The sequence below is a fragment of the Thermobia domestica genome, unplaced genomic scaffold, assembly GCF_964235325.1.
Source record: "Thermobia domestica unplaced genomic scaffold, izTheDome1.hap1.1 HAP1_SCAFFOLD_713, whole genome shotgun sequence".
Lineage (NCBI taxonomy): Eukaryota > Metazoa > Arthropoda > Insecta > Zygentoma > Lepismatidae > Thermobia > Thermobia domestica.
Window position 1 is genome coordinate 1 of NW_027656423.1, and position 72,089 is coordinate 72,089.

The following is a 72,089-nucleotide window of genomic DNA, read 5'->3' on the forward strand; positions in this document are numbered from 1 at the left end:
AGTTTGAAAGGTTGTTCCATTCTGAAGAGAATAAGGTTCAAAGCATGACCCTAGAGTAAATAGAGATGTCTCAGGAAATCTTTTACCCGAGATCCGGGTCTTTTGTGGTAAACTGGAGCATTGTGAGGCTCATTGGTAAATATTTTTTCCCTCCTTACTATTCAAAATAGAAGCTTGAAATTTTCTGCACACATTTAGTACACCCCTTAGTATTTTTCAGTTGATTTTGAGATCTGTGAGTTAACACAGGGGTAGGGAAGCTCAAGATTTGAAAAACAATCTTTAAAAATCCCGATCTCTCTCAAAATTTCCCGCCTCAGGGACATGACAGGAAATTGTGAATAGTACCGTTTGAAAGGTTGTTCTGTTCTGAAGAGATAAGGTTGAACCATGATCCTAGGATAAATAGGGATGCTGCTGTAGCCGCTTGACTGAAAGTCTATAATTTACGTTAAAAAAGCCAGAATTTAAAAGGGTTAATACTATTGCATTCTTACTGCGGCTTCTGCAAATAACGTCAAATTTATGGGAGTTGTTGACCTAAAATTCAATTTTAAAGATCACTAAATTTTTTATGAGTCAAGCCTCATTTTTTGTCCAATCTAGGAATAACAGAGCCACATACACTGGACGCTAGCTAAAACAAAACAAGGCTAGCGTCATATTTTCATGGAGGACTTGAAACTCATCGACGTCTCCTGGGAAGATGCTAAAACTTGTATTATTAAAAAAAAAAAAAAAAAAAAAAGTTGCTGGAGAGTTTGCTGCCCAATGTGCTTCGTACAGGGCCTGATGATGAAAACTATACCTAGTGTCGAAACGGCATTTACAAATATTAACAACATGTTCAGAGCGTTGAAGAATCTGAAAGTGGATTGCAGAGACAGAAGAATAATATAGCAACTTTACAGGAACCAGAGAGCTGTTATAGGAAGATATCAGAAGGAAGTAAGAATAAGTAAAGAAGTAAGGCAAGGATGTGGACTTTCACCCCTTCTTTTCAACTTCTATAAAGAAGAGCCTATGAAAGAATTCTTTGATAAAAAGGAGAAAGGCGTAAAAGTAAATGGTCAGGTTTTCAGCACAATAAGGTTTGCTGATGGCATAGCATTGATAGCAGAGAACGAAAAGGATTTGCACGAATCACTTTCAAACTTGAACGACCAGCTGGAGAAAACATGTAAATAAAGATAAACCAAAATTATAAAGTGCACAAAACCAGGACAGCAAGGGGCAAACGTATGCATAGAGAGAGAAGATCGAAGACGTTATGACGTTCCCCTATTTAGGAAATCTAATATCCTCGGACGGAAGAAGTGAAAAAACCTAAGTTCAAGAATAGCGCAGGCGAAACAAGCATTCAATGGGAAAAGAGAACTACTAACATTAAGAAATGTGTCGTTGGACGTTCGAAAACTATTTATTAAGAACCTGGTGTGAAGCGTGGCGCTTTACGGATCAGAGACGTGGACACTGAGAAAAGCTGAAATATCCAAGTTGGAAGCATTTGAAATGTGATGTTGGCGCAGAATACTGCACATATCATGGACCGAAAGGAAAAGGAACGAAGACGTATTAAAGGAAGCTAATGAAGGACGACAGATCATGAAGATATTAGGAAAAAGAAGAAACAGCATGCTTGGCCATCTTATTCGGCATTCCGATTGGATCACCGCGCTGATAGAGGAAAAGGCAAAAGGAAAACCAGGAAGAGGAAGACCAAGGATAGAATATCTAGATGCAGTTACGAAGAAGAGACCTTATCAAAGTATAAAACAGCTCTCCCAAAGGAGAGAAAAGTTTTGAAATTTCCATTTTGCCCACCAACCTATGGTTGAGGTGAACAAGAACCACCCCCATAATCTATAATTTAATTAGATATAAGAAACTGATTCTCGCTGATTTTGGCAACACGAGAAAGTAATCGAGTCCGTGACTGCTTGTTCACGTTGTGGACACAAAACAAGTCAGTTAACAATAAACTTCATTCTTAACTGAGTTTTCTCATGTAAAGAAGAGGTTCTATTACTTCAAGAGGTTCTATTACTATTATTACCTTGTGAAGGCAATCGACTTCAAATGAAGGTTTTGCCAACCTTCTGGTGTCAGTTTCTTCACACACTCAAAAGAATCGAAGTTCCATACGTACATCACGTCATCCTGAAAGCACGCTAGGATATGATCCGCCGGTGGCATGAACAGAATCTGAAGAAAGAAAAGATAAAGAAGAAATAAGTTATATGTCATCGTTTTCTTCTAAAGTAACCACTAAAATCACTAGACAGTACTGCATGTATTTCTTACGCACATAGGGTCTCAGTTACTAGATGAACTAAAGTGACGCCATCAATTGTAGAATGAATATAAAATCCATGCTAAGTACCAAAACGAAAATATTGAGTTAACAACCCAGATGTTACTTCAGAACTGATGGGATATATACCCACGCGCATTCTTCTGCGGAGTGTTTGATCTACTTCCACAGTGAATACTAGATAACCAGTTTTATACTCAGTAGTGTTAAACACATAGGATACATTTTTACATGAAACCGAACTTCTCCATTTTTGGCACTTAGCACGAATTTTATATTCAGAGTACAATTCACCTTTACAGTGTTATCATAGGTAAGGGATACCTCCCTTCTTTATCCACTTAGAGAAATTTTTCACAAACAGAAAAGTTTACCATCTTGACCTTGTACAAATATAAATCAAATCCATGAAGTGGTTAACGCATCACTACTTTGCTATTTGTGTGTTATTTTAGAGCAGGGTTTGTCAAACCTGGGGATCGCGACCTCTAGGGGGGTCGCAAAAATAAGCGTAAGAGATAAATATAATTAGAATCTAATACCGAAATATATTTTTAAATATTATTTTGAATTTTGTTCTGATAGACATATTTTTTATTTTATACATACTATTAAGAACAACAAAAAATAGATCTACTAAACATTTTCAAGAGGTGCAGAATTGTTTAAAAATCAATTTAAATAAAAGAGGTACGATATGAAACTAATGAGAACTGCATATTGAAATACCAGAAAAATACAAATGCAGCAAAACCGACATATTGAAATACAATTAAAATTGAAAGCTAATGAGATACTTGAGCATGGTGTGATTTCACTAGTGCGGCAATGTCTGGTTCAATCTTCGTGACGCACATTATCAACTGATTTAAAATACTCAATGTCTTTTTTAACAACTGTCCAAGTTTTTTTTTAACCAAAATTAGAAGTAACTTTATTTTTTTATCATACGTCCCAAAATTAAGGGAGTTATGAAGTTTTAAAATTTTCAAACGGACTCCATTTTGAAACAGTATGACGGATCGGTTTCGATATCTGTAATATAAATGAACTGACCAAATTTGGTTTTAATGAATTCGCTTTTAGGGAAGTTACTGTATCCACTATATACAAGAAACGGATTCTACTATTATAGAAATAGATGAGTATCGTGAAGTCTCCGCAATAGGTATATTAAAACTTCCACACTAGCTTATTACAAACCATAAATTATAAGGGGGTCGCTGCAAGAAGATGTGATAAAATGGGGGTCGTGATACGAATTAGTTTGAGAACCACTGTTTTAGAGATTAATTTGCAAAACAATTACGTTAAATTTGAAATTGGTTGCTATTGGTATAAAGAGGGATTATCATGGGTAGGCCTGTATCTCCTTTATTATCAAACATAGTGATGAACCATTACGAAAATAGATTATTAGGCAATGCTGAATTCACAAGAACGATTATCAAACACTTTGTCTTGGAATAATTACCTGGATTCAAAAATAAAGTTGACATATGAACTAGCGAGAAACAACATAAACTTTTTGGATGTTACTTTTTATAGAATTTTTAGTAAGTTCCAATCAAAAGCACATAGATAACTATCAGCAAGTGATTTCTTTGTTCTCAAAACATCAAGTCATCCATGCCAGATTAATTTGCATAAACATGTATACTAGAGCGTATAAGTTGGTGACACTCCAAGATCTTATAGAGGAACTTAAGGGAATTACTAACTTAGATCCTGTTAATGGACAGTTTAATGACACTAAAAATATAGAAACAGCATGTCCCTAATATTTTCAGAAGCTTGAATAATGGAAAAATGAAAAATAAAAAAAAAAAATCGGAATCAATAGATTTAATTTCAAAATAAATAAATAAATAAATACAACAGCAAAAATGTATAACCTGAAAGTTAGCTTGAAACACGAATATGAAAAGGTTACGGCAATATAAAACTTATTTTGTAGAGAAAAAGTTTAAGCACCATTTACGAGATATCTTGTACATACGATGTTACCTACACAAGAATGACCGAAAGAAATACTTTATTAGCTCTAGATTTAAAGAACATATAAGGGAGTCTCGAATGGACAAAGGAGCTACTGCAGGTTTATCAAAGCACTTTGAAGTTACCAAACACCCGATACAGAATTTAAAAGTTTTATATTATGCTACCTCAAACGTCTAAATAAATATATCTGAAGTATATTACATTTCTGAACACTGAATACTGAACATCGATAAACGGACCCCTGATAGGAATTGAGACGGCATTACTACTATTATATCAACAAAAAAAGCATAAAATTTTTATTATACAACGATATATTTTAGATATACATTATACACTCTGAATTACATGAATTGAAATTTGACTATATGACTTGGGTTTAAACTGGCTACACTGTGCACATTACGATTCAAATTAATGATCTGATGAGTTAGGATTACGTTCTGATTAAGAAAAATCCCTCAGGTGGAAATCCTAAACACAAATAATAATAATACAGGTATTAGTAAAAATGTTATCCTTAGTATCCTTAGGATATGCATTCATTGTATACACAGTAAAATAATAAGACCAACAATCGCATATTATACTGAGTCAGAAATCCCGTTCTATCATAAGAAAAACTCTGAATTTTCTTCTGGCGGAATATCATAAATCACTCAATATGCAGTGAAACAACAAATCTACATACAATATAAAATACAAAACACGTGCAAAAGATTTTAGGAAGTATATATAAAACTACTACAACTACTAACTACATCAACATAACATTTAGATTGACTATACTCCAACGAATCACTTAAACATCGTTACTCATGGAATTCCACAAAAAGTATTACAAGAAAACTGGAAGAAAAACAAGTATTGTTACTTTTGAATAAGAAGATAGAATATTTAAAATTCAATGAAATTTCACCTATAATAATAATAAAAAAATATGTTAGGAAAAATTGGTGCTTGCAGAAATTCTCATATATATATATATATATATATATATATATATAAACTACAGGGTGTCTGGTAAGTCACTTCTTATTTTTAAATTTTGTCACTGTGATTTGTTTATTTCTAATAACATTTTTATGAACCTTGCATATTTCGAAAGAACAGCATCTGAATTTTTGTTTTATTTCTTTTGTTTTGTTTTTGTAGTTTGAGTTGTAATGCCACATGTGTTAAACGTGGAAGAGCAGGCACGAACAGCAGCTCTATATGAGGCCTGAGGACCTATTGTTCGAGTGCGAATGTGTTGCAGGCTCGAATGAGGAATCCATGCAACAGTGAATACAAGCACCAATTAAACATTGCCACCAAAAGCTGAGCCCAAAGAACTCAACGAGTCAGGGAGCTCTGGCATTCATCTCACACGCTACATAGTTATCACCGTTCTCAAAAAAGGCCTCCCTTTCAAGCCACAGAAACCATATTACAAACAACCTTTATGTCTATGGCAGACGCATGGAGTTAGTAGAAAAATTCTTCGCATGCTATGGTGACTGGCCCGAACTCTTTGACAACGTTTTCTGAAGTGATGAGGCAGTATTTCATGATGGTGCATTTGTGAAGACACAACAGCTATTTCTAGGCGCATGATATCCGAACATATGTATTGAAAAAACACAGGTATTGAGGGTGTCCGAAATTAACGGTATGGTGTGGTTTGACGTCATCTGTAGCTGTTGATCCTTTCCTTATGCGAAACGCAATGAATGGAGAAAGATATCTGGATATGTTCAGAATTCGTGTGTGGCTTGTAATTTCAGAGCGCAACAAATCACAGCTTCTTTTTATGAACAATAGGATTAGGATTAGGATTTAAATTTCTGGACTTTTGGCATCTAAGGCCATGTTAGCCCGTCACGTATGAAGGATGACGTTCCTCGGCGAGCACGTTATCCGGGGAAAGGGAGGGAAGAAAGCGGCCTGGGATCTATATGTTAGGTACCATTCCGGCATTTGCATGGTGTAAATGAGGAAAACCCAGAAAAACTTCATTCAGGGCGGCTGGCCTGAAAAAGCGTTTTACACTTCTTTTACCGAGTGACCCCACCGGGAATCGAATCCGGGACCGCTTGCATCGAAGGCGAGAGCGTAAGCAACTACGCTACGCGGGGCTACCTATGCACAATAGTGCGCCCACATATTACGATAATGAAGTCCGCAAATGGTTGCATGATAACCTCCCATATCATTGGATTCGGAAGCGTGGTGCATATGAATGGTCGGCCCGCAATCCAGATTTAATGTTGTGTGCATTTTTTCTCTGGGGTGGGCAAAAGAGGAGATTTGCAAGAAAAAACAAGCAATTTGGATGGACTGGAAGGAACAATAGCCAACTTGATCAACAACTTTTTCCAAGTGGCACACGCAAATGTATCAGTTCTTTTAAGGAACTATGCTAAGAATGCTGGTGTTCATCTGGAGTTGTGACAAAGTATCATACAAGACCTCAAACGCTGTTCTTTCGAAATATAATTTTATAAAAATATTTTCTTACATAAAAAAATAGTGATTTAAAAATAGGGAGTGACCAATTAAACACCCTGTGATACCTTCCCCTCTTCACTTCTTTTTAATTTACATTTTTGTTTTGGTTTTGAATTTTCTTACATTATCCTAATTGAAGGGAACAATAATTTTTCGAAACAATGGAAATTTTCTCTTATGTTTTACAGTCGGGAAACAGAAAAAAGTGAGTTATAATCTGATATATATAATTTATTGCTCCATTATTTAAGAATGGTGAAAAAAGTTCTATATGACACTCATTATTTACCTTTTTAATAACGCTCCCTGTTTGCATAGACAGCTTATGCACTTGAATGCCTGAAATCAGGTCCCAGATAATAGCTTCTTCGGTGGAAGCAGTGAGTACCCATCGCTTCCCTGAGTGGAAGGACATCTGATTCACAGGATATTTATGACCAATCAATGTACACCTGATTGCGGCAGTCTCTGAAGGGAAAATACATTAAATAATAAAACACCCACTATCACAATTTTTCTTAAGTTTTCTCTTGAGAGTTTAGATATTATCTTGATATCGTGGCTATTATCTCGAAGTGACTGGGGATAAGACGATCTACATAATGAGATAATATACCGGTTGTTTCAGACCACCCGTACACCACTTTGAAAATCTGAATAAGTAAAATAAACACAATTTAGAGACTATTTCATGTTTGGGTATGCTCTATCGAATCATGCTATTTTCAACTTCCGGTTTTTACCGGAACTATGTTATTCAGACCGGAAGTTGCATTTTTTAAATGCAATATGGTACTTTTCATCATGGTACCGGATTCTGCATCAAAAACAGGAAACTTTTGTTTGAAACATTTTTATAAAAAATGCTTCTAAAAACCTTTAAATGACCTTTGAAAATCGACGGTTTTCTGAGTGTGATATTAATTTCCAGACCACCCATACATCTCTCTAGAAATCTAAGTAAGTATATTAAACACAATTTTAGAAAATGCATTTCATGTATTTGGACATGTTCTATCGAATCGTTCTACCTTCAGCTTCCGGTTTTTACCCGAAGTGCATTAACTAGATCGGAAGTTCAATTTCTCTATTTGGACATTGGTAATAATCAAGACGTTGGAGAGCCGATGCAGAATAATCTAAAGCAAACTTCGCCAGATAGTTTGCAATGGGAAAGAATTCAATGCCGAACATGTGTTTCAGTGGCGACAAATATTAGGTTCCTTAAAACCATGTATTATCTTAAGAATACATATCAGAGCTGTATTTATCTATGAGCCACAATGGGACGACAAATTTTCAAGGACCAGTTTCTTTTTATCTAATCAAATCAACCATCGGTTTATTAACTAAAACCGAAAGTTATATATTATGTTATTGTGGTAATTAATGTTTGCACTCCCATTTAAACATTAACTGTCTCAAATTATCTACACTGGCATTTATTGATATTCAGACGGTGGCATTGTTTTAATAGTCCAGGGCGTAAAAAAAAATGTTAAGCACAGCCATGAGACATATTGCTAATTGATTAGGACAATGAACATGATGAATAATGAATGGTAACCGAACAATATGTAATGCCTGTGCTCAAAGCGGGAATCGAACCACCAGTCTAATGTCTTAGATCGCTCCAACATACCATTGGTGCTTAAACAAATCAGTGTTCCATCATTGCTAAACTTTGTTCATTTTCTTCTATAGTATTTAACTGTGCTTCTAATATCTTTCATATACTCATGAATAAAGCAAATTACCAATAATACCATTCGTGCATTCAATTAGATTAATTACAAGATAAATACATTCTTTGTCTGATACATACCTACGTTAACAAGCTGAACATTACAATTACAAATTGCCACTAATATTTCATGTCGTCTACTTGGAGAAAATCCCAACGCAGTACAAATTCCAAGTTTACACACATTCCAAAACCTGAAAATAAAATTACAAATTAGAATCATTCATTCATTGAAGATGGCAGATAAACCAAATTCCTTTTAATACGCAGAATACTCTAAGCAGCAAAGAACGTAATACAATTACAGGAATCAAAACTAAATTATTTTCTATCCCTTCTATCTACATAATACACTCCTGAAACCAAAGCTTCCTATTTTTCGAAAAGACCGCAATCAAAATATTGGAAGTTTTGTACAGTCAGCGACAAAAGTTCTTCCCATTGATGACATTAGTTTCATAAATAACTTCAGAATGGAAGAATAATTTCCAGTACAGTTTTCAATGATCGTACGTCATACATGATAAAGAATGTAATGATCGTACGTCACTACCACTGTTATTCTCAAAATACCAGCCATACCACCGTTATCTGAAATTTTACCAAACGAAATGAACTTTTGCCGTTGGTTGTACAAGCTAAGGCAACTTCCAGATAAGATCTCATCATTATGCTAATACGACGAAAGAGTGGATAATAATAATAATAATAATAATAATAATAATAATAATAATAATAATAATAATAATAATAATAATAATAATAATAATATCTGTTATGAAACTTTTGAAAGCTTTAATTAGATGTTTGTATTATTATTATTATTATTATTATTATTATTATTATTATTATTATTGAACTGCAAAAACTACGTATTATATATATATATGCACAAACACATAAGGAACGAATAAAGAATGTCCCAATAAGAACGCAAAATGTTTATTATAAACCATTCTTGTTCTCTGTTTAAGAGGCTTTGAAGATTTCATTGAAGTCATATAGATATATGTGAAAAAATTAAATGAAATCTTTGAGTTTTACGTTCCACGGTTATGTCGGCCAGGCTAAAGGATACGGTGATGACGATAAATGAATGAAATGGTAGAATGAAGAAAATGGGAGGAAGCGAGAGAACCCCGACAAAACACACGCACATGGTGTTTGTCCACCACAAAGTTCACTAGGCGCGAGCTGGGATCGAACCAGGGACCCCATGCACCAGACGTGAATGCTCTACCACTGAGCCACAGCGGCCCCTAGATACAGTGCGATCGGTGGTCATGCATCCGCACACTTAAAAATAAAAAAGACGGTGACAGTTAGGGTGTGCTAGCGAATTAAATAGCGCTCTTGCGTAACAGTGAGAAGTTATTGAGTTTGAACCCCACAAAGGTTCATCCTAACTGAGGTATTTTCACGGATTTCTTCAGTTCCATCAGGCGAAACCGGAATGAAACCTTTAATATAGAGGCTGACACAAGTTCTTTTCCCGAAAATAAAATCCTTGCCGTCTTCCACGGTTCATATTTTCTCTGTTATATATTCTTCTACTTGTGTCTGAAACACAATATTGTATAAAATATTGCAATTGTCAAGAATCTTACGGAATACTGCAAGTCCACGTATCGCTATTGCCCTGAAATTGAGTTGCAATTAACCACAAATATAATCAAAAATTTCGGATGGCATTTAGTATCTCCCCAACTCGTTTCATGGTTCCAGAACCAAGTACCTTGTTTTCGTCTAAATTGTGATAAAGGTAAGAGTACAAGGGCCCTGGGGACTTCTAACTCCCTCCGCTAGCTGTCCGTAGCTCAGCTATATTTTGTAAAGTAAGTAACACACTGTAAATCTTATATGTTCAAGATTGGGGGATATACTAAATATCAGCCAAAATTTCAATTAAAGACTAATGTATGACAGCAAAATCCTCGCCATGCACTCAGTTTTCTTTTCTACATTCAATCACAATGTGTGTACCTTATTCTACAGAGCTTTTCAAAAGTCTTCTCCACACTTCAATTCAATATAACTTTGTAACAAAGAGAGATGATTTAATGAAATAAAGTTTGTGCTGCATGTCAGTGTTTAAATATTTATCTAACAACACTGGGCGCTCGGAGGATCACGTAATACAAGCGATGGTTTATAGTTCAAATGGTTTAAGATGGCGTTAAATGAGAAAAAAGTGTAGTGCTAGTTGTGATAATTAGATCAGTTCCACTTAGTCGCAAGTTCAGAAGCTTATATCTAAACAAGGTCTCAAACGTAAAAAGCATCTTAACTAGCATGCAAAGACGGAGCTCTCCCCATCTTGCTTTTTCAGTCACAAATTTTCTAGATCATAAATTCGGAACCAGGTGAACTGACAGCAGAGGATGCACACTATAGCTCGCAAAGTCGCCAGACAAGATTCCGTGTGATTTTTGCTGTGGAGACAGCAGGCTTTCCAATACTAATGAAAAAAAAAAAGAAAAGAAAAAAGAAAAAGAAAATCACGACAACAAAATATAAGAGGTTTCGTGAAGCTGTGATAAAGGAACATTTCAATTATTTCCTGGAACATTTTAAAGGAACTTCTGTGCATTTGGAACATTTTGAAAGAACAAGGAAACTCATATAACAATATTTGTACTTATTGGAAGGAATATTTCAATTATCAAATAGGTAGCAATAAAAAAATCACATGGAAATTACACACACACATATATATATATATATATATATATATATATATATATATATATATATATATATATATATATATGTGTGTGTGTGTGTGTGTGTGTGTGTGTGTGTGTGTGTGTGTGTGTGTGTGTGTGTGTGTGTGTGTGTGTGTGTGTGTGTGTGTGTGTGTGTGTGTGTGTGTGTGTGTGTGTGTGTGTGTGTGTGTGTGTGTGTGTGTGTGTGTGTGTGTGTGTGTGTGTGTGTGTGTGTGTGTGTGTGTGTGTGTGTGTGTGTGTGTGTGTGTGTGTGTGTGTGTGTGTGTGTGTGTGTGTTACATGAGGCGCGTAAGCCTGATGGCTGGCTTTCAATTCCTGAATTGTGAACTCCGCGCTCCTTGGAAGGGATGTGGAAGCATTGATAAAACCGGAGGAAGATGGAAATGACCGTTTCGGGAAACGAATTTATTGCTCATATTAACCTGGTTAGAGTCGGCCTCCGACCAGCTGAAGCACAGAGAGGGCTTCAGCTCCGATGGAAGTATGTATAAATAACTAAATAAACAACGGCGTTCTTGGGTAACATAATGGTTACAAACAAGAAAGTTAAAAAAAGAAAGAAAAAAAATATATAGAGTATATAATATCAAAAACATCCTTGCGAAGCATTTCTGTAGCTAATAAAGCTAGCTGGATTTGCTTAGCTTGCCGCCAGGTGGAATCGTAGCGCTGGTGTAGCTTGGTTGGAGCACTTCTCACTCCACGATCCTTTGCGGTTTCCCCACCCCAACCCCAACTCCTCTATTCTGCTTTGTAGTCTCTGCTCCTTTCTCTATCCATTATTCTTCCTCAAGGACACCAGGAGACAAGTACGTACAATATGAGTCGAAAGACGACCTTGATAAGTTCCGGTTACCAGAACATCTTTAACTCTTGAACCGATAGGTCGTCTTAGGAGAAGTCTCCGCTGTGAATCAGGTATGGTGAGACTTAACCTTCGGGTTGAGGCTTACTGTAGCATGCAAAGTTTAATTTAAAGTCAACAAGCGGTATCACTCTTCACATAACATGGATTAGACAGTCTACTATTCCCCTTTCAATTTTCTTCGAATCGACTCGATCGTTTGGAGTAGTCTATAGGGTAAATTGATAGACTTTAATCTTAACGTTTTATACAATCATGACATATATAAACAAATAGTGTCTCACATAGTTATGTTTCCTCTCTTTGTAATCGTCATGTATAACTATTCTAATATTGTAATAAACTCTATTGTTCTGAAATTTCTCTCCTTATTGAACTTCTCCTACAGGTAATCTTATAGTAAAACGTTTACTGGTAAGATCTAGGTACAGATAAACAACTGAGCTACGACTTCAATACGTTTTCTCTTTCAGCATTACTTCATACCAGCGAATCAAAAGAGATAGGAGTATCTGAGATTAAAGACGGGATGTTAACAAATTACAGCCTCGTTTGGCTGGACGAAGAGAGAGAGAGAGAGACAGAATGATTTCCAAATCCATATAAAGGCAAAGTTCCATAATGAAAGTTGTCTTAAGTGGAATAGTATGTGCTTCCTACTTTGCCACGAACACACACTGTGTGATTTCTATCACACCTCTCGAATACTGTGGAGCCCCCAACAATGTGTGGAGTCAAGTCTTGTATGAACGATGGACTCACCACACACGCAACCCAACTAAACCGTAACAATATATATATATATATATATATATATATATATAAATCCATTACGGCTATTTCGGAAAAGAAGCGCCGGAAAGTCTCTTTGGGCTTCGAGGCGAATGGTGCAGTTTGAGGTATAACGATAAAGACAAATATGCAGTGTTGCCAGATAAAACTTTAAAGACTACTACGTAGTAAACCTTCAATTCAGTATATCATCTCTGTTCATTAACAAGTTACAGTGAATTGAAATGAGGCGGAGAACTTTCAGAAAACTCCGCCAATTAAAATATGAGCAATTTACAAATAAATTATTACTTTTATTAACAAACGAAACATGCTCTTTCATTAGGGCACCCTTTAATATAAAAATGACAAAGACAATTATTTAAGATATTTATTAGCAATGTTGCATATATAGGTCTGAGGTTATGTTGTGCTCTAAACAAATAACAATGAAAAATAACATGCACTTCGGTAGGAAGGCAGGACCCTCGCAAGCGAAAGCTATTAATTCGATTACATATGATTTCGACAAGGTGAAAGAAAAAAAAGTATCATGTTTCCACATTAGACCTCTCTATACTTTTAGTTAAGAACTTCGGATATTTAGCTCCTAGAATCCTAGTTTTCAAGAAAGTTCATCTTTCCTCTTTGACTCGGTAATAATGTCTTCAGATAAGAGGAAAGCGCAGTTACCATCTGTATGCAACTGAAAGCAGGAGTCTTGTCCAGAGATCTTAGGCTTACAAGAAATTCGAAGATTAGTAATGTTGATGTGCCTGATCCCTGTCACGTGCCTCACTAATTGTATTAGTTGTTGTTGAGGAATAGCTCCGAAACTTTTAAGCAGATAATAACTAAGATGTAACAATTCTGTTCAATAAATATGATTTTGAATAACTGACAATTAAAATTTCTCTTGCCTCTACACATTTCAATCACACTTCCAATTATTGACGGATGCACGGCAAAGGCGGTGGAGCCTCCCTCCCCGCAGGCTACTTTCTTCTTCCAAGCCCATGTGGTTTTGCAATACCCAGAACAGCATGTCCTCCCTCCTCCAACTAGTACCAATTTAATAGGGGTCTCTACAAATGGTACAGACATTGAATGCGTTGTAAGGCAATCATTCAAGTACGCTACACGGTACTTAATACCGTTAAGTGCTAAAAGTCATGGGATACCAGTAGAGAAGTAGTTAACGTCATAGGAAAATTGCGGAAAACCGGTAGAACAGCGCGAAGCAATTCCAGTGCTGTCAGACTTTTGTGAATACAGTATCGTGGTAATTCCCGCAACCCAGCGGGAATTATTGGCGTTTGAGCGCGAGATGATAGCTGGTGCTACACGAATGGGGTATTAGATTTTGGAAACCGTCCGAACATTTGAACGTATCTCGTTTCACAGTGTCAAGAGTGAACCGACAGTATCATATAGGATGCATTACAACTTATCAGGAACAATGCACTGGCCGCCCACGTGCGCTGAATGACTGCGACCGCCGACGTCTGGGCACACTCGTCTGAGCAAACAAACATGCAACAGTGCGTGAACTGACATGTGTCAAGGTCAGTGCAGCCACAGACTGATACAGACAGCATATTTTCCCTATCATCTTATCAACTGTCGCAATGCTCTCCGTGACTGCATAGACTGAGCGTGGCGAATTTTCAAAATTTGTTACACCCTGCTTGAACTTATTTGCCCACTCGTATACTTGTATTCGACTCAATTTTCACCACATTGCACTGCCATCCGATGGTGAATTTCGACTGGGTTCAACCCTTCAGCTAACAGATATCTAATGACACTCCGCTGCTCCACGTTTGGTGCAAACTAGCAAGGGTGCCGCCATCTTGTTTCACTGATTCCCAGCATCCTGTACGCGAGGTGGGCGTGGCAGGCCTATCTGATAATAGTTCTAGGACACCACCAAAATATAATAAAGAAGAACAAACTTTGTCGAAGTTTTGTATTATTTTATTCAACTTTTCCAGTTATTTATTGAATGGACCTTCTATATAACCTGTTAATACATTTAAATAAATCGAGCTTTCGAAGCCATACGAAAGATATAGCAACAATACTTTTAGTTGTTTAGCAGCCCGTAAAATTATGCAAAGTACAGAAGGTTCTCACCTGTTGTCGATTTTCTGTGGCAAGTTGAGCTGGTTATTTAGAGCCAAAGTATTAGAATTTCCTACGTAGGATTGCCAGAAGGCCTTCTAAAGCAAGGTGGGAGTTCAAGATCTTTCTCAACAAGACTCTACATTTACGATATATTTTAATGTGATTTTTATTTAGAATATAGCAAATTAATAATATATAAAAATATTTATGAATCATGCGAAGTTAAAGCAATTTCATTAACAGAGTACTAAATATTTAAATATATATCAAAGAATTTGCCTAAATGAATTTAAAAAAAAAGAAGTCCGTTACGTTTGTCGCCGTGGAATTTGAACTCAGGCCCTCCCGATAATGAAGTAAAACTGCTCTCTAAATCCGTACGATTAGAAGGAGGACCATTTTTGTTGCAGCTCAGGGCACGTTTTTCAGTATGAGTGAATTAATTAAAATACTTCAGTAAACAAATCAGCAATTACTAAAGTTTACTATCCACATTTCTATAGCAATTATTCAACATAATGCACGGATTAAGAATCTACTCTACCTGTCAGCTGCCAGATCAATAATGAATAAGTTCCCCTGTTGATCTGTTGCTCCAATTCTTTCACCAGTCTCGTCAAATGCCACCTGAATAAAACGAAGACGCACTTCTCCTCTGTCTGTATATACTGTGTTATGGACCTGTAAAATTAAACTAAACCAAAAAAAAAAAAATAGTAAACGAACAGGCTGTTGCATGTAACAAAAAGCTTGAATAATTGCGCATAAAACTTAAAAGTACTATTTAGTAAACTGTCAATGGTGAATTCAAAGAAATGAAATGAAATTTTTGAGTTTTACGTCCCACGATTATGCCGGCTAGGCTAAAGGAGACGGTGAAGATGAGGGATGAATAAAATGGTGGCATGAAGAAAGTGGAAGGAAACGGGATAAATCCCCAAGGAAAACCACGCACACGGTGTTTGTCCACCACAAAGTTCACTTGGCGGGAGCATGAATACAAAGAAGAAACGGGACACTTTTCTCAAAACATATTTCACTTCCAGCACGACAGACATTCCACATTTCGTAAGAAAGTAACGAATTCACCTTAAACTTACATATTATATGCGACGCTCACGCTTTCAGAAGGTTTCCGTAACGACGTACAGACAGTACATATTTGATGCAGCATTGTGAATTCAATTGCGAACACTACTTACGTTTTTATTTAATACACTGAGAAAGCCGCATATGTCACACTTTCCGCCCACCCCGAGTAATGCTTCTAAAATAAAAATAGATATTGGTTTTGAAAGACTTCAATACTCACTGCGTAAATTATCTTATTTTAAGACCCCTAAATTTAAATGAAAAAATGAATCTTTTAGTTTTACGCCATGTACGCTAATGGAGATGAATGATGAATAAAGTGAAAGGATTAGTGGAATGAGAATGCAGAAGGGAACGGGAGTACCTCGATAAAATCCACGGACATGATGTTGCCCACCACAAACTACTTGAACAGGGATCGTAACAGAGGTAAGAGCTCTACCACTGGGCTACCATGTCCCCCTATAGTGCCTATAGTTCTAATTATAATTTTATATTCATAAATGTATTATAATTACAACTATATATATTACCTCGGTTTAAATTTCTGTATGATTCTGACATTTCAACGGTGAGCCGTTATTTGGCAATGGTGCTATCAACGACTCCTAGTTTAGCTTCCCATAAAAGCAAATTTGGCGGAAATCCGTCCTTCACTTCAGTGATGTCCTCACCATCATCTTGAAAGTGTTTTCTCTGCAGATGGTTCTTTAAATTGGAAAGAGATAGGAAACGTGAAGATGCCTCTTTAGTAGTTTCGTCGCCATCACCAGGTCAATTGTAATTTAGCCGTAACCTAAATTATTCAAGTTAAACCTTCCAGTCTCTTACTACTAAATCTTTCAAATAGCTTTCCGAGCTGTCAAATTAACACAAAAAAGTGTATCAAAGTATAATAAGTAAAATTCACAAGCTGAGACGATCAGTTGGAAAACGTTCACCAATATTATTTATTTATTTATTCTCACGAAATTGTACGTTTTCATAACCAATATCTGTATATAGTCGAGAAGTAATTTGAAAGAAATTACTTATCATCATTAAAGCAAACTGAACGAATAGTACCACTTTAAACACAAGACTACTATCCTAAACATTAATTTGAACATCTGAAGATTCAGATAAAACTAATCTTAATAGTATACTTTGAAAAAGAAAAAAAAAAGTAATAAAAGCATAATTCCTGGAAAAGTAACTCCCTGGTTAACTTTTTTCAGTTTTTCATTTTGATTTACGCATTTGTATATCAAATTTAAAATGTTTCTGTTCATACTTTGCGTTCATTTATTCAATTTCCCCTTATATCTAAATAAGGTTACACAGGCTAGTCCTGTGGGCTAAAGAAGACAATGATGATGAGAAATGAATGAAGTGGTGGAATGAAGAAAGTGGGAGGAAACGAGAGAGCTCCGAGAAAAAACACACATACAATGTTTCGCCACCACGAAGTCCACTTGACGCGCGCTGGGATCGAACCAGGAACCCCACACACCAGAGGTAAACGCTCTACCACTGAGCCACCGCGGCTCAAATAAAGTTACAAATTAGTAAATAAATGTCTAAGGGTTTTGCAGTGCACACGGAAACGAAGTATTCATCACATAAAGAAATGAAAATAAATTACGTAAGAATGTGGCTCAATAGCACGATTTTCTTCAAGAGATTTTCCCTCACATGTTTCCGGCATAGGAAACGAAACATAAGGGCAAATTAAATGTCCAAATACAAGGTACGTAAAAAAATATTTTATTTTGTGTATAATTCTATATGTTTGGTTAATTGTTTGACTATTCTAATCAAGAGTTACATTTATGATTTCAAGTTGTATTTCCATCAACAGTGAAAAGCCACGCAATGGATAAGTTAAACCCGAGTAAAAATTTGTTTTTTCACGTATTTATACTATAGTTTAACACTTAAAATAGTCTTAAAATAAAAATGCAAAATTTAAAATAAAAATTTCTAACGTATCTCGGCTTGATGTCAACCAAGTACTTTATTTTAACGTTCTCGTGTGATTTCGAAAATGAAAGTAGAGGACTTATATGCTCGGTTGAATAGGTTATGCAGCTGCTTGTGGTTGTAGAACGTAGGTTATATGCAAAATAATATCAATAAGCGGACGTTTCAAGAATATTATTAACATTTATGTTTAACAACAAGAAATGTATAAAGGCTCAAAACACAACTAAGCAAGCTACAAAGCATCTAACTTCATGAACGTCCTTTACAAGTGTAACATTCATATCCATACAGTTTGTGTGTTAAAGGAGCAATCAAATCATTTAATTTTATCATTTTGAGGTCCTTATTTAGAAAGATTACAACTAATATTCAAAAGGTTTTATAATACCAATTACTTAAACGTAATACTAATAAGCCTATATATTGCTATCAACTATAAGTAGTCCCCAATCAAACCAACTAACTCAAATTTACTGCAAACAAACACACACACACACACACAAAAAAAAAAAAAAAAAAAAAAAAGGTGTCAAAGTGAATTTGATTAAAGACACACATAATCAATGTTCATATTAGCCTACCTACAGTTTGTTCTTCACTACTTACTATAACTGCTGCAAAAATGCCACACCATCACACTGAACAAACGAATTTAGCTTTCAATACATCAGAAACACTCTCAGTTTGAACCATTCGCTGCAGATACAAGATAGCAAATACAACGTTGATAGAGAGGAGTTAAGCCACGTTATTTCACATGGGCCACGTGATAAATGGCACCACGTTTAAAGAGTTCATGAATACAGTCTATCAAGGGAGCCACAACGCAGAAAAGCTGATGACTACGAAGTCTCACAATGTTTATAGTATGTAGAGCTGAATGGTTTCATGTCAATGCCCAGTTTGAGTGAGAGTAGTTTATTCTATGTTCAATTGGACTTTAAACTCAAAAAGTCCTGAAGCTCACCTGAAACTTGCAAATAAGCAATTCTTTAGAGCGCTCCAGATGAAGGGACTGAGGATGACGTAGATGACTAAACGGTCATCAGCACATTGTGGTATAATTGCAATGTGTGCTCGCATAACTTCATTCTATCTTACAAACTTACTTAACTGTCACAATAAAATAAAAATAAATAAAATAACATTGTGTTACTGATAAACAATATTTGATTTCAGTTTATTTGTATGAAAGGAACTTGCGTATAAAATATTACTAAATAGACAGAAAATATTGTCATCAAAATTATATTTGCGTTTCGCTATTTCTGTTAAAAGTAAAGCATAATATAGGTTCCCCTAATCATTTTATTGCTTCTTCAAACATGAAACGCTTATCTAGTCTGTATTATGGCTCTGGATTCTCCTCAAAAGATAATAAATCGCAGTAGTTCATACTTCTGAACTAATAACAACAAACTGAAACATTATGAGTACATATATAGAAATATTTTTGATGGAGTCAATAAATACTCTTTGTAAATGGGTGATTCCACGAAAAAGGGAAATTTTCACTTGGAAAATTTTTGTTCCGTTGATGGTCTCCTATTTCGATAAAAATATCACATGCACTTACTACTACCAAGTACATGTTAATTAGGTGTTCAGCAGAGCTGAATCGTTATTGGTGTAGTAAATAAAAAATAATAAACTTTTCAGCACCCACGGAGTTGAGACCATAGGTCACGGAGTTGAGATTAGTTAACACGGAGTTGAAAATTGCTCTGGAGTTGAGAAACGTGATACATCTGCGTGATAAATTTTGGTTTATAAGTGATTAAGCTTATAATTTACATAAAAATTGAAATAATTTTCCAATAGTTTTTGTAAGTTAGAATTATTCTCCTTATGTTGAATAAAATTCTAACAAACTAGATGACACGTGATTTGTTATACAAAAATACTCCAGAAAATACTGCAAACATATGAAAATATATCTAATGAAGGTTCCAAAATTGAGTATATATATATATATATATGTGTGTGTGTGTGTGGGTGACGTAAATAAGAAAAAAAATACACATACACTTATCGAATATTGAAAAATTATTGCGCTTTCAATATGTTGACTATCATATGGAGAGGACAAACTTTTCACATAAGCTTACGAAACAGATGAAGTAGTCACTAAACCTGTCTATTGTCTACTTCATTTGTTTTCTGAGCTCATGTAAACCGTCTGTCTTCTCTGTGTGATCAAGTCAACACGTCGAAAGTGCAATACTTTTTCAACATTTGGTAAGTATTTGTATATTTGGTATATATATACAAGGTGTTTCAAAACAATACACACATCGTTTGGGAGCTGATTCCTGACACCAAGATAAGACGAAAACTATAGACAACTAGGTGCACAAATGCTTCCTTTCGGAGTTATAGGCTGCCGAAAACATGAAAAAAAAAAATGAACTTTAAAGGTCCATAGCTCCAAAACTATGAGACCTGCCGTAGTTGGGTCACGACTTCACTTAGGAACTAATATCTGCACTATCCAAAAATATGTTTCAGAATCCTGAGGTACTCACGAAGCAATTTTTATAGAGGAAGTTTGGCTACGGGCGTATAATCTGAAGTACTCACCAACTACTTCTATAAAAGTTGTGTGGAAGTACCGCAAGATTCTGAAACATGGATATTTGGATAGCGCACATACTAATTCCTACGTGAAGTCTGACCCGACTACGGTAGGTCCCATAGTTTTATGCTATGGACCTTTAAAGTTCATTTTTTTTATGTTTTCGGCAGCCTATAACTGCGAATGGAAGCATTTGTGCACCCAGATTGGTCTATACTTTTTATCTTATCTTGGTGTTAGGAATCACTTCCCAAACGTTATCGGTATTGTTTTGAAACGCCCTGTATAATGCACACTAAATGACAGTGTAAGGCACTCATCATTTCTGTTTTCTTTGGATAATTCGATGTTCTTTGTTAAGTAGCCCTCATTTTCCACTCCAATGAAGGAAATGTCTTGAGGAAACAGGGAAGGGCTGTTCTAGTCTACACAGAATAACAACTGCCAACGCTTTTTAAACGTCAGGTTTAGTAGGCCAGGAGAAATTCCTCCTGATCCGCGTCATAAAATTGGCTGTCCGTATATTGCCCTCAGACTCTTCAACAATCCCTGAAAAGAAAACAATTAGTTGATCATAAGATTGAGACTTCAATAGGTTAAAAACAGATACCATCCGTCTTGACTTGACTGAAGTTTTACCTCCGGCTACCTGACAGCCCCAAATCTGAGCTTCCGCGAAACATTCCTTAAATGGGCTAGGACCCACCAGCCGGCCTTTGAAATGAAATGAAATTTTTGAGTTTTACGCCCCACGGTTATGCCGGTTAGGCTAAAGGAGACGGTGATGATGAGAGATGAATGAAATGGTGGAATGACGAAAGTGGGAGGAAACGGGAGAACCCCGAGAAAACCCACGCACACGGTGTTTGTCCACCACAAAGTTCACTTGGCGGCAGCCAGCCTTTGAGTGTGAATGACACGTGGTCAGCGTGTCGGCTCCTACGACCGTTGCGATGGTCTGCGCGATCAGGTTTCAGTACATCTCTACTCAAATGAGTTTTTCAATTGCCTCACTGTGCGAAGTAAACACCATTAATTTTTGAGCTTCCACCGGGAAACAAACCCAGAACCACGCACGAAAGGCGAGCATACTAGTCACTAGACCATAAACGAGCTTTATTTCTATCAATATATTGAAAGAACAAATATTTGGAAGAGCATGAGCATAACAAACACTATAGGATTATCAACTCCGTGAACTTGTCTCAACACCGTGGATTCCTTAGTTTTCAGATGGACATGGAGTTGAGAACCATGGAGTTGAGAAAATCGAATATAATTTATCTTTACCAGCCCACTTTTTAACCAGTACATGTGAGTAATTGTGTACGAATTTTCTATGTTAAGGCGTAGGTTCCTCAAGGGAAAGAAGGTATATACCATACAAATACATTCAGTAATAAATACCATGGTGTTGAGTATCAATTAACATACGCACCTGCTTTCCACACACAAAAATATTTTTCCTATAGCTTTCAACACATGCACACAACTTTTTCTGTTCTTCAGGCAAACATATCTGGCTTGTCTTCTTGTGGGTGTTGCCAATGTGGAGACCATGCTATCTGTTGAGAGCAATGATAATTTTTTCTATTGCCATGGAGTTGAGACGAAATAGAGGTGACAGAAACGAAGAATAGTCAAGCTTTCGAAAATAATCGTTATGAATGTTTACTTTCCACAAAACCGAAACATTGAAGTGTTCTCTTGCATTTAATTACCATTAAATGATGTTTGATTTGCGATTTCAGTTGTAATTTATTGATTAAAATCAGTCAACTGTAGTCTGTGACAGCCCACGGTGTTGAGAAATTGGGTAATAATTAATTTTTTACGTATGTTTCGTGTTATATTTGCAAACTGTTATACATGGCATACCTACTTTGTGACGGTTACTACCAAACAAAATAAAAATGAGGTGATTCTTTCTAGTAGTAGTTTGAAGAAATGCCCGTGACAGAAAATTTCCCTTTTTCGTGGAATCACCCAAATACAAAATAAAAAAATTTTTAAGTGTATCTTTAGACACAAAAGTGGCTTCGGATGAAGAAGCTTATAAGTTAGGTTTGTATACGAAGTCCTCTGTTTATTACAGCCTCCGTAGTCTCTTTCTTAAAGAAGTTACATCTGTCCACAGCGACCTTGAAAAACGGTTTATAACAAACCTCATTTGCTCATTGCAACCTCGGGAGGTAGTTATGTTTAGGATAGCTCTTTTCCTCACGGCAGCCTCCGAAGATGGGATAGGATTAGGCAACCCTTTGTCCATAGCGACCTCAAGAGCAAGTATTATAACATTAGCGATCAGTCGTGAACTAATACTCTGGTCCTCTTTTATGGGTGTCCTCTAGGAGGTTCGTTTATCTTCGTTTTCTTCCGAGCTAGCTTCGTCTCATTTTGTATCCCCCTACTATCGTCTGCTTGTAACTGCGTTGCTAAACAATAGCACGCATTTACAGTTACAACGTGTATTTGAAAAATTAACACACGCTAAATGTGGAGATTCTTACAATATTTATAAAAACAGTAAAAGTACTTACCCATCTCTATTTGGTGGTTTCAACGTAAAAGCTTCCTTCTTTATACCTTCGGACTTCAGTTCTTCCACAGCCATTTCGATTCACTCGGAACCTAACATATCATAAAAAACTTTATATATTATCAACACTGAACATAAAAATTCTTTTATATTAAAGGCTCCCTAATGAGATAGCTATATTCTATGTGTTCGTATGATACGACATATTTTAAGCAATTGTATCTGATGTTATATAATTCAACGCCATACTTTAATCTGAATGTATTTGTATATAGTCTAACAAATGACGTATACAAGATGTAACAGTTGCTTCTTAAATATCTTTAAAAAAAAGTGCAGATTGACAATACTCCAGCAAAAAGAGAGAGAGGGAGAAGGAAAGTAAAAAAAAGAAGAAAACAGCAAAATATCACAATAAAATTATTTCTAAAAATTATAAATTGTTATCTCAATATGCGGGATTATTTCAAACGATCATTTTGTCTTATTCCCTGTCTGATTAGAGATGTTCATTAATATCAAATCTTTCGCATGCTTCAAAGATTTCTTTACTAAGGTAAGAATTTATAATTTTTAATATTGAATTATGTATAAAATTCGTACATTAACTTATTAAAACTCATTACTTTACAAAAATGATCAATTTCTAAAGTTCTAAGAAAATCATTTATAAAAAAGATATATCTATGAATATGGCAGTAAGGTATAAATACCGTAATTTAGGCGTGACTGCCTTATATGTGCATGCTTTAAGATATTTTCAGGTTGTCACTACAAATATAGGCCGCCCTGTAGCTTCAACAGCATAATTCTATTTTACTCGCCTGTTATCGTTCTTTCACGTTCCTACAGTTCCCAGTGGGTTAGGCAACTGCTGATAGAATGAATCATTTAAAGTACTAAGAGGAGACCCCACCCCCACCCCGCGAGAGAAAACTACTGTAACGATGAATAGCTGGATCATGCTGAAACTTGCGGGTGACGTAATGTATTCCTTTTCGAGTAACGACATGACGTATTTGGCGCATGCGCAGCAGTTCCAGCGAACAGGGCGGCAAGTAGTGCGTCTGTGGCTGTGGAGCAGCGGTGTGTAATGAAATTAAACAAGCTGAGATTTTCAGAAGATTGCAAGCACAGTATGGTGAACAAACGAACCCACGGACAAGAGTGTACGAATGGTGTGAACAGTTTCGGGAAGGACCGGAGCTGTCGTCCGCTGGAAAGATCATGGTAAGTGTCTCCTGGGACATGAAGGGTGTTATCCATGTGGATTTTCTGGACAAAGGGACCACAATTAATGCCCAGTATTACTGCACAGAGTCCATTTGCAAGAAAAGACCTGGGATGTTGTCTGGAAACGTCATTTTTCTCCATGACAATACCCGACCTCACACGGCCAATGTTACAACAACTCTGGCCGAAATGTGCTGGGAAGTTCTGCCCCATCCCTCCTACAGTCCAGATTTAGCCCCCAGTGATTATCATTTGTTTACATCCCTTAAAGACCATCTGGGAGGGAAGAAATTCACGACAACAACTAAGTTCTTTCTACGTCAAAGGAATCAGGGAGCTGCCTCGACGCGCACGGAGAATACTTTGAAAAGCTGACATAGTTTGATGCTTCTTGTGCTGTCTGTTTCCTCTGAAGAAATAAAAGTCCTGGTCAAACTTAAACAACCCTTGTACTAAGAAAAAAAAATTGTGAGGGCTGAGCAGCTCCAACGCCATATGTTAGCGACCGGCTGAACTACGCCCAGCCTAATGATGAACACGTGATCGGCGTGCTGCGTCGTCCTGTCTCTTAACAGGCGCCTTTGACTCACGTGACTCCCCAGTTTGCTCCACGACGCTGGGTGGACAAACAAAACGGAGGATTCCACTAGACTACGGTGTTCCCAACGATGAAGAATAGGTTCACCATCACCAATATTTGGAGAATCTACAGATGATATGCGTTATATTATAATGAAAGGGTATTGCGCAAGCGAAATCCTATAAAGTAAAAAGCGGAGAAATCGCGAACATAAAAAATAGAATCCTATGAAATGGAACCATTGTGTAGCATTGAAGTCAGGATTTGCACAAGTGGGCCCAGCCCGAAAAAAACAGGTGTTTTTTTTCGGGTTGGACCCACCTGGGTTTTTGAGCTTTTTGTTAGTATATTATTAGTATAACTAAAGTGCTCACATCGAAAGTGGTTTTTATCAGATTTTGGACTCTCCTTAGGCGAATTAGGTGCTTTCACGTTAAGGAATACAACCACATTCAACATAAGACCTTTATAAAATTCTGAATGCATAGAACGAAAAAAAAAAAAAAAAAAAACCTTACCTTAGCTTAAGATAATTATAAATCAAATTAATGTATGGATTGTGTTTATAGCCTATTTGAAGCAAAATATGCAATTTTATATTTTAGAAAATACTTTCCGTAAATAGTGTGCTCACCGACTCGGCCATGCCGAGGGACGTTATATCTCATACGTTTGACGGGTTCAAGACCATCGGTGCAGGTACTACCAGTAAATATGTAGTGCATTTGTAAAACTATTAGCATTATCTTTGATTACCTTTGATGGTAGCACAAGTATTCTACAGTAAAATTTGGTTTTCCAACAATAGTTTAGTTCAGTCATTTATTAGTACTCTTCAAATAAGCATTCCGTAGAATCAAGATTAGCAATAGCGTAAAAATTCTTGTCAAACTTAAGAAGTTTAATGCTTAGAGTTCCTAAAACTACGTAACGCTTACTATTTCCAGTGCTCAATTCAAACTTCTGTACTAGTGGAAGTTTCCATGTACAATAAAGAAAGCTGCATTTTCGAAGAAGAAAAAAGTCGTGAAGGAAGTGCTCGGGCAATTCCCCCAATTGAACGCACAAAGCATCGGAAGTGAATACTTCAACAATAAAACCATTTATTTTACGCTGGAAGATATTTTCATTTAAGACATTTTGAAACATTTAGTTTAGTTTATAAAACATGTACTATATCTTTTTTTTTTTTTTTTTTTTGTTGTTGTTGTTGTTGAAAGAACCGTGTTGCAACACGGACGTCGTTAGCGGTTGGGTTGAGGGACGCATCCTTCCCAGATTTTAGTCAACTGTGCTTAAAGAAAATAAGACAACTTCGTACATATTTTGATTCATCCGACACCTCCCCCCTTTCCCCCCCCCCCAAGATTTAAAAAGCTATGCTTGCAGCAAGTGCTCGGGAAATTCCTGTAATTGAACGCACAAAGTAACGGAAGTGAACTTCAACAATCTTTGTTTTAAATTAATATATTTGGTGTTCATACTTGGTGAACGTTACTGAGGCTCCTGAGATGATTCGGTCTACATTTGTTCCTTCGACTGCCTGTACTACAACAGGGCACCACTTTCCGTCTTTTAACTTTAAATTTTCAGGGTACAAGCACGAACCATACTAAATTTCCTGTATAGATTTTGGCGGCATACCAATGTACAATTTCAAAATGGCGGGGGTATCCACGCTAAAAAGCGCAATTTTCGGTCTTTTACGTTGAAAGTTTCAGAGTAGAAGCACGAGACACTTTAAATTAGCTGCATATATTTTGGCGGCGATCAAACGCAAAATTTCAAAATGGCGGCAATTTTTTCAAAACTGCAATGAATAAAAAATGTTTGCAACTTGTAACAACGATAATCTTGATATATAAATTACATTTTAACACTTTTACTCCAAAGACATTGAAATATTTCGAAAAGAATAACAATTCAACCCGAAAAAAACCATATGGGCTTCTCAAAAACAAAAAAACGGGTTTTTTCAAACCCTGATTGGAGTGTTTTACTTCTTCCTTTTCAGAAATTTTCGTTTACGTGAAATGTGAAAAAATGCAATCGATATATGGCGCTAGTGAAACAATTGATGCTTTAAGGTGATCGTGAAATAAATCTTACCAAGCATATCGACAAGAAGACTACTTTGCGACTAAGGAGAAAAATATATGAGTTATAGGATAAAATGTCTAGTGATGTGAGGAAACAGTAGCTAATCTCGATATAGGCTATAAAAGACGTTCTGAGTGAGTGATCAACGCCCAGAATAAAAAGCTTCAGCAAGAAACTTGAAATTTTGACAGTGCATAGGAATCGTAGCATAAAATACCACTAAGGAAGGATTTCTAGAAATTCGAAGAGGGAGGGTGGGGGAAATAACGGTGAAAACTGTTATATTAATATGCCCATAACTCCGAATCTCTCAAGCGTAGAAACTTGAGATTGGGTATGGACAGCCAATTTAAAACAATTACACACGTGTTTTCCCGTTTATATATACATTTCCTAGAAGCGAAGAAATAAAGTTGGAGTTACAATTGTTATAACACGAAGACCATATCTCGAAATTCTTCAAGGTTAGAGACACGAAATCTGTTTTCTAGACTTCATTTAAAATAAGTAAAAAAGTATTTTAGCGTTCTTAAATTTTTCCGGCAAGGGAAAAAAAAAGGTGAGGGTTGCAATTGTTAAAATAGGGTCATACCTCGAAATCCCTTAAGGCTAAAAGCGTAATATTTCGTATTTGGATTTTTTTTTTTTTTTAACATAAAATAATTAAAGACATGCTTCAGCGCACTTCTGATTCAAAACAAGTGGGCACATGTTACAACATACCGGAAATTCCATTTTTAACGAAAGGCGGCGGCAATTCCTAGCTTTGTTTCTCAATATATACAAATGGTCTCAAGGCTGCCAGTCTCATCTCAACCATTTAAAATTTATCTTTAAACAACGTTAGCACTTAGGTCGGCATGGTGGTCGATCGGTTTATATCACTTCACGCTTTGATTGAAATGTGTATTTCAAGGAAAGAAGAGGTTTAAATTTTTCGCAAAGACTAACGCCATAAACGTATTTTTGGCGTGCAAAGGCTGAAATAGGAGTTGTGAGGCCGTAGAATGAGCAAATTTGGGGGTTTACGGGCGAAGTCTTCAGGTAAAATTCAATACACTGCCTGGAAAGACATGCTTATAACGAACAGCTGGGTTCTAGAATACTGGTCCACATTCCCACTGACTGGTAATAAAGAAAGTAGTCGATCTGGCTACTAACCAGCATTCACTCGCTACTGCTCCCTCGGCATTACTATGTGACTTAAGTATTGAGCTTTGATAAAGAAATGAACCTATCTGGCTATTAACCACCTTCAGTTGTGCGCGGACCCAAACTTTTAAAACTTTCCCATAAGGAACAAATTTCTGTAGGTGCCAGAATTAAATACAAAGTAACATAGCTGTATTTCACAAGTGGAGGGTTACTTGTGTAAAATCATTACAAATGTTTTAAGACGGATAAAATAAGTAAGTGCATATGAAAGATGACTATTAGATACTATATTCCACTGGCAGTGTATTTCGGCACAGTGTATAGATGCTGTATTTTATGTTTACAACTGTAGCGTTACTACTCTGAAACCATGACAAGTGTTATTGGAACTCGTATCATTACCAAACCTACGTGTTTTTACTACCCTCATTTAGGCGTATCGGTATACCACCGTCACTAATGCGCCTGCTTCTTTCGGACGCAAACCGCGCGTCTCTACCATCTTCGCCCTGTTCTGATTCGGATAGATAGCATTCGTATTTTTAGAGACCGCCTAGCGCTGGTTGGTTTTGCACTGTAGTATTTACACCTTACATCCGGACTTTACATCTATACGCTAACTGTAAAAGAATTGTAATTTTTCAGCGCTTACTTCTAGTAGACACCTTGAATATAATCTATACTAAGTGGAGTAATGTTACGATACCCAGCGAAAATCTTTTGTAGGACAATAAAAGGGAAATTACTGACAAAATTATAGCTAATTTTTTAACGGATTGAGTATAGCCCGCTCCCCCAATGATTTTTAACGAATCATTGTGATTCTAACGATTCATACTAGTTCATAATGAATCGGAATCGCATGTTATAAAGATTTAAGATGTAAATCTTGTGGTAAGGAAGTTTTAGTATAAGTAATATTAGTAGCAGTAGCAGTAGTAGTAGTAGTTAGTAGGAATAGTAGTAGTAGTAGTGGTGGTAGTTAGTAGCAATAGTAGTAGTAGTAGTAGGAACGGGTTAGAAGCCCCGCAGGGGTTGGTTGGGTTCTGTTCTCGATATAAGTAGTAGTAGTGATTTCCAGTTCCGGTGACAAAGAACTGGGGGGAGCGGGCTATACACAAGCCTTAGTTTCTTCTAACCTGCAATTTTGGCAAAATTGGTTTTATAAAGAACGTGTGGAGGTCAAGTTTTGGCATACTACTCGTAGTAGTTAAAAAGGATTGAGTATAGCCCGCTCCCCCCAGTGATTTTAAACGAATCATAGTGATTCTGACGATTCATATTAGTTCACAATGAATCGGAATCGCTTGTTATAAAGATTTAGGATGTAAATCTTGTGGTAAGGAAGCTTTAGTATAATGAGTAGTAGTAGTAGTAGTAGTAGTAGTAGCAGCAGCAGCAGCAGCAGTAGCAGTAGTAGTAGTAGCAGCAGCAGTAGTAGTAGCAGTAGTAGTAGTTGTTGTAATGGTAGTTAGTAGCAATAGTAATAGTAGTAGTAGTAGTAGTAGGAACGGGTTAGAAGCCCCGCAGGGGTTGGTTGGGTTCTGTTCTCGATAATAAGTAGTAGCAGTAGTAATAGTAGTAGCAGTAGTAGTAGTAGTAGTAGTAGTAGTAGCAGAAGTAGTAGTAGTAGTAGCAGCAGTAGTAGTAGTGACTCTTCCAGTTCCGGTGACAAAGAACTGGGGGGAGCGGGCTATACACAAGCCATCAAATATTATGTGACGTTTGTGTTGTATTATGAATTTAATATCATGTCAGATTATTTTGTGTATCAGTAAAACCTACCCGCACTATAGTAAAAGGTAAAAGTCATAAATCACTATCAAAGAAAACAAATTAAAATTCTAGAGTAAAATGCTACATTTGTACCTGAAAATGATATAATTATTCTCTGACAAACAAAAATAAATAAATAGAAAAACAGCTCACAAGTCCTACTTCACTAAATCATTGTCATTAAAAAAAATGTTTGAAATTTGAAATTTTCACATTTAGCAGACGTAATCACCAGTCAGTGTTACCAGAAAGTTGCCGTGAGCAGTGATACTAAGTTCTCAAATTAAAATTTCCCTCAGTATTGCAAAAAAATCCCTTTTAAGATAAAATTATCCTAGTTTTGGTTCACGAAATATATATATAATTGTTTAAAGAAATCGTTATTGCGTATGTATGGATTATTATACTGTGCTAATATCTCCAAACATACATTTGAGCTTTTGATCTGTTATTACTTCAATATTATGTTGTATAATGGCATCGTCAAGCCAGGCGGAAGAACACTTGGAAAAAAAGTTTGTCACATTTTGTGTGGGATTCTGGAATGGCACCATCTTCCGTCATACTGCCGCAATGTTTAGTAACATAACATTTGTTGAAAAGCTAAATTTCCCTACATGTTATCTCATATTTGTAAATTTTCCCTTTTTCCCAACTTAAACAAATATTTACTAAGGGCCATATGCATAGTCGACCACGTAGGGGTCCCCTAGACGAACCGTACCTGTGGGCTTCCTCAACCTTCCCCTTGACTGTGCAATGCATAAAGCTTCCAAAGTGATCCCTCAGGTACGGTTAACACTGAGAGCTGATTGGTCTAGTACACCTCGAGCGAGGCTAAAATTTTGTCAATAAAAAGTTGAAGGTAGAACTCCGAAACTCAATTCTACTATGATAAAGAATTAACATCGAAGCAGCAACTGCATGGATACAACGTATGCTATATAAAAAAAATGAAATAAATGTTCTGAACTTTGTTCGTGCCAAGGCGGAAAAATAATGGTGTAGATTAGGAATACAGTGCTTTTTTTTTTTTTAATTTTCAGATAAAGTCTGTTAACTTGAAAATTGTTATAAAGTGATATAGAAAAGCGGCAAAATATCGGTGTAGATTAGCAATACATTTCTTTTTTAATTTTCAGGTAAAGTCTGTTAACTCGCAAAAAGAAATATGGATATGTAGCTAGAAAACGTGTGAGGCTGTAGCTTTACAATAGAGATCCCAGTAGAAATAAATTACATATACACTAAGTTTTTAGGACAAAATCAGCCCATAGTATTTTTTGTGAATGTATTTTCTAAACAATTTGCCAGTAAAAGTTAACCTTAGGAGGGCATAAAAGTTATGTCTATAAATACAGTATTTTTGGGGGGATATTCCATGCAAATAGCGTAAAACTTCTTATTTACTTATTCCTAGAGTATTATCATCTAATTGCGTACAATTGTATAAGACAAACATACATACAGTGAAAGCCAGACGTCTCAAAACCACGCACCAAACTTTGCAAGCTGCTTATTACAAGCATTTTTTGCATCTACTACGGTTTAATGCCAAGGTGAAGCTGGAGGGCTACAGTCGAGGTCCGTCTGTAGGGAACGGGCGAGTTTGTGATGGTGTGTACACGAATTAGGGGTTCACTCGAGCAGACACTTTTACGAAATAGAAAATTTATAGGTAAAATACGATGTGAAGCCCTACATTTTTCGTGAAGGAATGAAAGAGTAAATATAAGTAATTACCATCAATGGCAGCATACTGAAATGATTTAAGTGATAATGAAAGTATTGTATGTGTAAGTGTGCTCTTCCACTATCCTTGTATATACGTATACCCCCATCTCTGACGCGCGTGCTCCCTATGGATGCACCCGCTCACTATCACTCTGAGCCGCCTGATGCGCTCCTACCATAACTCAGTTAGGTAACATTCGTGCTTTTAGCCACATAGCACAAATTGATTCGTATCTTATGTACTGTAGTTTTTATGTTATACGCCTACACTGTATTTATGCTGAGCCCTCCTGAAGTTAATCTGCAAGTAGTAATGGAGCTCTTCATATAGACATACTTTGCTAAAAGAAATACAAAGCTCTAACCTAACCTGAAAATGTAAGAAATGTGTCAAAATTTGATAGAACTGTTAACTCGAATAATGATCAAATTAGTATAAAAAATATGCATCTATCTGTAGTAGGTGGTCACTAGAACCTAGTTTTCCATTATAATCGCATAATTATGAGTCATACTTCTTAACACTGTTTCCATAATCACGTGAACCGATGCATACTTTGAGCAATTACAGCGCGTCGATAAACAGGAGTTCGATGATTTCCACTTGTCTTTCCTTATATGCATATCACCAACACTAATGTGCCTGCTTCCGCGGACAAAATCATGCGTGATCCCTCAAATTGTGCCCAGCTTGGAATCGGAATAAATGCAAACTTATCGTGTGTTGGGCATGGTTTTTCGCACTTATTTATTTATAACATATAACTTTGCAAGCATATTATAAATGTGTACGCAGCTGGTGGTCAGGTAAGAAACCAAGAATGCAGAAGACGTTAGATCATTAGTGAAAAAAAGGGATGTTAGCGCTCCTCAACTTTACCTATGCAGAGAAATGTAGGAAAAGGAAACAGGGAGAAGGATGTAAAACACATTAGAATAACATTTTCACGATGAAATATGTGTAACTATTGAGTCAATTTTTCCCATCAGTGATGATTCCTATTTTTTGGCGATTTCAATATGTTGCGGATGAAATGTATTAGTAACGAAAATACTGAGAATTCACATTGAGCACGATAGGCTATGTGGTCCTGAGGGAATGTCATGGTTCTCGGGGAGAAATTTCTCCCCCCCCCCCCCCCCGGCCGATCCTTGAAATCACCACTGGACCCCTAGAATCAATTCTGAAGCTATTCTACAATCTAATCTAAAATCTACTTCAGTACCAATACTGTAACAACAAGTATCTCTCGCTTATTTTATTTAAGGTAAAAGTTGTTTGTCCATTCTTTGACCTTGTATTCAATATTTGTAGGAGCGGAAGCAAAATATCCTGCAATCTTCTTTCAGGAATTGGTATATATTTTTAAATTGGTTGCCATCAATATGTCATTTATTATCGCTTAATCACCTCAACGAATTCGGTAAACTCATTAACATACTCAAATATTTTGTCAGCACGGAGCATATGCATTTTATACAACAACAGAAACTGCTACGGGCTAGCAAAGGGTGCGTTGAAGCACCCCTAGCCATCCTCTTGACTTACGGGAAGGTTGCGGGCTTGTTTGACCCTGCGGGAGAACTCTGCAACGCAAATTATCACGTGTCCCGTACGTAGCCCCTAAGTAACCCGCAGAATAACTATGCATACGGCCCTTAATCTCCCTACGCCGCGGGAAGTTTCCCTCAAACTAGAATCACTGGCCGTGACCGTTCACGTATACGTAACGCTCCAATTTCTACCTTCTCCCTACCACTTGTCACACTTCGTCACGCAAGGCCAAACCTCTTCTTCCTTATCACATAACGCTTTTCGATTTTTGTTTTTCACCAATTTTTTGTTGTTTTCACAATAAAAAAAAGAAATCACGTGAGATATTGTTCTGGTTCGAATACACTGATATACCAAATTGAAAAGATAATGGTCAGGTTTGATTCAGCGTCCCCGAGTAGCTTTCAGATCACTAGAATTATATGGGTCCCAATTCTTCCTCTACATCAATGTTTCTTCCAGACATGTTTTTGGGGGCACTGGCCCCCCTCCCCAAGATCTCTGAGAGTGCCTCCCGGAACCGGATGAGATCAAAATAATACAAGGTTACTAGAAAGAAAGGTTGGGCGGCGTCATTAACTTGTTCCGTCAACAATGAATTTCGACGTGGTTTCTTTTGAATTCTTTTATGCGCGTTTTGTGCCGTTTTGTGCGCCTATTCCCACATTTTCTCGCCACCAGAAGTCAGTCAAAATGGGACTACAAATATGGCGGAACAAGTTAATGCTGTTCCGCCATCATCGAATTTTGAGGTTGTTTCCAACACATCATTTTGTGTGAGATTTGTGCCGTTTTGTGCGCCAACGAAAATGAGTCAAAATCAGCCTCCAAGTGGGGACGAAGTTCGCCGATTGTTGCGCCAAAAACTAATTCCGAGGTGGTTTCTTTTGCATCGTTTTGTGCATGTCTCTGCCGTTATCTGCGCCTGTTCCCACGTCTTGTGCACCACCTGAAGTGGTTCAAAATGGGCCTACAAATATAGCGGAACAACTTAATGCTGTTTCGCCACCAACGAATTTTGAGGTTGTTTCCATCACATCGTTTTGTGCGTGATTTCTGCCGTTTTGTGCGCCTATTTCTACGTTTTCTGCACCATCAGAAGTGGGTCAAAATGTGCCTCCAAAGAGGGACGAAAGTAACCTACTGTTCCGAAACAACGAATTTCGAGATGGTTTCTTTTGCATCGTTTTGTGCGTCTTTGTGCCGTTTTGTGCGCCTATTCCCACGTTTTGTGCGCCATCGGAAGTGGGTCAAAACGGGCCTCCAAATATGGAGGACAGCATTAACTTGTTCCGCCACCAATGAATTTTGAGGGGGTTTCTTTTGCATCATTTTGTGCGTGTTTTGTGCCGTTTTGTGCGCCATCGGAAGTAGGTCAAAATGGGCCTCCAAGGGGTAACGAAAGTGACCCACTGTTCTGCCACCAACGAATTTCGAGGTGGTTTCTTTTGCGTCGTTTTGTGCATGTTTGTGCCGTTTTCTGTGCCTTTTCCTACGTCTTGTGCACCACCTGAAAAGGGTCAAAATGGGCCTACAAATATGGCAGAACAACTTATTGCTGTTTCGCCACCAACGAAGTTTGAGTTTGTTTCCATCACATCGTTTCCTGCGGGTTTTATTCCGTTTTGTGCGCCTATTTCCACGTTTCCTGCGCAATCAGAAGTGAGTCAAAATTAGCCTCCAAAGGGGTAAAAAAGTGACCTACTGTTCCGAAACAACGAATTTCGAGGTGGTTTCTTTTGTATCATTTTGAGCGTGTTTTTGCCGTTTTGTGTACCTATTTCCACGTTTTGTGCGCCACCGGAAGTGAGTCCAAATGGGCCTACAAGGGAAGACGAAAGTGACCATTGTTTCGCCACCAATGAATTTCGAGGTGGTTTCCATCATATTGTGTGATCTTTACCGTTTTGTGCGCCTATTTCCATGTTTTGTGCGTCATCGGAAGTGGGTCAAATTGGGTCACAACAGTGGCAAGAAAGCTACCCACTTTTCCACCAACAACGAAGTTCGAGATGAATTCTTTTGCATCGTTTTGTACGTGTTTTGTATCCCTTTGTGCGCCTATTCCCACGTTTTATGCGCCAAGGTTAGTGGACCAACATGGACCTACTATTTGAGGTCGTGTTCACCATATTGTTTTGTGCGTGTTTCGTACCATTTTGTGTGCCTATTCTCACGTTTTGTGCGCCATCTTAAGTGGGTCAAATAGGGCCATAAAAGTTGCAAGAAAGGTCCGCACTGTTTCGCCAACAACGAGTTTGAGATGGATTCTTTTCCATTGTTTTGTACGTGTTTAGTACCCCTTTTGTGTGCCTATTTCCATGTTTTATGCGCCAACAGGAGTGGACCAAAATGAGCCTACGCATATGGCGGAACAAGTTAATGCTGTTCCACCATCAACGAATTTTGATGTGGTTTACATTACATCGTTTTGTGTGTTCTTTGCCGTTTTGTGCGCCTATTTCCACGTTTTGTGCGTCACCGCAAGTGGGTCAAAATGGGCCTCCAAGGGAGGATGAAAATGGGCCACTGTTCTGCCAATATCAATTTTCGAGGTTGTTTCTTTCGAATCGATTAGTGCCTGTTTTGTGCCGTCTTATTCGCCTATTTTCACGTTTTGTGCGCCATCGGAAGTGGGTCAAAATTGGCCTAAAAATATGTCGCAACAAGTTAATGCGCTTCCGAAACCAACGAATTTTGAGGTCTTTCCATCACATCGTTTTGTGCGCCTATTTCCACGTTTTTTGCGCCATCGGAAGTGAGTCAAAATGGGATTCCAAGATGGGACGCAAGTAACCTAATGTTCCGCCACTAACAAATTTCGTGGTGGCTTTTTTCGCATCGTTTGTGCGTGTTTTGTGTCGTTTTCAGCTTCTATTCCCAAGTTTTGTGCGTCACCGTAAGTGGGTTAAAACGAGCCTATGAAGATGGCGGGACAATTGAATGCTGCTCCGAGTTTTAAGGTCGTTTCCATCACATCGTTTTGTGCCGTTTTGTGCGCCTCTTTCCGCGTTTTGTGCGTCATCGAAAGTAGTGAAAATTGGCCTCAAAGTTGAAAGAAGTGACCCCTGTTCCGACACCAACGAATTTCGAGGTAGTTGCTTTTGCATCGCTTTGTGTGTGTTTTGTGCGCTTATTCAAACGTTCTTTTCGTCACGGCAAATGGGTCAAAATGGGGCGACAAATATGGCGGAACAAGTTAAACTGTTCCGCCACCAACGAATTTTGAGGTTGTTTCCATCACATCGTTTTGTGTGTGTTTTGTACCGTTTGGTGCGCCATAGGAGGTGCGTCAACATGGGCCACAAAAGTGACAAGAAAGCCACCCACTGTTCCGCCAACAACGAAGTTCGAGATGGATTCTTTTTCCATCGTTTTGTACGTGTTTTGTGCAGCTTTGTGCACCTATTACCACTTTTTGTCCGCCAGTGGAAGTGGTTCAAAATAGGCCTACAAATATTGCGTAAGAAGTTAATGCTGTTTTGCCACCAACCAATTTTGAGGTGGTTTCCATCGCATTGTTTTATGCGTGTTTTTTGCCGTTTCGTGCACCTATTCCCACGTTTTGTGCACCATCGGAAGTGGGTCAGAATGGGCCTGCAAATATGACGGAACAAGTTATACTGTTCGACCACCAACGAAATTTGAGTTCATTTCTATCACATCATTTTGTGCGCCCTTTGTGCGCCTATTTCCTCGTTTCGTGAATCACCGCAAGTGGGTCAAAATGGGCCTCCAACGGAGGACGAAAATGACCCACTATTCTGCCAATATCAATTTTCGAGGTTGTTTTCGCATCTTTTACGCCTGTTTTGTGCCGTCTTATGCGCCTATATTCACTTTTTGTGCGTCACCGGAAGTGGGTCAAAATGGGCGTAAAAATATGGGGAACAAGCTATTGCTGCTCCGCCACCAACGTATTTTGAGGTCGTTTGTGCGTGTTTTGTGAGGTTTTGTCCGCCTATTTCCACGTTTTGTGCGTACTCCAAAGTGGGTCAAAACTTGCCTTCAAATTGTGACGAAAGTGACCCAGTCTTCCACCACCAACGAATTTAGAGGTGGTTTCATTTGTATCGCTTTGCGCTTGTTTTGTGCAGTTTTATGCGATTATCCCACGTTATGTGCGTCACCGCATAGATCCTTAATCGATTGTAGAAAAATGTTTCTTGCCATCTATTACCATTGGTGTTCTACAGTGATCAGTGGTTAAGCCATTCTATAAGAATTAAGATACTTGCACATAGTAAAACGATGTTATAGAAACGACCTCAAAATTTGTTGGTGCCGGAAAAGTATTAACTTGTTGCGATATATTTGTAGGCCCATTTCGACACACTTCCGGTAGCGTACAAAACGTGACAATAAGCGCACAAACGGAACAAAACACGCACTAAACGATGCAAAAGGAACCACCTCGAAATTCGGTGATGGTGGAACAGTAGGTCACTTTCATCCCCCCTTGGAGGCCCATTTTGATCCACTTCCGATGGCGCACAAAACGTTGAAATAGGCGCACAAAACGAGAAAGAATAGACAAAACGATGTGATGGAAACCACCTCAAAAAACGTTGGTGGCGGAACAGCATTAACTTGTTCCGTCATACCTTTAGCCCCATTTTGACCCACTTTCGCTGGCGCGCAAAACGTGAGACTAGACGCACAAATGAAACAAAACACGCACAAAACGATGCTCATAGAAACCACCTCGAAATTCATTGGTGGTGGAACAGTGGGTCACTTTCGTCACTACTTAGAGCTCATATTGACCCATTTTCGATGGCGGAGAAAACGTGAAAATAGACGTACAAAACGGCGCAAAATACGCATAAAACGATGTGTTGGACACAACCTCAAAATTCGTTGGTGGCGGAACAGCATTAACCTGTTCCGCCATATATGTAGGCCCATTTTGACTCACTTTCGGTGGCGCACAAAATGTGGGAATGGGCGCACAAAACGATGTAAAAGAAACCACCTTGAAATTCGTTGGTGGCGGAACAAGTTAATGCTATCCTCCATATTTGAAGGCTAATTTTGAGCCACTTCCGATGGCGCACAAAAAGTGGAAATAGGCGCACAAAACGGCACAAATCACGCACAAAATGATGTGTTGGAAACAACTTCTAAATTCGTTGGTGGCGGAACAGCATTAACTTGTTCCGCCATATTTGTAGGTCCATTTTGACCCACTTCCGGTGGCGCAGAAAACGCGCATAAAACGATGTAAAAGAAACCACCTCAAAATTCGTTGGTGGCGGAACAGCATTAACTTGTTCCGCCATATTTGTAGGTCCATTTTGACCCACTTCCGGTGGCGCATAAAACGCGCACAGAACGATGCAAAAGAAAGCACCTCGAAATTCATTGATGGCGGAACAAGTTAATGACGCCAAATAATACGTCTATAATATAATTTTAAATAGAATAGCATCAGCAGTGCCCCCAGGAACATTTTTCCTGAAAGATATTAGAACTAACCGAGTGATTAACACATCGAATGCTGGCGGGGGTAATAACTTTAGGGGAATGAAACTGATTATCTTCAGAGGCCGTTCAGTGACTGTGGGGAGCGTATTTCCTCATTTAACCTTATCTGGAGACATTCAATGAAGCATCAGATTGGAAAGAAAGAAAAAGAAAATAACAGTAGCAAAAATATTACTAAAACTAAATCACACTGTTATGGAATATTCACAAATACAATAAATAAAAAGTAATTTGAAAAGATCAAACTTGTAATATATCTTTTACTGCATTCTTTTTTCAACAATATTACATGCACTTTTTCATACCAACAGGAATTAATTTGATTAATCAAACAAAAAATTGCTATCGCCAAACAAGTATTATGCCTTTAACTAAATTTAACTATAATTGATTATAAAACAATGTATACCGTTGCAGTTGGTTATTTATTTCTGAAAAGTTACCGTGTTGGTCTGCTACTATACTAGAAATCGAATCAATGAAACTAGGTAGTATTCAGTTTATATACCACGGAAGAGAAAGTATTGAAACGAGGAACCTGTAGTGTCTCAAATCCAAAACCTCGATGTGTGCAGAAAATGTCAGTTTGATGGAATTACGTTCCCCATCATCATGTTAACCAGTAAGTTCTTACAGTTCGTTACAGTATGTTGCGTACAAAGATTTATATGACACGGAAGTTATTCAACGGGAACAATCAACAGAATTTGTAATTGTAGATATTCTTTTCCGGCTTGTCTGCACAATTTAACAAGCGGATAGAGAGAAACAAAATTAAGAAATTTACATGAATCCAATAAATATAAGAATTCGATTTAATTAAAATACTGATTTCAATTTTTTACTTTCTAAATATACAGGGAGGCCCAAAAGTGTTATACAGTATCGTATTGATCAGCTTATTGCATTTACTTGATCAATGCAGGAATGTATATCTACTTTTGGGTCACCCTGTATAATAATTTTAGAGAATTTAAAATGTTGAATCAATTAAGTTTTCTAGAGTATTTTCTTCATTCCAATTACTAGCTGTTAATGTTCAACTATTATTTATCGTATTTGTGTAAAAACCTGTACAGTAACTTCTGATATTCTGAACAGTAATATTTAGAATTACAGTCCTGCAAGAAAGATCGCCTACCAGACGACTTCTTCCACTAGCGTCTCTGGCACGTAAAATTTGGGAGGCCATCAAAGAAAGTGATTTAAATGGTATTTAGTCCAACCTGTTTATTATCTTCGATTCCATTTGTTATCTTTCTGTTTACCTTCACGGACCTCCTAAGGTATATTAAGAATTCTTGTTATAGAAAAATAATCGTTTCGCAACTGAATGTTATATTCCAAATAAATATAATCACTATTATTTATATGATATTCTGTCGTTAGTAAATAAATTAAATTAGAATAAAATATTAAATATTTTGTACTCCAAAATATTGGGAGGACGCGTCCCCTTCGTCCCCCCGCCAGAGACGCCCGTGACTCCTTCAGAGAAATAATGCTCCCAGAAGTAAGAACTAAATACACGGTTTTGATTAGTTTTCGTTATCCGTTTCTCTCCATGTAGCTTACATATAGGAAATGCCATTTCTATCGCCCCTAGTAGCCGAGCGCGCTAGTAATGAGAGTCGTTTTTGACACTGGTTCAAACCTGGCTCAAGGAAAATTTTTAAATTTTCATGACACTTTTTCATTAAAATAAGATAAAAATAATACACAAAAAGTTATTTACTTATTTTAAGAAACATAGCTAGCGAGCGAAGGGGGTTAGAAGGCCCTCAGGGCTCGTTTTGTTCTATCTAGATCCACCTGATATAAATTTAACCTCAGCTGCTTTTTTGTGACCAACCTAAATAGATAACTAGCGCGCGAAAAAAAAAATACTTCCAGGAGTATTACTCTCAAGATAGGGTCATCTTCTAACCCGTTCTACTGCTACTTCTTCTACTACTGCTACCAGGGGCGAATTCAGGACCGAGTTCTGGGAGGGCGGTGGGTTGTAATACTGCCACTTAGAGCTACTTTTAAGAGTCCAAACTCTGGGATTGGTTTTGTTTATATATAAAATAAAAAAAGTTTCCTCTTCCTGGGGGGTCGATCGCCCCGATCTCCCCCCTGGATCCGCCCCTGAAAAACTGCCGGCACCTTTCGATACGTCTATAAGTGGGTTTGCGTTAAGACAAGATGCTCTGTCCGTAATGGTTTACGTGAACGCAACGCAAAATTTGCGATTCTAGATTGCTCTCGGCATAGCGGTTACCATATACTTGCTTATTGTTTTTTTTTTGGCATTGTATTAGGCATCAGAAATATTGCGAAGAAAAATTCTGAATGAGGTAATTTCAAACATTATTCAAATTTCGTCCAGAGCACTATTTCGTTCTATTATTATTATTGCTTTATCTTTTAAGCTCATTCCATACCATTCTATAACGCAATACAAAGTGTTGCAGAAGTCCATTACTTCTAGGCATAATATCGTATTCTAGAACGCAAACTTTGCGTATTAAGCGAAGCCACATAAGAATACGAATTTTATCAATGAACTTTCAAAAGATGAAAGATAAAAGTAATCACACTACTAAAGAGCGAATTTATGGTTGTAAATAATGTACCGAAGTTCATTACTATTAGCTGAAGTGTAAGTTATATTAAAGTGCTTCATATACTTTCTATTTATAATTTTATTGATATTCCAGTTCATGTAATGGATCGAAATATAAATTTAAATTTGGGATCAGACAGTCAAATCCACATGACCATGACTCATCTTACGTCATTGCGTACTATGATCTTGTTGCATCAATGCGGGAATACCTGAAGGGGGGAGGAGAGTGGAACTTCCGGTAATGTCGGACTGAAGAGTGATAGTTGTTTGTCTGGGTGTCGACTTTGTTATGTAGTGGAAAATATTTGACATATTGTCAATCCAGTTTCCAGAAGAAAGTGCACTGTTAAACATTTATTTTGTGAGGTTTAGTTTCTGTTCTATTAGCAACAATGAGCTTGCTACAGAAAATGTTCGGTGGTAAAAAAGGCGATAAGCCTATTACTACAGGAGAAGCTATACAAAAATTACGGGAAACTGAAGAAATGTTGATGAAGAAGCAGGACTTTCTAGAAAAGAAAATAGAACAAGAGTTAGATATAGCAAAAAGAAACGGCACAAAGAATAAGCGAGGTAATACATTTTCAAATTAAAATATGTACTTTCGTAAAAGTTTCTTGCACTGTTCTCTCTTTACGACACAAATTGTCATATGTCATGGGCTGCAAGTTACTTTTTTTCTTTTTTTTTAATTTTTGGGTTAGAGTTTGGGGATATAGTATACATGAAATTGCATCAGTTCCCGAAGGAGCAGGACGCTCATACTTTTAAGGATTATTCATTGAGTATGTACGAACATACAAAGGGGAAGGGGGGGTATGTTTAGTACAAGGGGTCCAGAAGCACGTAAAAAAAAAAAAAAATTTACAGGAGAAATGAGTGATGCAAGTACTTAGATGTAACATAACGTAACCTAACCTAACACAAACTAACGTAAGTTAACCTGAACTAGCCTAAACTAACGCAATATTAGTAGAAATAAGCGAAATTCTATCATTTCTTTAGAAAATTATGCGGGACTCCTACACTAATATAACATAAACTAAACTAACCTAACGTAACCTAAACTAGCCTAACCTAACTTAAACTATCCAACCCTAACCTAAACTAACCGAATGTGAACAGAAATTGCCAAAATTATAACATTTTTTAGAGAAAAGAACTGGACCCCTTCTGCTAAACATAGGCCCAAAGGGGGTAACATAGCGACTTTTATTTACTTATCGACTGATACTAAAATAAAAAAGAACGTACCTGTACTTTATATCTGCTTGTGTAGTGCCCTTGTACTTTATCTATGACTGTGTGTGGGGGGGGGGGGGATTTAACGCATATCGCATGTCTTGTACACATGGATACGTCTCACTATTGCACTACGTAGAAAATTTATGGTGTTTCATGTAGAAGTGGTAATAGAACACAGAAGAAACGCAGATCAGGGGGTTCTCATGTATACTATTACCACAATGCTTATTTATTATATTAAATACAAGAAAGAAACTGGGCCTTTGTGCCGCAGAGTAGATCTAGGAATAGTATTTAGAATCTCCTTCAACTCGTAGCTCCAGTACCGAGTAGGCCTACCTTGTTTTTATCTAAATTGTGATAAATGTAGAAAACAGCGAGCCCTGCGGGATTTCTGACCCTCTTCGCTCGCTCAGCTATTTTGTGAAGTAAGTAACACTGGAGGTCTTGTGTGCTTAATTGGGGGAGAAACTTAAAGATATTCTAGATCTAGTATTTTCAGGCTAAGAAGCGTCCTTTATGAGAAATTTATTGTCATTAACTTATATTAGAAAGTGATTCTTAAGAATTCCTCTGTGGAGGACATTAAGAGACCATTACCATTTCCATGTAAATACTGTGTCTGGAAATATGCCATGAAAGCACGAATGCTATCTTAAAGGATCTGGGTATTAGAGCTACAGGGAAGCCCGAGCGTTAGCGAGGGAATGCTTCCGTAGGGAGCAGGCTCGTCAACGATGTGGGTATGCATGTAAAGAAGAATGTCGTTGAAAGCACTAGGCTTACCTTTTCTGATTTTGCACCAATATAGCCTTAATTTAAATTATAATACCTTCTGTATCGACAACTTCTTGTCCTCGAATAAAAAGTACGGACATTTTTTGTCACAGATTTCTTACTATTAACACGATGTTCACGTTTGAAACTGTAACTGTTCCTCCATTTCCTTACTTTAAATGTCTTCTTACATTTACCGCACTTCCTGCTTAATCTCAATAATCCATGCTGCTCGATGAAGCGTTATACCGGTTACCCTTTTTCTTCATTAAAATTCACAGTCGAAATGTCACATCCGTTACGTGTAACTACCATCTTTGATTGCTGTGAATCATTTCCTCATTACACCGTAATGTCTGACGTCAGCATGCCTCCCTCAAAATAGTACTAACAACACACTGCTTTTAACACTTGAAAATAACACATTACACTGATTTTGTTAGTGAATCTTATTTTTAAAAAAATACCAATTCACCTTTTCTTTCGTAAGAAACGCCCCTATTGCTAGGTGTAAATATCTGTCTATTTAGCCACACACCACGGTCATTCCATGCTATTTCAACACATCATTTAAACCGACCCTCTTGGATTTCTCTTAAATTTTGTGCACTGAGTGTTTCTGACGAGGAATTTAAAAGAACCCTGTTATAGATAGATTTCAATGGTGGGGAAAGTTGGGGGTCCTTATAGTTATGAAATTTCAACACGTCTCTCTGTAGATAAATAGCTATAGTTCTGGTATTGCAGATACAGTAATGAAACTAGTATTATTAGAAAGCTAATGAACAGCTTCCTTTTGATGTGGGACATGACTGGTTTTTAAGGAATTTGATGTTCAAAGTTGTTGGCTTTGATCTTGAATATGTGGAAACGCCTCCCATATACAGTTGGTAATTGGAAACCTATGTTTTATTGCTCCAATATAGCGATATTGACTTCATAGATATCAATAGAGCTTGAAAAATCTTGCTTGCAATGGCTAACCAGCCAAGAAGCCTGCTAGCGAGACCATTTTACGGTCACAGTGTTTATATCGAACTCTACTCGCCAAATGTAAAAAGATACTCGCCACTGGCGAGCAGGCGAGTAGATTTTTCAAGCCCTGAATATCAAGATGCACACAAAAGGCATCTTATCCCAAAAGATATTTGTTAGTATCACTGCTCCATCAAGATACATTAAACAGCACTTTCATCTCTGAAACACCAATTAGCTATCTATATTATAATTGAAAGTGACTATGTAACTCCTAATCTCTTGAACCACTCGACCGATCTCAATGAAATTTTCACCATAGATGAGGTTCGGGCCTGGGATGGTTTTACCGTTTGACTTTGACTTTGCAACTTAAGGAAGAAGGAAGGAAAATGTATTTACAAATGATCGAAATTGACCGATATTAGTGTAGAATCCATAATTTTCAAGATCGCTGAGACGTTCAAGGACACTTCCGATGATTTTTAAATTCAAATTCAGGCCCGCAACTGGGGGGCGGGGGAGACACAGAGCAATGATCGAAAATGGCTAGTATCAGTGTCGAATCCATAGTTTTCGGGTCACTGAGATGAAAAATGACACTTCCGATGCTTTTAAATCCAATTCAGCCACGCAATAGGGAAGGAGGAGGGAGGAGAAATATAAAAATGATTGAAAAGATCAATATCAGAGATCGCTTCAGTAATAAATAAAAAAAAAAGTCAGAGACTAACAGGATATACTACTATTTTTTCTTAATTTAACCCAGCGAAGCGTGTAATTGATGCTAGTTATTACATAAACAATTGATTTTGCTGAAAATAACTATGTAGTATTGCACAGGGTTCAAGAAGAGGAGCGCCAGGTAACTGGCTGGGAACAACTTATAGATGAATGGAAATTGCAAATTAATTGGTTAAATAACTAAGTGATACGAAACTCCTCTGATTATATGAAAACACTGAGTTTTTCATGAAATTCATATAGCACGACTTGGGATAAACCCGTTAAAATTGTGCCAATCCATCGCGATCTAATTTCATATCAGTAAATTTATTGTTATTATTGTAATTTCAGTGGCAATCCAAGCCTTGAAGAGGAAAAAGCGCTATGAGAAACAGCTTCAGCAGATCGATGGCACCCTGTCCACCATTGAGATGCAGCGAGAGGCCTTAGAGGGAGCGAATACGAACACCGCGGTGTTGCAGACAATGAACGAAGCCGCAAAAGCATTGAAGGCTGCACACCAACACATGGACGTCGATAAGGTTCACGACATGATGGACGACATCGCTGAGCAGCAGGACGTTGCCAGGGAAATATCCGATGCCATTTCCAATCCAGTTGCCTTTGGTCAAGATATAGATGAGGTATTTAGGCATTCATTCTTAATTAAAGCTTTTGTTGCAGATTGAGAATACCTTAACTAGGGTTGTTTTGTTTAAAACATATTTTTTATATATTTTAAACATTTTGTTTTAATTCCATATATTTTTTAAGACTTGTTTTAAACATGTTTATTTTATTTTTGTAAAAAAAAAAAAAAAAAAAGTCAAAAAGTGCTCCCCATTCAGACGACTATTTTCTTCTCACGTGAATGTTGTTTTGATTTTTCGTGGCTACAGCAGGTTAATGTGGTGATCAACAATTTGCTTTCTCTCTTTTTTCCTCTTGTTTTTAACGTATATTTTATTGTTTAAATGCTTCTCAGTTAACTTGCGAGAAAGTGTCGTAGCCGAAGGTTGGACTACCTGTAGAACTTATACAAAAAAGAAATAAATAAAATAAATAAATAAATAAATAATTATCATGGAAACAGATTTTTGTGTTGTGTTTAGAAAACAAACAAAAGGTTATTTGCTAAATTGCGGTTCTGAAATTAAAATATCATAGGCAGTCTCCGTACAACTTGGAATAGTTTAACATGAGTTTTATGGGAAGAAAAGAGGACATCATTTGGAGCAAATTTATTGAAGTAACTCAAACTCCATCAGATAAGAAAACGATCATACGAGCTCGTTGCAAAACGTGTAAGAAAGAAATGGTTGGTTTAGTTCAAAGAATGAACACAAACAAACTATTTGCTGAGCAAAACAATATATTCATATTAAAAAAAAAAAAAAATACGTACGTGTTACAGTTTCGGCAAGTAACATTTTGGCTTCATCATACAAATCAGAGATAGTGTCTGATGAAGCCAAAATGTTAGTTGGCGAAACTGTAACACGTATGTAGTTTTTTTATGTGAATATATTGTTTTGCTCAGCAAATAGTTTGTTTGTGTTTAAGTATATACAAAGCAATGGAAAATATTACAAAGAATGAAGAATCATTATGAAAAATGCAATGCTATGAAAAAACTGGAAACCCAAACAAATGGAAAAAGTGTTGATCCGAAAATTGCTTCTGATGATTCTAACGTCAGTGATGTGGCCTAGGTGCAACTGGGGTCTTCAGATAAGAATTAATTTTGTATCACCAATTTCTTTTTCAGTATATTATGAAAATTATATGTCGTCCCTCTTCCCCACCTTCGTTCCAAATTTTCTTAAAAACTTTACACCCTGGCATAGCTTGTATGAACGGACCAGGCGAGAAAGAGCAAGGTATAGCAGTCGCCCGCGTGATACTTATTGTAACATCAGTGCTGGGTTAATTTGATCTCAATTTATTCGTCTGCTTGTATGTATGCACCACGCTACAGGGCGCAATTTTCGGTCTTTCAACATTAAATTTTGAGGGTAGGGGCATGGGACGTTGGAATGTGCTGTATATATTTTGGCTGCGATCCGACGTAAAATTTGAAAATTAGTTTTTCGGATCCCACTTTAAACAAAAAGCCCTGTCTCATATAGCCTTGCTACTGATACAAGACTGTAATCAATCAAACTAAACAAACTAATTTTATGTGTTTCGAACAAACTTGGGTTGCAGGATAAATTTGGCTCCAACTCAATTTTTATAAAATACTTTTAGATATGGGGCGTTCAGAGCACAAGGGATCTAAGTCCATTTTCAGAAAGGTTCACCTTTGCTCAGCAAACGTATTATCTTTGTAGGCAAGGGTACAAAATGAATGAAACAAAAACCATGTGAAAGGATGTGGACTACAGTTTCATAGGACAGCCGCTATGGTGGAGGAGGGCTAATTTCCCCCTCCTTGCTTATAAATTTAAGATATTAACATCATATTGTATACGCTGCAGCATGGGAATGATTAACAAGTCAAGCTCCGAATGCCGTAGTCAATGATGGATAATTACATTAAATAAATGCAGGGTGTGTCCAAAAGAATACACCGACGGAAAACGTCATATTATCACAACCACGAATCCGAAATGAAAGAAAGAAAGGAAAAAAAAAACTACATGACGATACAATCTAGAATTTTATATGATTGTCGGTAGAGAGGAGCGTTCGTTTAGAGTTCATCCGCCCACTACCCTGAATTTCAGATTTTGGGGACAGTAATGCAGATTTAGAAACCTTTTGCTGAGAAAAGTCCAACATAAAAAATTTGAAGCCCTTACACCGAACAAATACGGATTTTGATCAGTTATAATACATTTCCATTGGCTGTAAGGAGCTAAAGGCCTATATTGCTCTCTTGTATATTTTTTGGCCCAAGGATTCCAAAGGTGTCTACTTTGGAGTTTCGGGCGTGCTTAAAATTCTGGAAATTGGGCCTAAGCAACTTTTCAGTTTTAATCGTCTGTATGTTCTCCGTATTTATTCGGTGTAAGAACCTCAAGCTTGTTCTGTTGGACTTTGCTTATCAAAAGATTTTAGAACTGACTTACTGCCCCAGAAATCTGAAACTCAGAGTGGGTATGGGGCGGTTACCCTCCTGTCCCACTGACGCCCCTGTCTAGCGGCTGCACTATGAAAGTATCCCATGCCTTTTCGCATGGTTTTAGTTCCACTTGTTTTAGACCCTTGACTGCGAAAATATTATGAAATAGAATTAATTTGCTGAGCAAAGATGAACTTTATTGAAAATGGATTTAGATCCATTGTGCTCTGAACGTCCCAAATATTACCTTTCTTCAATAAATTATTGACTCAAAAAACAACCAATTACATAGGCTAGCACAACATGAAGTGTGCTTCAAACATTACTTTTCGAAAATTTATTGTTTTAAAATGATTTTGTTAGCATCAGTGTTCTGAAACAGTAATCAAATTTTGCAACTAAAATCTTACCCGCCTTCTCGAAACGCGAGCTTAGCTCCTAAAGGCATAACTAAAAAACACCGAAATGACTTGCTTTAGGACCAAACCGCACAACAATATTTCTGGTAAAATTCTAGCCGTAAAACATGTAACATGACTCCCTTTGCATTTGAAATTTCGAATGCCAAGCAAAGACGTCCGCCATGATGTTTGATAGCACCATCTGATGTGACATACACTTCCAAGTTTCATCATTCTCCCTCAAGCCGTTTTCCATAGTAGGTAGATTTTAAAATCTACGTAAAAGTCTTATTACAACCAAGAAAGTATGAGAGTCACTGGCAAGAGGGTGTAATAAAAGGAGGTTGTGATATGAAATAAGTTGAGAATTACTAATCTATACTTGAAATATTCTGTACCCAACACAGTTTGGTCTTAACGAGAATAAAATAAATGAAAAGATCGGTTGCAAGAGCCAAAAAGTCGTAATAAATACGTTATTATACGATTTTGAAATATGTTTAAAATCGTGTTCTAAACTGTTCAAAATGTTTAATTTGTGTGTGTGTGTTTTAAAACATTTTGAACACTTTTTTCTTGTTTTAAACACGTGTTTTGTTCTTTTTTCTTAAAAAAAAAAAAAAAAAAAAAAAAAAAAACTATTTTTTCCAACCCTGACCTGAACATAAAGTGAAGTGTTTCTTCTAAAATGTACTGCTACGCAAAGGAAGGTGGTGAAAGGCCGGCGTCAAAGTAATAGGGTAGATATAACAGTAATGCAAACACAGCTTCTACATAATCCTCCAGAAGGAAACCACTGCAAATACTAAAAGCTCCTAGACATCTTAAATGTATTTCTCCGACCTATTTTAAGTGCAGCTGATTTGAAACAGTACCTTCCGATTGGTATATTCCAAGCCACTCGCCTTATGAAATTCCTTCGGAGCCTTATCCTGCAGATCACATCTCGGAGACACAAAATTAAATTACTAAGATCTACTCACTTAGGCTTGAATGTTTCTATTGAGTTTTGAAGTAAATTTCGTTGTGCAAATATACCTATTAAAATGGAAATCCGATCGTAGAATAAGTGTGTTTCCGAAACGTGCGTCTAGCCCTAATTCGAATGCTGTGGGATTCTCTATCTGCACGAGAACATTTTTTCTAATAGGTTTCTGTACGATGTAAAATGAGAATTGCTCTCTGTGTTCTGAATGACTGTGATTGGGTAATGTTATTTTATTGAAATAAATACAGAAAAAAATTCTATTATAGCAGGCCAATTTGTGGTCAACGTAGAACGTTTTTGTTAAGGGTAGCATCCAGTAACTCTACTCAAGCTTACAAGATTGTCTAATTTGTGGTTGAATTTCTTTGAATATGTTTTAAATGAGTGCCAATGTTAACTGATACAAATAATCACTTTGTGATTGTTTTTTTACTTATATGAAAACTGATAGGAACACGGATAAATTAAGAGAAGAGCTTTTGACGTTCATATCAAATGTGGTTTATTCCGGATAAGTTGACGTATCAAAACAAGTTTTCTGCCCACCACGTGAATTTTGGTGTTCCTTCTTCTACCATAAATGTCACACGCGGAGATGTATGATGTGCATAAATATATCCAAAGAATTAATTCTAACATTCATAAGAGCTCTACATGTTCCAAAACCGTTTATTACATTTATCTTTAGTGGTGAGATAAAAGTAACACATCTTTTAGTATAATAATAAATTTTAAATGAACAGTTTTCGTGTTCTTAGTAGTCTGCTAACTGTAACTTGGTTAGGAATTAAATGGGTACTTACAGTATTTACATTGGCGTCAGCGGCACATAAACTTTGGGGGGGGGGGGAGAAGGGAGACTATCGGGAGGACTGGAGTGTATGGAATCTCCTAGGAAAGCAGATAATCCCATGGTCCTTCCCCGGAAAATTTTTCGTAGTCTTCGTACATTGCATTTTAAAGCATTTTTGACTTAAAAAGCAAGCAAAAATTTTAAATTTTTTGTTTTATTTTTACCTTTAATTTATATGTATACAGGAAATGTGGGTACTAAAGACGCACACAGTTTATAGTTTGTTTATTGAAACAGTAGAATTCAACCTTATTTACAATTGTAGTTACACTTAAATAATACTAATTATATGTTAACAACAAAATAATAATAAAAGATAGTGTAAAGTGAATACTCAGTATTGAAGACATGTTTTTGATCTACAAGCCTACAGCTAATGTAAATGAGACTCAACTCAACAATGTATACGTAAAAAGTTTTTATGGCTAAACTGAACTTGCTTCGCTGCTCGCTATCTAAACAAAAACAGTTTCTTACTTCACAGTTCACTCCACCTTCATTTTCATAGGGCCGAAAACTAACTGCCTTTTTTCACAATTGGATACAAACTTCTGTGCTACTTTGTCTATCAGTGTTTTGTGAACGTAGCAAACTTGCAGGTTGAGCCTTGGGTCATTGTTGACCTAAGATACTAGAAATATTAAAGGGGGGGGGGGGGGGGGCGAAAACCGTTTTACAGATATTGGGGGACACGTCCCCGATGGGATTGACACCCATGGGTATTTACACAAGAATTTCATATTAATATGCAAAGAAGAGAAAAAAGATAAGTTTAAAAAGCAGATTAAAATTAAACCTTTAGTACATAAATAATAATCAACCCTCCTTTTAAGAACAAAAATTAGAGACGGTAATTCTTGGTACCGGAGTTTGATAATGGTTTAAAGGAGCAGCAATTTCTTCTGAACATGTGGTGCAAGTGAATCGGGGCAAAAAATTCAGATTTTACAAGTTACAGTATCTTAAAAAAGAAGTTTAGTCCATTCCTGTCAAGATTAGTGTCTTGTTTCTTCCCTTCTACACTGGCAAAGAGAAGGAGAGTTTATTTTGATTTACTATCAGCTTATCTGGAATGAATATCTGTAAAGCTGTTTCTAAGTCCCTAATTTTATTATCACTTGTTGATATGCATAAAATTAGAATTATTGAAATATAACTGCTCTGAATAGCGCAAATCATTAAAAGATTTACTGATTGTTAACATTCCCTTCATTGTTCAGATCAATTATTGTTTTAACATTCCCTTAATAACTACTAACTTTTTTATGTGTTTATTCCTACCAGAAAGTTATTCGCATTATAAAAATCTCGTATTTTAAATCAAATTGTCGTGTATAAAATAATGGAGATCCTATTAATTTGTTCCACACCAGAAATATTAATATAAAAATGAGTTAATATAAAAAGGTAATGTTCCTTACAAGTACAGAGAAGACAAATCAATATCCTTCTCATTAAACATTAAAAAGACTGGAGATATTGATGTGCACTAGTAAAGAGACAAAAGCAAAGGAATGCACTCTAAAAAATAAAATTGGTCATTAGTGTGGGGAACTCTTTCGTTCATACAAATGAACACATTTATGATCTTCGATAGTACAATGTTCGCACGCAAGATACCACTACACGTATGTATATCTAAATTTCCGAATGTTACAGAAGTTCAAACATAGTAAAATAATGCTACTGTAGTGTTAAAAGTGTAAATTAATGGTTAATGTTGATAATATTTCTTTGTTGTGTTGTAGGATGAATTAGAGAAAGAACTTGAAGCGCTAGAACACGAAGAGGTGGAGAGAGAATTACTTGGCGTCAGCGTCCCATCGGAGCTGCCTGCCGTACCTACTGCGGAGCCAAGCAGAGTCAGGCCAGCACGTGAGTATCAGCAAAGAGGTTAAGATTGTAATAAATTAAGAATGCATTTGCTTTGAACAGGGAATCCTCTTCAGTTAGAAAATGAATTTAAATGGGTAAAATACTAAGTCATGAATTAACTGAAGTACAATAGAAGCTAATAGAAAATAAAAATATGACTGCCGCTAGCATCCATGTATACAGGGGTGCCCATCCCCCCCAAAGCTGATGGCGCACTCCCCCCCAAAACTAATAATCTCTTCCCTCCTCAAATCTCAAGTCCTCTAAAAACAATTGCCCAGTGTAGCAGTAGTTTTTATAGTACTAGTAATTGTTATTTTTGTTGTTTTTATTTCCTGTAGTAGTATTATAGAATGCTTGTAGTAGTAGTAGGGGCAGTAGTAATTATAAAAATGGCATTACTTTTATTAGTAGTCTTGCTAGTGTACAATACTAAATATGTTCTATAAGGATATTGAAGGGTATAGAAACTTCTACACACTGTGTATGGCACAGGTATTCTTTTTTTACAATTAGTAGTATTATTTTTTCTTTACAAAATATTGATATAATTCCCTTGTACATGAAAAGTAAGACGCAAGTTACAACTTGTTGAGTTTGATACCAAAAGAAAATGTTATCCTCGAAATTAGGCTACAAAAAGAAGTGATATCCAACAAAAAACATTCCTGTAAAAGAACCAAGTACGAGTGGCCTTAAAAAGAATTGAAATCACAAAAATAGGCGCCAAGTTCTGGTGGACAACAGTTACAAACACTCACTGGCTCACTTCAAATTTAGATTTGAAACTTGGCTGTTGTCTGTATGGTTACCACTAACCCACAATTATGTCAAACTACTTTATAATTTTCAACAGACAACATAGGCAGATTTCAAATCTAAATTTGAAAGTGATTCCTTGAGTGTTTGTAACTGTTGTTCACCAGAACTTGGCGCCATCCTTTCATATAGCAACTTGCGCGGTACTTCATTCATAGAGTTTCTAAGCAGGGGGTAGGGGGATTCATTCTCGAGATTTAAAAAAAAAAAATCGCATCGTGTTCCAATGTTATTCTAACGACAGCAAAATTACTTATTCGACATTAGAGTAAAATTCTTCCCCAATTTTTTTATTCCCCCCAATTTTTTTCTCGATGGCACAACTTGCGCCATTCATCCCTCCTGTGGGCGGCCCTGCATGTATATACCATTTATATAATAGGTAGTAAATACAGGGATGCCTTGCATAACACGATTTTTATTATTTCACGTATTTATGAATTGGCCACAATTCATTTTTTTAAAATAACCAAATTGAAGTTGTAAATAGCACGTACTCATATGTAAATGGAAATACTGTTTGGATTGTGATAATGACGATATAATTACAATTCTAGAGTGGGGGGCACAGTGGCTCACAACTGTTGGAAATCGGGCAGAAAGTGCCTGAGAAATCGGTACTCAACTCAGTTCCGTAGTGGTAGCGTTGTAGGTCAAAATGGATTAGCTATCGTGTTGATGAGGTCATATCTCTAGAAAGGGGTAATTTATGATGAGTTGAGAAGTTGGAGTAGATTACAGAATGAGCTATAATCATATACCATAACAAATGGTTATTAGTAGTAGAGAAGAGAGGCTGTACTGTTAATTATTTGTATGTAATTTACAAATAAGTTATGTCGTTACCAGTCTGTACAGTTAGTAGATGTTTTGGATGCACATCAAGTTGCTTAGTACAGATATACTTTAGAAATACTAAATAACTAAATATCAAAGTATAATACAGAGTTTGCTTTTTGCACATCTAATGAAGTAAACCTTGTAAGATTGAAATTGACTTTGTTGACCAAACTGGGCAGCGAAGTCGGGAATATCAAGAAATGAGCGTAAGATGGGCAAATATCTGACTGATCGGAATAAGCCAGGACAATGAGTTTCAAGTGTAAAGATTTCAGTCTATTTGTAAAACGGGTAAAGGGATGGAAAACAAAAAAGCATTAATAGACACCGGATGAAAGTTGACATGTATTAGATGGTGGGAATGTCATGTATGCAGTGGTGACATAATGAAGTTCCACATTAGTATAAGTTCATCGGTTCCAAAATTTAACAACCCTGTATTTTTGAACAAAATTCAGGTCAAGAAAACCTAATTTATGTTAGTGCGTACTGAATAGATGGCTACTTATGAGGGATTGTCTTCTAATTCGATTTTTGTCTTGAATAATCCAGTGGAGAACACGTTATCCATCTTTCAGCAGTTCCTTAAGGTTTGTGATCGTCTCATCTCCACTTCATTATGACTTACAAATATAAATATATATATGGTAACATCAACTTTACCATTATATTTCTTTTAAAATTCTAGCGCAGTTTGATATATTACATCACCCTATTCCTGTTTAAATCAATCGAGCGAGATGCAAGTTGGCCGACTTCAAGATGACGGCCATGACAAGCCTACCTCTAATAGATGTCTACTCTTCTCGGTCTCTGTTAATGTGTTTGTTTTCCATCCTTTCATGCGTTTTACAAATACACTCAAAATTTTCAAACTCATTGTTTTGACTTATTCTGATCAATCAGGTATTTGGCCACTCCGCCCGTCTTTATGGATGGAAGCACTATAAATTTTGCTTACGCTTGTTTCCTGATATTCCACTTTCGTTTCTTGATATTTAGTTTATAAAAATAAGTGTTTTCATTTTCACTTGTTTCTTCTTGTTTCTTCTAAATTTTTGCGAGGAACGGACTCACTGTAAACAACGAGATTTGGCATAGCATACACGTTTCTGGGAACTTTTAAACGTATGCAAGATATTTCTGTCTATTAAGTGGGTGTTGTAAGTACGAAAGAAATTGAAATTCACAACAGTACGGTGTGTGTCAAATTGTTAGTGCATGTGGTTCCATATTGTATAAATAAAAGAAATAATATTACGTGTATTGGATGTCAAGATTTAGTGCACTTACCGCTCAGTATGTTTAACAATTTTATATTTCGAACCGTTACAAGATTCTTCCATGAAGTGAACTAGGAGAAAATTAAAAGGGATTAACTGGTTAAAAACAAGAATCAGTTGAAAAAATCTACATGAAGCTCCTATTAGAAGTTCGTATATGTATCTGTACACATATACAGGGTGGGCCATTTTAATTAATCCACGGAAATATCTAAAAAATGATAAAACATAGAAGAAATGTTTGAAGTACACGGTATATATATCTAAGGGGGAAAACCATTTCCGCCAAAAGTACCCCTCCCCACCCCCCGGAAATGGGGGTAACGGGGGGTAACTTTGAAATGTCAAATGGGAACATGGGTCGAGTAATACCTCGTTCGAAAGGTCTTGGAAAACAAAGTAACGCTGTACCAAAATTTGTTTCATATGGAGCACCAGTTTCAAAATGGCCGCCATGATATAGTTCGGAAACTCCAGTAGCCGTAGTATGAAAACCATGGGAGGTAGATGAATGGAACAAAATTGAAATACGTAAATATCATAGGGCATATCGAATGATGTGACCCCTGCGATCCCAGCGTCTTTCCTGAAGGGATCTTGTGAGCTAACTTCAAAATTTCAATGTCGGACCGGACAACGGTTCGTGCGTACGCTTGACCTACCCAATGCTGTTTGGAAGGCAGACTTCAGGGATAGAGAATTATTGCACTCAGTTAATGCGGATTGCCACAGTCAAGGGCGCCCATAAGGGGGGCAAGGGGGGCTCTCGCCCCCCTAGAGGAAATTGTGCTTCGGAATATCGAAAACTCAATAGAATTTTTAGAATAGCTACAGCAAAATTTGAAACTATATTTGAAATGTCGCTTTTTCTTGCCTCCCTTGGAAACCACAACATGGGCGCCCTTGGCCACAGTTACATTTTGATTAAATATTAGCACTCATGTCATATTGTGAGCTTGAGGGACGAAACAGTGTGTACGTATATCCCCGAAATGCTTTCCGAATAACCAGCAGGCATTGCATAAAAGTTTCTGTGGCGACGGAGATTAGCAAATTCACACGTTTGTAAGTTCCAGCAACAGTATTATTCGACAACTTCTTTCGTATAACGTTCCTTCTGTTTTCGCATCAAATCATACTTAGCCATACAGATATGCGTTACCATTCAAATAAAATTTCACCTTTTTATAGTCACTACAGCGTCATCCTTACAAACAAATGTTTCAACCATACCATACCTATTTGTAAGGTAGCCTTAATTTGCGAATTAAAGTAGAGTTCTCATTTGAACTTTCACTGTTACTTTCCACCCCGCTCACATACAGAGCACAGGAAAAGATTATTTTGCAGGACTTGGATATCTCTCTATACATTATGGCAATTTTACTCTAACATTTTTATCTCTGTTGTATCATTCTCGAGCCTTGGAACGCCTCCGTGGTTTTCCTATTTAATTTTCGTTATTTTCACTTATCTATACCCGTATTCATACTATGGGCACTAGACGTTTTCTTAGACACATTCACCATGTCTTGGCGATCATTTTGAAAACGGTGTCTCATGTCGAAAATATTCTTACAGAAGCTGTTTGATATTCATTTGTCTATGTAACATGATGTTACTCGCTTCAAGTTGCTATTTGAAATTTTCAAGTTGGCCCCGGATACCTTTCAGTGGAGTCACCCCGACAACACCTCTCGATGTGCCTTACGTCAGTTACCTACTCCAGTTTTTCTTCTGTTGATTTATCTCCAATCGCTTTCATACTACGGATACTAAACCTTTTCTCTGACACTGATACTATGTTTCGGCGGCCTTTTGAGAAAACTGCCATTTCACCTCAATCGTTTTCTCCTGCAAAATGTTTGATTTTGCAAGATTTATCGAACGAGGTACCACTCGACTCATGTTACTATTTGAAATCTTGAAGTTAGCCCCCAAGACCCCTTCAGGGAGGCCACTGGGATCACAGTGACCACACTATTCGATATGCCCTATGATATTTACGTATTTCAATTCTGTTCCATTCATTTACCTCCCATGGTTTTCATACTACGGCTACTGGAGTTTCCGAACCATATCATGGCGGCCATTTTGAAACTGGTGCTCCATATGAAACATCTTTTGGTACAGCGTTACTTAGTTTTCCAAGACCTTTCGAACGAGGTATTACTCGACCCATGTTCCCATTTGACATTTCAAAGTTACCCCCCGTTACCCCCATTTCCGGGGGGTGGGGAGGGGTACTTTTGGCGGAAATGGTTTTCCCCCTTAGCAATATATAACGTGTACTTCAAACATTTCTTCTATGTTTTATCATTTTTTAGATATTTCCGTGGATTAATTAAAATGGCCCACCCTGTATATACTTAACAGTTTAATGAAAATAGAAATATCGGGGGGGGGGGGAGTATAATACCAAATTAATATGGCGTTGGTTCACCTTTTACCCTCAGAACAACCCTAATGCGACTTATAATGAAGTGAGAAGTCGTGAATTATCACCGTCTCCTTTAGCCTAACCAGTGGGACGTAAAACACTGAATATTATACCATTGCGCGCGTAATTCAGTTTAGTTCGGTGAGAGAGCTCCTTCGTGGCTAAGCGATTAGCATACACACCTTTGGCGTGCGAGATCCGGTTCGATTCCCGGTGGGAGCTCATGTGGTTCGGATTCCATGTTAATCAGTAGGTCCCGCCTCATATACCCTCGCTGCTGAATGGGACGTAAACTCAACTCAACTCAGTTCGGTGAGAGAGGGTGGAGGTGGAAATCTGTGCCGCATTGTTGTCTGCAGAATGGGCCACAAATGTTCAGTTCTGGGGATTGGACTGGCCAGGGGAGATGTTCAGCTCCATCTCGATATACCTCAAACCGCGCAGCAACAGTTCTGTCTAAATGGGCGTATTATCTTGAAATATGGCGTCATTATTCGCAAACAGCATCTGAATTCTAGGATTCTTTAAAATGGTGGCTCATTAATAGGCAAATAGAGTGCACAACCCATTGTAAGTCAGGATATTGTAGGTCTGCCTCTGTCTTCACAGTTGGACGGAAATACTTCGGATTATAATGTTCTAAGCGTGTACTACATTTAAACATGGCCCTAGTTTCAAAATAAGGTGAGCGATAATTCATTCGACATATCACACGTTTCCAGCCATCAGCGCTTCATATTGTATTTTCACGACCTCATTAGCGTTGTGCTAAAGCATTATGTCCCTTATCAGCGGTTTCGCCTCTACAACCCGACCCCCAATATCTATGTCATGTAATTCATGACGGATTGTGATTCTCGATACCAACTGTGAGAGGTGCTAGTTGAGTTCCTCCGCAGTCGCACGACGGCTCGCAGTGACGCCTTTTAATGCTCTGCAGGACCTGCCATTAAGGGTTTCTTTTTCGACCACTGTTCCTCTTCGCCAGTCTCGTTTTACTATGAGTTTTGTAGCCCATCATCACCTTGAACACTCCCAACAAAGTTGCTACTTTCGTCACTCCTCCACTACACAACTGGGCGCTCGTTGGAACTCAGATAGGTCGCCCTACTTACATTATCACTGTCTGTTCAGTTCATCGCACCAGCCAACATGCTGTTCCTCACTCGGTATAATGTTTGCAGTGTGCTGTGTTTGCCGCCTGACCGTTGCCATCCCAGACATTGATAAGTTTCCGACTCCAGGTGGTGCGATTAAACTATGTAGTTGTAATAATCATGTATACTTAAAGGAAAGAAAGTGCGCTTTAAGCGATTTCGCTGAACATTTCATTAAATACCAAAGAAAAGAAAAAATGTCGCTATGCCTTGAGGGAGCGGGTGGGGATTACATCATACTTTGGGCCTCTTTTTACCTTTAACATACTAGTCGTTAATTTTTTTCTTTTTGCATTGGTTTTGTTTAATGAAATATAAATCATCACCATCATGACGAACCACAGTATTGCGCTACTGCTGAATGACACTGAATATTGAGTACTTGTAATACACATATTACTAAAATAATGGACTAACCCATTGACTTTGATTCTTCGAAATTAGTGTTATAATTGACATAACGTGGGCCCTTATTATATCTAAGTGACTAATGGTGAGTCGTGTTCTCGTGGAATAATATGCATTAAGACCCATAATCAGCTCTTCACGTGTTCTCTTTCATGCTATGTATGTCCTTACCAGTGAAGGTAGCTACAATTCTAATTTTCATTGAATTGTAATACAGTAATGAAGGTGAGTAGTCTGATGCAGTTTTGGCGTTTTACATCTCTCTTTCAGTACTGAGGGCATGTGAGACGTAGATCTACAGCTTGGCATGTGCTCCAAACCACATGAGTTCCTATCAGGAATCAAACATGGAACTCCTGTGTTGAACATGCGCAAGCTTACCATTTAGTCACGAGAGAGCTCGAGTAGGTTTCGTGATTTCGTCGCAAGTTATAAATACATAAAGCACATACTTAACACTACCGACTCTCCTGTGTATTCCGTGGCAGTGTTCCGTTGCTTGCCGTCCTTAGAGGACTTACAAAGAATAGGATAGGTATTACACAAGTTAAGCTTACATAAAAGGACAAAATGCTTTATAGCAAACTCAAATGCTTTATAGCAATCCTGTACTGAAAACTTCTTGTAATTATTCCGACGTATTTGAGACCTTTGTTCAGCTTTTATTAGTGTTGTGACAAACCGTCAAATATGGCGGGGTAATTGAAGTTTTCATCATAGAATTTCTAGGAAAAATTTAAGTTCACCTGGTAAACATTGTTTTCCTATACTTCGCTAGCCAATCTGACGCATTCTAAGTGCTCTGAAGAAATTGGCAGATAAGATGTCACCGAAATATATTGATCTAAAACAAAACTGGGAGGCGAGTCCTTTTTTTTTTAATGTACATCGTTAGCGAAATGCGAGCGACTTCTTAATAATAACTATCTGAACCTGCGCTCTTTACACAGCGCATCATTCCATATGAGCATGAATCTCGTTGTCATTCCTCACGTCTGTACATGTCTGTTTACAGGCAAGTTAAGGACGTCTTGATAAAAATCGGCAAAGGGTACCATAAAGGGGACATTTTTTTTTTATTATTTTTTCAATATCTCGCACCGTTTGCAAGATTTGAGCCTGCTTCCGGTTGGAGTTTCTAATTCATGTTTGATCAGTGTTTTCTTTCTTCTTGCATGCAGTATGTAATAATGTAATACATTACATATACAATTAATTATAAAGTCAGTTATATATGGTGTTCATTGGGCAAAACACCAAACAACAAAGATTCATCGTAGACTGCAGAAATGGTTATCCTTCGTTTTTATCATTATTTGGCCATGAAACAAACGCCTGAGAGATATACTAACCCCGTATCAAATATGTGGTGTTGGAATGTATAACTCGTAGAATATAATGCTTTGCCTCTTAAAATTTCAGTACATCTAGTGTACCTAAAAATGTAATAAGGAAATAACGGCCATGTTTTTTAAATATTCAATTAGAACTTAACAATGTACACGAAATTTGCAATTGATCACTGAAAACCGCATCTTTCTAGTGGTTGTTGTTTCCGAAATACTATTATCAAAAGAATTTGCCACAGACATATAAACTTCTTGACCACAAACGTATAAACCTAACATTTTAATATATAGATAAAATAATAATAATAATAATAATAATAATGTGTTTATGAAGATCCCTAGTATGTCTGAAGCTAAGTATTTCTGGTTTGTTATCTTAATGTATTTTGCTACTACATTTCAGAAATCCATTCCTGACATTTTAGTAAACATTGTTTTTAAACACTCTGAAGTAATTGAGACTTTCTGAAGTGGTCATACTAAGTTATGTTTCTTTGTTTCTTTTCAGAACAAAAAGAGGAAGAAATCGACAACGACATGAAAGAACTAGAAGCATGGGCATCGTAAACAAATGTGCTGGTTATAATTTCTGCTGTATGTACACCACGCTGAATGAAAATGGATTGTTTCCTGACACACTTGACGGTCATAGGTACCTTAACTCGAAATCTGGGCTTTCTTGTGTACAGATTAATTTAGTGAATATTTTATTTAAAAGATGAAAATAATAGAAGTCTGATGCTACTTATAACAAGAGAACCTCTTCACTAAGTATATTTTCCTTTTTTTGCCTACTGTCAATAGAAAGATCTATTTCAATGGTTGATGTAAATATTCGATTTTGATAGATGCTTAAAATATTGTGAAAGCTGGGAATTATCTGTGTATAAAGTGGATAAATGTTTAAAATATAACGTAACATTTGTTTTTTTATATATATAATGATCTTTTTAGTTTCTGCTGTGAAAATTACAGAATAAAAACCTAGCTAATCTCCACCCATTTTATTTCGGAAAGTATCCAGTGACAAATACAACCTATTACGATGCTCGTGCATTTAGGGTTGCCAACTATTTAAAAAAAAATGGTAAGTATGAGAAAAAAATGTTGAAAGTAGATCTGTTTGGTTACGTAAAACTGTAGAATATCGTTCTACTTTGTTTCCCCAATATTCTCGTTTAAAGTGCAATTTTCCTTCATTTATTGTTACCTGCAAGCTTCTGATTGATTTACTACAAGCTCAGAAAATCTTTCCTTCGATCTAAAGCCCTTTCTTTTCATTATTCCTTTCATTTCTTCCCACTTCATCGTAGCAGTTCTTTCATCACTCACTTCAATTAAATATCCGTCTCCTTTAGCCTACAGGGCATAACCATGAGATGTTCAATTAACCCTTTCGGGACCTAGTCATTATTGGCATTTTCGTAGCCTTTCAGTTAATTAATTATAACTCAGAGACTGTTTACTACCCGATTGATATAGTTAACACCTTATTTTTTAGAAGAAGAATGTGGCAATGCTGCTCTTATTTTTTGGCGTAAGTTTAATTGCAATGCTGCTAACAGGAGGAAATGTAAGGGTGAACATTCACCAAAAAAAAAAAAATCTCTAACTGAAATTTAAGTTTTTTTGGAGCTGGCACCACTGTCGACACATGAGTCCAAGTCACCTCAAATCTTCTTTCGTGTGTCGACAACTTATAGTGAAAACGTGAAGTCGTTGGCTGCCATACAAAGAGAGAAAAGAAATTATCTCTGGTTGTACACATGAAATTTTGACACCTTTTTTCGCCTCAGAAGCAAAAATAACAGTTATGCAAGTGCTGCAGCTTCCCTGATTATTCTATTGGAACTTTCTATAATGCATTGTCTAGGCCAAAGATGAGGCTTTCAGACACTTATGTTTGTTCCAATGTAGGCAACAAGAGGGACATAGAGGGAAAAGTGGGAAATTTTTCGAATTTTTCACCTAAAATCGGCAATTAAAATTTTCTGTGGCTGGAAACTGCTATCAAACAGACACGAATTATCTTAAAATGAACTTTGGGACCGTTTTTTTCAGTAAGGACTGATGTTCGACTGGCGTAAGTTGACTTGCGTTCGTACGTATAGGTACGGATTTATAAATATAAATTTTGAAAATTTTTATTTTTTGACCGAAAAATAGGAATATTTTAATTTCCCCAGTTGGCAACACTGTTTGTGAGTTCAAATTGGCCTAAAAATAGACATGCATGTGAGGTATATACGTGATAAGTCCTAAGTAGATTTCTCTACCTAAGTAAAATGAAGGAAGTTGTACTAAAAAAAAACTAGGAAATAATATTCTAAAGTTCACGATTTTTTGACTGGGCTCAAATTTGAGAAGGAAATTCGACACTCAGAAGAAAAGTTACGTTTAGGATAAACTATGGTCCAACTATGTTTTGTATAGAAAAAATCATTCCGATATCTTAATTAGCGTTCACATAGCAGAGGATTAAGTAAGTGACAATCCCCTATGTGTCACTTTTGCCATTAGGTCCCGAAAGGGTTATACATTTTATTTAATTTGAAAATCCTTTGAAGTTGTTCTCGTTCAAATCAGCCTCCGTTGAAGCCACCAAGTGTGTTTCGCTCATTGCTATAAATGCATGATCGAAAAAATAATCGTTGAATGACAGCCATAGCTGATTGGGAAAGAGAGATCAAATTCAACATTGTTTAACCACACACGGTATTTAACAAGATTTTGCAAAGAAATATAGTAATTTTCATTTTTCCACTGACTTTGCTTTCATGAGATTGGAAATTACACATTCAGTGTTTCATTTCTTTGAAGTTCGTTTAAATGTGTATGGATTTGATACCATATGTTTAAACTTCTATTTATTTTAAAGATAACTGCATGGAAACGTATAAATGGAGAAGAATCGAAGTCAAAACCTTTTTTTTTTTTTTTTTTTTTCTCAAGATATTTGATATTTCTCTCGTACATATGATATTTGTCGTTATTCTTATCAGGCTGCATTTTAAGATTTTACTCTACTTGGTATCAACAGAAATGCACACGCAATCGTGGACATCTTCGAGCTGTTTCAGATATCTCGGTGTTTTATATCTTTGTCGGATGAAAAATCGGCCAAGACGTGTGGCGTAGGTATAACAGCCCAAAGCATTAAGCTGACAATGGTAATACATTCTCTGTTGCGGAATGAAATCTCATGCAAATCCTATTGGCTTCAGAGTTAGGTATTGTCCATTATCATCGTTTCTCTCCTTCAAACTAATGGGCACAATCGTGGAGTGTAAATCTCAAGACTAAATAAATAATGAAACGTTGCAAAATCCGAATTTCGGTTCAAATTGGGACGGTTCGTAACCGTACGCATGTGAAGAGAATCAGAGGAAGTGGTCAGTAAAAGCCTGTCTGGCCTTGACTGTGTGCCAGGGGAAAGAGTTTGTACATAATAATTCCTATTGGGAATAGTATTGATCTCCCTGTAACAAAGTCCTGCTTTTTATGACTATGTTATTGATAGCAGACTTCCTATGGAAATTGCATAGGAATCCAAAGTGCATGAAATGATTTTGTTTCTTGGGACTGAATGTCGTTCTTAATATGTAATGAGACGTGTGAATGGGAAGGCTATCAGTCTAACCACACGGGATAATAAATAAATCCAATTAATGGCTTTTTCTTAAACATGGTGCGCCATCATGGCAGCTATGGTTGCATTGATGAATGTAAAATATAAGTCGGGCGAAGAAGTCGCTGTTTTGGATTCTAGCATTAGTACTTGAAATCTATCCGTGTCCCTTTCACTTTTTTGACTTTTAGAAGAAGCAAATACAGAAGTAGATCAATTGTGTACTCGACAGGGATTTTGTGAGATGATGATTAATGGAACGGCTGACATTTTGCACTTGTTCAGCAAATAATTTTCCATTTGTGAAAATGTTAGAAGTACAAGGTAAGTGGTGATCGGAACGAGACGGTCGGTACCAAATGTAAAAGTAGGAGGGGGGAAAAGGAGAACGAAGACTGGCTTTCGATATTTGGGCAGTATTAATGAGGACATAAAGTACAAAATGAAATAAAAGCAAGGACGAATGTCGAAAGCATCATTTAGGAAAAGAAAAGTATATTTTGAGAGTTCTTGAACAGAATGTTAAGAAACAGGCACGTAAGGTGTTTCATGTAGAGTATTGTACTCTGGGGCAGAAACTTGCATACAAGCAAAGTTGGGTTGCAAACTGTAAAAAATAAAACTACTGGCACTCGCTCATAATTCCCAAAACAGATGAAGAATACTTTTTATTTCAAATAATGGAACATATTGTTGAGTCTGACTAAAATACTGGCCATTTGGCAACCCTAAAGTAAAGTTACCAGAAAAAAAAATGGTTAAAGGTAATCGAAATGTGCGTGTATAGAGGAATAGACAAAATTAGCTGGTTCGAACGGAAAACAGATTAGGAAGTGTTAAAAAATAGTAGGAGAGGAAAGAACAAAACAAGAATATAATGGCCTAAAATTGAGAAAAAATATTAATTCGTAACTGAACTTTAAAAGAATACAAAAACATACAAAATTGGGATCGTGCTCGCTATACCAGAAGAAATAAAGTAGTTTCTTCAGTTGAAATTTGTAAGATTGATTTTAAAGTAATAAAATAAACTATACATTTAAAGAATTTAATGGTTAAGAGAAATACAGTAAATTATTCAGTTTAAAATCTCGGCCTGTTATGTAGGCTGGTGTTTCCATTTCTTGTGCGTTACTGCAAGGCCACGGTGGCTCAGTGGTTGAGCGTTCACCTCTGGAGTATGGAGTCCCTGGTTCAATCCCAGCTCGCGCCAAAGTGGGTTTGTGATAGACAAACACCGTGTGCGTCGATTTTCTCGGGATTCTCCCACTTTCTTTATTCCACCATTTCATTCATTCCTCATCATCCATCTCCTTTAGCCTAACCGGCATAACCGTGGAACCTAAAACTTAAAGATATCATTTTCCTATGAATTACTGCGAGGATAAAGAATTAATGCTTGGATGTGACTCATGTAATTATTGCTTAGAATTAAGTGAAAATCGGGGACAGATGAAAACTCCAGGTTCTTCCACTTACCTTACATATAATTGCAGTACACTACGATTGTCTTGATTGCATAGAAACAAAGGCTAAGGTAAACACATACGGAAGATATTTCGCGATCGAGGTCGAGGTTTAAGTCGCGGTCGCTACCTCGATAATGGCACAAACACATGGATTCGAATGGATAAGCGCATGCCGAAGTTGTACGCTACATCGCAAACTAGAGGTCGACCGTGATGGTGAATTAATGGTCGCGATGATAAACAATCGAGTTTGTTTTTACATCAATGTTCAGTGGAAGCATCGCTTTGGCTTGTTCTCTCATTGGTTCTCTCTGAAGCGCTGCACGAAATAAAATTTCATTTGCTCATAATTTCGTCTGCAGGCATATTCGAGGGTCCCAACTGTTTCGGGTATCCTCTGATCTTATTGGCCGATACGATTAGACATCAAGAGTCATGACACACATAGCAGAAAGCGAACGCGAGCTTGCTAGTAAACGAGTTCGTAATGAAAGTTACTTTTGGCGTGGGTTCAAACTAGACCCAAGGGAAGTTTTTTTCATTTTTAAAAAATTTTCAGAACATTTTTCATTAATATAAGCGTGCAGTTTTAATATACGGATCCATAGTATAAGTAGTAGTAGTAGTAGGAACGGGTTAAACCCCGCACGGGTAGGTTCGATTCTGTTCTCGACATCAAATGGGCAAATTAAAGACTTCCCAAATTTTTCTGTACATTTTACATGATCATCTTAAAACATCTGGCTAGGGTAGCGCGCAAATACTAAAACGCTTGGGCTTGGCGAAATTGCCGTCTGCAGAAGATTGCTTCTGTCTATGCTCGACAGGTTTTGCTGCACTAATAAGGAATGTCCCAGCAATATGGGATAAGAGGCATACTGCCGGATAGAAGACCTTGATCAGGTAATGGTGACTGCTTTGAGGCAAATGAAGAGTATGAGAATTAAATATGTCATGTCTATAGTTTGGTGTGGAGAAGAAACAAACTTGTGAACCAAAGGTTTAAGAACAACTCTAGTTATTAATATAAACTATGCCAAAGATCATTGACTTATATCATGATAAAAGAAATACGAAACAAGTTTGCCAAAGATCATTGACTTATATCATGATAAAAGAAATACGAAACAAGTTTTGAAACGAAGAAATATAATATAAAACTTTGTAAGCGGAGGCAAAGAAACCTACCGTAAACACACTAAAGACGAATCACTTACTGTGTAGTGATCATGGTTTAGTGGTGAAGGCGCTCGACCAATAGTATGGAGGTCCTCGGATCGAATCCACGTCGGACACGTTTTTTACCTTAGGACTTTTGGTAGCGATTGATCGGCGCTGACACACGCTTTATTATTTTCAGATTTTGAATACTAAGATGTTTCAATACTTGAACTATCAAATATTCAGGAATAATAATAGTAATAATAATAATATTTATCTCGTAGAAGATTAACCCTTTGGGGATCCCATGGTACAATTTGTACCATACGGGGTTTCATGGTACATTGCGTTATAACTCTCCTATTTGAGCTTTTTCGTCCGTTTTTTTTTTCGTTTTTTAAGTCCAGAGGCATTGTTGAAGACATTACGGATGGTTTCACACCTTCCTGCGTCGAGACATAGGAGGTGATGACGTCATAAGTCAAATATATATTTTCTTGTAATACTTTTTTTTGGGGGAGGGGTTATGTAAAGTATTTTTGGCGGGCTTATTTTTGCACATAGAAGATTGAAATTTTGCACAAACATGCAGTCCACCGAGTAGTATTTACCAGATTTTTTTCAGATTTCTGCGTTAAAACAGGGGGGATCCAGAGGGTCAAAAAGTTGAAAAGAGGGATATTTTTACCCAAAAGTCCCGTTTTTCCTCATTTCTCGCCTTAGATACATGATGGAGACAAGTGAATGGTACCGCCTGAAAGGCAGTTCTATTCTGAAGAGAATGATGTGCGACACATGGCCCTAGGATAATTAAGGAAGTGTCAGGAAATTTTTATCAAAATATACTTCTATATAGGGGAATTTTGGACATTTTCGGTACTATTTTTTGCGGCCTTATTTTTACACCTAGAAGATTGAAATTGTGCACAAACATTCAATCCACCGAGTAGTATTTACCAGATTTTTTTCCAGATTTCTGCGTTAAAACAGGGGGGTACAGAGGGACTAAACTTTGAAAAAGGGAAATTTTTACCAAAAAATCCCTTTCACGGGATTTTCTCGCCTTAAATACATGATGGGGACAAGTGAATGGTACCGCCTGAAAGGCAGTTCTATTCTGAAGAGAATGACGGGCGAAACATGACCCTAGGGTAATTAGGGATGTCTCAGGGAATGTTTAAAAATTTTCCTCTGTATACGGGAATATGGGACATTGTCGGTATATATATATATATATTTTTTTTTGGCGGGCTTACTTTTGCACCTGGAAAATTGGAATTGTGCATAAACATTCAGCCTACCGAGTAGTATTTACCAGATTTTTTTTCAGATCTCTGCGTTAAAACAGGGAGGTCCAGGGGGGCTAAAATTTGAAAAAAGGATATTTAGACCCAAAAAATCCCGTTTTTCCTCATTTTCCCGCCTTAGATACATGATGGAATTGAGTTGATTTTAGTTTAGCGTCCATTTCAGCAGCGAGGCTATATGAGACGTGGACCTACTGATTAACGTGGAATCCGAACCACATGAGCTCCCGCCGGGAATCGAACCCGGGTCTCCCACGCCAAAGGCGCGTACGCTAACCGCTTAGCCACGGAGGAGCTCTAGATACATGATGGAGACACGTGAATCATACCGCCTGAAAGGCAGTTCTATTCTGAAGAGAATGATGGGCGAAACATTACCCTAGGGTAATTAGGGATGTCTCAGGAAATTTTTTACCTGAGATCATGGTGTTTTACGGTAATTTGGGGCATGGTGGGAATTCCTGATGAAATTTCTCCCGCCCTTGGTATTCAAGATAGAAACTTGAAATTTGGTACACACATTCAGTATACCAAGTACTATTTATCAGATTTTTTAGATGGCTACGTTCACACAAGGCCGCTCCAGGGGGGCCCAAAGTGCGAGAAAAAATTTCGCTCCGAAAATTTCCCTTTGACATCATTTTTCCCGCTCCTGGTATATGATATGAGGATGCAAGTGGTATCATTTGAAAGCCAGCTCCATTCTGAAGAGAATGAGGTATGAGCCATGATCCTAGGATAAATAGTGACGATGCAGTAGCTGCTTGACTGAAAGTCTAAAAAATAGCCCAAAAACCCCGGATCCCTTAAGGGTTAAAAGTTAGGAGGTTATTATCTCTCGGGTCATACCATTACAAGCAGAAACGTAACATTTGGCAAGAATATTTCGGTTTCGTTCAATGTTGCTCACGAGAAGAGGAAGTTCTCATCTCGTTTCTAAAACAAAACTAACAAAATCAGGACGAGATTTAACATTTTACATTCGAGACGGAACAAGGCTAACTCAAATTATCGTCTCGCTTTGGAAAAGAGAATGGAGACAAGACGAAAAGTATCGTAAACATTTCTCGTCATATCTCGATTCTCGAAATAGTGTTTGTATGTCCATTCTTTAAGTAATAATTGCTCTGCATACTGAATCTTATACGCTATTTTGTTACTTTGTATTTCAGAGCTCATTTAATTATGGTCTGTGTAGGTATTTTTGCAGCAAATCTTTTATAATTACCTCTACATATTCTAAAAGTTAGTTTATTATAAGCCTTATTGTTCAATGATATTTAGTTATTTTCCTTAAAACGTACAGTAGAATACTTTCTCATTAAACTTTAGTGGAACACTTGCGTTTAAAATTCGGGAACTTGCAGAGGTGTGTCTTGAAGGTACGGAGCCCCCTCCCCTAAATCCTAAAGTTACTGTAGGTTTTGCCTAATTTAAGGGAAACTTTTAACATTTCAATGACTATTATTATTAGTACTGAAGATTTGAGATCTCAATATTACGTCCTATTCCAATGCAAATAAGTATACTGAAGTTGATAGGAAAAAGAAAAAGAAATTGATTTGGACCCTGTCTAGGATTAATTGCCTTAGAAGAGATACTTTGAAAGGATTAGTGTCCAAAAGAAAAAGAGGTGTCAGCTGCTGGACAATATGAAAATCGAAACATCGGATGCCTTAACAGAAACTAAGTACAATTCCTCTTCACCACCATAGATAGTAACACCCTTTCTTTGGGTAATAAACTTTGGATTGTGTATGCGTTATATTGATATTTTAACAAAATATGCATACAAGTATGAAAAAAGAATAGTTCCTGTTTACAAATTTTAGTTGAACGGATATATGAAACGTCGGAAATGGCGAACGAAAATAGTCCTCCTAGTAAGAGAGCAAGAAGGTAGAATCAATTCCGTAATGAAACAATAACGTTTCAGACACATTTGTGACTCATATTAGGCCCTAAGGAAGATCCTGATATATTCACGAATTACTTGCTAAACACGTTACGTTCTCGAACAGTACGAATCATGATAGTAGACATGAGACGTCATGTTAGTATTTCCCCTGTGAAGAAAGTCGTTTTAACTAACTTGTAGGACCGAGAGAAAGTGATTATTTTTCATGCTATTATACATAAGAAGTATCAACATTGTAAATTATAAAAATTTCCTTAACTATCTCGGCGGTAATCGAACCCTAGACCCCCTAAATTACGAAACGAATGCTCCAAGTCCCTACCAAAAGACTGCTATTTTAAGTAAGAGTTAAAAAACACTTATATATTTAACAAATTGCATATGTGTTCGACTCCAATATTTTATTAACGATGAAACACTCTGATTTATGTAGTGACAAATGACTATAGCCAAGAGAATTCAAATTTAAATTTAAAAGAAGACACAAACAGGGAACGATGTGAGGGAGGAAGTGGAGTTAAAAGTAATTCGAACCTTTAACTGGAGCCTGGTGCCTTAGACCAATTTTGTTTCTGATTCACCGAAAGTATCTCCGTAACTTGGCTCATACTCGTTTCAGTTATTTCCAGTAACCTTGAACGACAGGGACACGAACACAGATTTATCGAGGACCTTTAAAATTTCCAAGGCTCTTCCACCGGTAATCGAACCCGGGAACCCGACCACTGAATTATGTGATGGATGGAGTTCCTGGTACGTTCCCAAGGCATGAAAGCTTCAGATGAACAATATCGCGCTCGAGTTTTCTTGGGACTCTCCCGTTTCTTCCCACTTTCTCATCCCGTCAATTCGTCCATTATAATTCACTTGCTTCAATCATGGTAAATCAGAATGTTTCATCGTTAATAAAATATTGGAATCGTAAACGTGTGCAATTTGCTACATACACGAGGGTTTTTTAACTCTTACTTAAAAGAACAGTCTTTGAATAGGGCTTCAGCATTCGTTTCGTAAGTTAGGAGGTCTTGGATTCGATTACCGCTAAGATAATTAAGGATTTTTTTATAATTTACAATGTTGATAATTCTTATGTATAATAACATGAAAAATATTCAATTTTTCTCTGTCTTACAAGTTAGAGCTGAAACGACTTTCTTCACAGGGGAAATACTAACAATATGACGTCACATGTATACAACCTTGATTCGTACTGTTTGAGAACGTAACGTGTTTAGCAAACAATTCATGAATACATAATGGTCTTCCTTAGGGCCTAGTATGAGCCATAAATGTGTTTGAAACGTCATTGTGTCGTTGTGGAATTTTTCCAACTTCTTCCACTATTATTAGAAATAATAATATTTTCGTCCTCCATCTCCAACGCGTTCCATATATCCGTTCAACCAAAGTTTGTAAATAGGAAATATTCTTTTTTATATTTTTATGTATATTTTGTTAAAATATCAATATAACGCATACATAATCCAAAGTCTGTTACCCAAAGAAAGAACATTACTATTTATCGTGATGAAACAAATTCCTCTTAGTTTCTGTTAATGCATCCGATGTTTCGATTTTCATATTGTCCAGGAGCTGATACCATTTTTTTCTCTTTTTCCTTCTGGACACTAATTCTTCCAAAGTATCTCTACTAAGGCAATTAATCCTAGGCAGAGTCCAAATCAATTTCTTTTCCTCTTTCCTATCAACTTCAGTATACTTATTTGCATTGGAATAGAACGTAATATTGGGATCTGAAATCTTCAGTAATACTACTAATAATAAAATAGTGTAGAAGGCAAATTCCGTATGTGAACAGATTGTATTAAAATTTGTAAAATCGCCCGTAACATTAAAGAAAAGTTACAAAATAATCGGGAATGAACAGATGTGCCCTTTGGGTACATCCATACAATTAGCTAAATGTTAAACGAAACGTTTCCAGGCAAATGTCATGTAGAGA

At 37.0% G+C, this 72,089-nt stretch overlaps 2 protein-coding genes across 3 annotated transcripts; one reads left to right on the plus strand and one right to left on the minus strand.

Moving 5' to 3' along the window:
• Nucleotides 1-2,056: 2,056 nt before the first annotated feature.
• On the minus strand, nt 2,057-30,312 carry LOC145677231 (TBC1 domain family member 31-like; the record flags this gene model as incomplete). 2 transcript variants are annotated; one of them, XM_081747822.1, is given in 6 exon segments in its annotated part: nt 2,057-2,205; nt 7,095-7,273; nt 8,631-8,743; nt 15,583-15,732; nt 23,211-23,301; nt 30,147-30,312. In XM_081747822.1, coding segments are annotated over 5 exon segments (665 nt in total), but the record flags the coding sequence as incomplete, so codon positions are not given.
• An 11,321-nt stretch (nt 30,313-41,633) lies between these two features.
• On the plus strand, nt 41,634-61,637 carry LOC145677232 (charged multivesicular body protein 4-like). The gene is made up of 4 exons (XM_081747824.1): nt 41,634-42,013; nt 45,515-45,807; nt 52,221-52,347; nt 61,152-61,637. Exons 1-4 carry the CDS (start codon nt 41,833-41,835, stop codon nt 61,208-61,210), a joined length of 660 nt encoding a protein of 219 aa, XP_081603950.1. The 5' UTR covers nt 41,634-41,832; the 3' UTR covers nt 61,211-61,637.
• The last annotated feature ends 10,452 nt before the right edge of the window (nt 61,638-72,089 follow it).

Coding starts and splice junctions, on each gene's coding strand:
- LOC145677232 (XM_081747824.1), top strand. CDS start 41,833: ATGAGCTTGCTACAGAAAATGTTCGGTGGTAAAAAAGGCGATAAGCCT. Junction 42,014..45,514: donor CGGCACAAAGAATAAGCGAG/GTAATACATTTT, acceptor TTGTAATTTCAG/TGGCAATCCAAGCCTTGAAG. Junction 52,348..61,151: donor AAGCAGAGTCAGGCCAGCAC/GTGAGTATCAGC, acceptor GTTTCTTTTCAG/AACAAAAAGAGGAAGAAATC.